Below are 58,326 nucleotides of genomic sequence, written 5' to 3'. Positions count from 1 at the left end.
TCCAACACACTCAAAGGAAATCACATGTGGAGTCAATAGCAGGCTCTAGCTTAGAAGGCACAATATAAATGGCCCAGTGTGAAATTCCATCTTTCCTGAGTGAGACAGTCTTATATTAAAATTGAGGCAGGGGAGAATGGTAAGAGTTAGATGAAACTAGATTGGCCATGTATCTTAGACCAATCTAGAATTTTCCATGGCTAAACAGTATAAACATGTAAATCAAATATAGCCCTAATCACATATACTGATCTCATGATCACTGGACCCATGCTTTAGTGTACTTAACTGTTTAGAAATGCCTGCAGAATGTCTAAGTGTGTGATCAGCCCTCCATTTTCTCTGCCCCTGGAGTTTGACCCCTGTAGACATGATGGTTACTGATTCTCCATGGTTCATGTTTACCTCCATTAATCAAACACAAGAGCATTTTTGTTTTAAGAATTTTATTTTCTCTCTCCAGATAGGAATGATACAAACTAAAAATGTTTACCAAGTTTAACCATAATCCTGGATTCTTCAAAATGGGCACAGGCCTCTAGACAGTCCTCAGGTTACATAAAACCTTTGTGAGACCGATTCAACCAGAACTATCACTCTTTCTCAGGAAAGCACAGGATCAATCTTTTCCAAGACTTGGGACCAGCTCCATAGTTGAGAAATTCCTTAAAAAAAAAAATACAATCAGTATTTAATTCTGATGTAAAAAGCTACTTGTTTGGGATATGGGTGCCCTCTAGGACCCAGTAGTACCAATATATCCTACTCGTCTTAAATTTTCCCCTCCTGTTTTACACACCACTTGAGAAGTGGGTTCCCAGGTTACTCCCCAGCAGGCAAACTCAGTACGTCTAATGGGGGAACATTTAATCACCTTTTTTTTTTAAAGATTTATTTGACAGAGCGATCACAAGTAGGCAGAGAGGAAGGAGGCTCCCTGCTGAATAGAGGACCCAGGACCCTGTGATCATGACCCCAAAGGCAGAGGCTTTAACCCACTGAGCCACCCAGGCACCCACATTTAATCACCTTTAAAGAGGGCTGATACTTAGATAATGCCATTTGCAAACCTCACCTGCCGCAGGTCAGAATGAACCAAGCTCATCAGGCTGCATCTACGTATGGTCCTGTGGCTCACAGGGTTCCTAACCTGTAGAAAGTTAGCAGGTAAAACAAGGTAAGGAACCGGATTCCTGGTGGGGAGAAAACCAACCAAGCCCAAACACCACTTAAACACTTGAAACACACACACGGCAGAAGTTAGTGGTGCGCAGAAAACAGAGACGTCATCTCTGGGGCCAATGCATCAGACAAAACACTGGCTAAAGGTTCAGTTAGATCAACATGGTCGATCTGATGGGGAAAAAAGTTAGGTCATCAATTGCAATGGCCAAATTTGAGTTAGAGCAGAACACAAAGGGCACAGACAGTCCCGTATTTAAAATAGGCTACTGCCTGGCTGGTTCCGAAGAGCATGTGATTCTCGGTCTTGGGGATAGGAATTAGAGTTTCACGCTGGCTGTAGAGATTACTTAAATAAACTTCAAAATAGGAGTTGTTATCTCTATTTTCCAGATCCCGTGTATTCAGCCACATGGACATCACTCACCAACATCTCATTCCTGGTCTACTCGAAGTCTGCTTTCAGCCAACAGTAACTCTAAGATGAAAAAACAAACATGAGTTCCCATCAGCTAGATGCTCAAGGGAAGTGAGGGACAAAGGAGCTGCTCAAGTTGGCATATCAGACAGAAACTGGCTTAGGAAAGTTAGATCAACATGGTCGATCTGTCGGGGAAAAAAGTTCAGTCATCATATATGCCAGTAGGAAAAGCTCCTGTTCACAGGTGTTACTGTCCTGCCCTTAAGGTGCCATTCCTGGACTCAAGCAAATTAAAACGGTACACAGCTGAGAATTGGTGGTTGGGTCAACCAAAACCACAAAATTTAGGAAAAAAAAAAAAATCCTCACGTGGGGTGCCTGGATGGCTTGGTCAGTAGAGCACGTAACTCTTGATCTTTAGGTTGGGAGTTTGAGCCCCAGATATGGTGTAAAGTACTTAAAATTTTTTTTTTTAATTAAAATATTCTCTTTTGTAGAGGACACTTTTAAGCAGTAGGATCGAGCAAAGGAAACCGGAATGAAGTTACCTGGGCCCATAGCGACCACCTGGTTGAAGGCAAACGAGACCTTTAAGGTGACCCAGCTCAAAATACCTGTAGGCCCTAGATGACGGATGGGCTACTTAAAACTGAGCACAGGTACCAAAGAAAGAAAATTCCATTCGTTCCCCTCCCTTCCCGCCTTCCCCCTTCATTACAGCCCCCAGCTATGGCCTGGCAGTTTAGCCAAGGAACATCTCTTGTTCTGCCTCTAGTAAATTCTTTCATCCACCTGCCCGCGCCGCCAGCCTCTGCTTGGAAACGTCAAGTATGCTCAAGAAAACGGTTTTATTAAAAAAAAAAAAAAAAAAGACCTCACATAGGAAGAAACGGGATCCAAAAATGTGCTTTCGGGAGCACTCAAGAGACATTTAAAGAATTAATTATCTATTCACTTTAAAGAGATTTTCCCACCCTGGGGAATTCGTTTTCCTAAATCTGTTTTCACCGAAGTCTAAAAGATATGTTAGAACCGTGATAAAATGAAGCGTCCTGCGCACCTTACTTACAAGTAAAATTAGCTACGGCCGAATCTGCATTTTTTCCCTCCAGTTTGCCCAGCACACGAAGAAGCTCCCAGACCACGCGTTTCCTACGACAGGCCAGGATCCAAATGCTTACGCCGGAGATCAGGAGACAAAAGGCTGTAGAGCTCTACGGGGGGCTCTCTTGAAGACCCAGCAGCGACCCCCTCCTCTGGGATCCATTCTGTACCCTCGGATGGCGCCGACCTGCGAACCAACAAAGAAAGGGTATCCATCGCCATCTTCTCACGGTTGGGATCGGAACATGGCGGGGCCTCCGGAGGCCGGTGTGATCAGAACTAACTGGCAAATGTTCAAAGACATCAGCATTGTCGATCTGATGGGGAAAAAAGCGAAATCATCATTTACACCGGCCAAGGACCAGGTCCGCACGGAGGCGCGGATTTTTCCAATTTTAATTGGTTTCCCCGACGCCTATTTAGGGTCAGAGCAGAGGGAGTCAGAGGGAAAAGGAGGAACAGAGATCTTGAAAGGAGAACAGCAGTATCTCCACTCACCACATACAGCAGCAAACGCGGGTTGCCGGGCACACCACCACAGCTGACGAACGGAAGGAGCCGAAGACGCAAAAGAAAGAGAGGAGGCCCCGACTTCTCTTATATAACCAGGGGAAGCTCTCGCGCCTGCGCACTGCACTCGAGGCGCTTCCCCTTCCGTCCCACGGCACGCGGGGCCCTCTGGGAAATGTAGTTTCCGAGCCGTCCGGCCCCAGGCGATCTAATGGTTGTCAAGGCCTCTCTAGCCCCTCCCCCTTCGCCGTACACTCGGGGCCACCGGGGCTCGTCGGCCTCGCCGCCATGTCGCGCTTCGCACGCACTAAGTCGCATGCCGGGTTCCCCCTCCTCCGGGGCGGGCTGAGGCCTGCGACGGCCTTGGGCACTGTTAACCCTCCCCCCACAATCCCCTCCCCTCAGCCCCATCCGCCCGAGCCCGCCGGTCCCGCCGCCCCGGGGAGCTAGGTGACGCCAGCCGGCCCGTCAGTCGCGCGGGCAGTGCCACAGGGCCCGGCCCCCTCGCTCGCAGCCCCGAGGTCCCCTCTTTCTCCCCCACCTCCCTCCTTCTCCGCCTCCCGGCCGCCCGCCCGGCCCCTCGCCCCGCCCAGTGTCTGCGGGGAAAGGAAACCGAAAGTGCGCTGCGCCGGGTGGGGCCGCGGACCTTCCTGGGCCCGAACCCGAGCCTCATTCGCAGCGGCGGAGGCGGCTGCGAGAAGACGTGCCGGAGCCGAGTGAGTGACCCCCGACCCGCGCCCCGGCCCCGCACCTGCTTCTGCCAGCCGCGACCCCCGGCGCCTGCGCGGCCCACCACTGCCTCTGCCGCCGCTTCTCCCCGGCGCCCTCTTCAGTCCCCCGCGCCCCATACCCGCCTCAGCATCCCTGCCGCCTCCTCAGTACCCCGCCACCCCCTCGGTGCCCAGTCTCCCCATCATCCACCCCAGAGTCCCGGGTGCCCCCCTCACAGCCGCGTTATCCTCTTGGCAGACCCCCCCCCCATCGCCACCTCTGCCTCCGACCCCTCAGTTAGTTCTGTCCTCTACCCCCATCTCTGCCCTCACTTTTCTGCCCCAGCCGCCCCCTTCATCTTCCTCGGTCTTTACCTGCCATCGCCTCCTTCACCCCCAGCTTTAACCCTCAGCACCTGCGTTCCCCATCCCTACTTTCAGGACCCCCACTAGCTGAGCTCAGCCCGACCCTCTTCTTCTGGAGGCCCCCCTCTCTCCTCTGCCATTCCCGGCCCAGCCTAGCCATCGCACCTTTTTCGTGCCACCGCACGACCCTGACTCCTTCTCGACCCCCTAATACGTCCATCAGGACCCCCTGGGCTCCTGAGTGCCCGTGATTCCTCCATCCTTCTTTCTAGTACCTTCTTGGGACCCTGCAGAAACACACACCCCCCATACGGACCCCTGGCCTGTCATCTCAGTCTCTTCCACACACACCCCCCCCCTTGGTAATTACCATTCTGCTCTGATTTGACCTGTCTACCAGCTTGACCATCACTGATTTTCTTCTTCCTGCCCTTTTAGGCTTTCACTCCCAAAGAAACCCTCTTTAGTCTGCTTTATTTCATGGCATTTCCTGTTCTCTTTGCTCCTCCCTTTGCTTTCTTTTTTGTTTTTTTTTTTTCCCCCTTTCTTTTACCCCAGAAAATTTCTGAGTTTCTGTTTCAGTGTTTTTCAGCAAGAGAAAGAAGGCATTTTCTCCTCAGAATTTTTTTTTTTTTTTAAATTAAGGGCGGCGGTGGGGGGGTGGTGCAGGAGAAGAACCGAGATACTGAATCTGCGCTTGAGAGCTAGCTAGGTTTGATGTGATGGGGCAAGAGATTCACCCACAGTATTCCCAGCAGGAAGGAAACGGACTCCTTTTCTGATGGGGATAAAAGCTATTCCTCATATATTGCCAAATCTATTCAGAGTTTCCAACTATGAATATTTTAAAACTCAGTGAGAGGGACAGTCTCAAAAATCCCTTTTGCTGAGGACTCTGAGTCACCCACTCTTTCCCTAGCCCCAGCTCATGTGATGTGTGTGAGTTGCACTGAGAAGTTCCCTTAAAGGGGCTTCCTCGTCCTCTTAGAGGATCACTGTCAAAAACCTTTAAGGTAGAAGAGAGAGGAGAGGGAAAGAACTAAAGATTTCTCGCTGGTCTGGGGGAAACAGCGTCCTGTAGAGGCTAAGCCTCTGGTTATTGAAACATGTGATTTCCTTCTCTTGATTCAGTAGAATAGAGGGCTTAATCAGTTTGGCTGCATTCCAAAGAATAGGATAAGGGATAACGGCTCACTAATTATTTACAAACTATAGAATGCGGTAAGCTACAAAGTACTGTGTAATATAAATGCTGGGTGGGGTGGTGAATACATGGTTTTTGGATTAACAAAAACATACTACTTTCTGTCCTGGAAACAATATTTGTCTGCTGTATGGGAGAGGAAAATGAAACCTAGCAACTGGTTAAGTACTTGGCTAAAGGCATAAACCAAACAGTAGTTTTAAATGGGAATTGGTGAACTCCTGCCCCCAGTGAAGTGCAGAGATAAAGGGAAAGGGGAATTTGAAATCATGTAAATTGTGAATTTAACATTTTATATCATATTTGGGCATTCACAGAGTTGAACACTCACACCCATGATTAAATCCGTTTTTATTTTTTTTATTATTATTTTTTAATATAATTTTTTATTTTTTATTAAATCCGTTTTTAACTCTTGGTTAATAGATCATTAAGATGTAGAGGCAGAAGGACTGGCTTGATGCTATTTGGGTTTTTTTCTGCCAGATACTGTATTTCAAGGGCTCTGATCTCTCTCAATCTGTGCAGATTTCCAGATAACTGAAAGTAACGGGAACGTGAAGGAATTCATGTAATTCAGGCATGGAGGACAGAAGACCTTGCTTGGAGGCCAGGCCAAGGAATCCCAGGAATCCCTATACTAATCACAGAGGTGAGCAAGATTTTCTACCTAATGGGAAGGAAATTGAGTTCTGTATGAATGAGTAGGCGCACCTGAGACTGACAGCATCTCTCCAGTAAAGAATGGCTTATTCCTTAGCCATAGCATGAATGATTCAAAAAAATAAATAGCCTTCTCCTTTCCCTAAGAGAGCTGATGAATGGGTACAGTTCACTTTAACAAAGGTAGTGTAAGGTGTCTGAATTGGAAATATTGCTGATTTAGAGCAATGCCACCCAATAGAAAAGAAACATAATCAAGCCAAAAATGTAATTTTTAATTTTCTAGTAGCATCATTAAAAAAAGCAAAAAGAAACAGATGAAATACGTTTTTGAAATTTAACACTAATTTAATAAAATTTAATACCTATTTAAATGAGTATATCCAAATAACATCATTTTATTGTAATAATTGAATACATGTATTTTATTATCATAGAACTTTATTAATTTCAGATTTTTACCTATTCCCCCAAATACTTAAATAGTATCATCTTAAGGTGGTATCAGTATAAAGAGATTTTTACCCTATTTTTGGTATCAGGTCTTCAAAGTTACATATGTTGTTTTACACATTTTTTTTTTTTTTTAAGAGTTTGTTTATTTGGCAGAGAGATCACAAGTAGGCAGAGCAGCAGGCAGAGAAAGAGAGGGAAGCAGGCTCCTTGCTGAGCAGAGAGCCCGATTCGATTCGGGGCTTAATCCCAGGACCCTGAGATCATGACCTGAGCCGAAAGCAGAGGCTTAAGCCACTGAGCCACCCAGGTGCTACATGTTGCTTTACACATTTTAATCAGACCAGCCACATGTAAGATTCTTAACATCCATACGTGTTAGTGGATATGTATGTGATAGCATGTGTCTAGAACCTTAGTCACCAAAGCGGTTAGTTCTGAAAGCATCACTACTGCTATGATGATTGTTCCCTTAGAACTTTCTAAAACAAAACCAAATGGATTCTTGCTTTTCCCTAAATTTGCAGTATGTCACCTGAGTTTAGGTGTGAAACAAATGAGAAAGAACTGTTGAATTTTATTTTATTAGCTGCATGAATGTTGAACAAATGAGAAACAGCACAATTTTCATTCTTTAAAACATCAAGTCTTTCAGATCAAAATATTAGAAGGAGGACTTTCTTCTGATACTTTGACTTTGAAAAGTAAGTAAGAAAGTAACACTTACAGAATTTAGGTTTCAGTAATACAGTATTTATATTTTATCAAATGTTCCTTTGTGTTGTCACAATAAACTTTTCTCTAGAAAGTGCAAAACAAAAAGTGTACAAAAATGGATTTAGCATCTGATGTCATATGAGATGGTATGATCATCTTGACTGTGATGTGCATTCGTAACATTTTTACCTTCATATCATTGTATACAATCTTATTTTGTTTTTAAAATCTCCAAGTATGGGGCGCCTGGGTGGCTCAGTCGTTAAGCGTCTGCCTCTAGCTCAGGTCATGACCTCAAGGTCCTGGGAAACGAGCCCCACATCGGGCTCCCTGATCAGCAGGAAGCTTGGTTCTCCCTTTCCCACTCCCCACTCCCCCTGCTTGTGTTCCCTCTCTAGATGTCTCTTTCTGTCAACTGAATAAATAAAATATTTTCTAAAAAATAAATAAAAATTAAAATTTCCAAGTAATTCTCTTAAGTTGGGTCAGCTCCATCAATTTTATAGGAAAGGGAAGCGAAAAAAACCTGGGCTTGGGTACGTTGGCCAAGTTACTTAAGAAATAAGTGGCAGATTAAGGAAAACAAGTTCAGCTTCATCCACAGGGTGTGGTTAACTTTCATGTGTGGATTGGGTGTATCTCCTCCCTCCCCCAACAACTTCTTGTCTGGGATTCGTAGTAGATAATGCTATGTGGATGAACTTGTGCTTCAAAAGGGAGGAAAAACTTAAGTTTCATTTTTGAGTTTCCTAAAACAGAAGTTCAGTTTCGTTTTTCAGTTTCCTTTCCAACATAACTCAAAACATTTTGCTAAAGGAAGCCCCATCATCCACTTTGCTGTCTGATGCTGGACAAATTTCAAGAAGCATTTCTCTTGTCCTTTTATCCCACTCGATGCCTCTGTCGCCTGTGACATAATTGTTTAGTGGTATAACCAGTGACTCTAGAAGTTAGGAGGGTATTCCCAATAGAAAATATAGCATTCCCAATAAATGCTAGTAATAACATTAATGAGAACTTTTTGTGTGTTAGGTACTCTACTAAGCATCTTATAAATATTTAATCTTTATACCCACATAGATACTTAGGCTTAGAAAAATTATGCCACTTGGCCAAGGTTATATAGTGAGGAAGTATCGAGGACAAGATTTGGACCAGATCTGTTTGGCTTTGGAACGCAGGCTTTGGCAGTCATTTGGTATTGCAAAAAACTAGAAGCAATGAGCTAATCTTTTTGACCCTCTAAAATAATCATAGCTTGTGAGGACTAGATGAGATACTGCAAGTATTTGTTCTTTAGCATGTATTAGGCTACATGTTTGTAAGTTTTATTTATTTAAATAATCTCTACGTCCAGCATGAGGCTTGAACTCAGGACCCCAAGATCAAGAGTTGTATGCTTTTCCAACTAAGCCAGCCAGGTGCCCCAACCAATGTTTATTCTTTTTCCCTTTTGCACCTTTTTAAAAAACAATGTTTTCATGATATATATAGCAACCATAGTAAGCTATTTTACACTTATTACATGACTTCATAGGAAACTTTCTCTGCAAAGAAAATCTAAGTTCCTTAGTTATTTTCGAAAATGAGAGTCTTCCATTATTGTCCTATTAGATTTCCTTGCACTTTCATTTTTGTGCTTACCCAATATTCTCATTGTCTTTAGGGCCTGTGGATGGAGAATTACCACCAAGAGCTAGAAATCAGGCTAATAACCCACCAGCCAATGCTCTCAGAGGAGGAGCCAACCAGCCGGGAAGGCAGCCTAGGGCCACCAACCATGCTGTTCCTGTACGGCAAAGAGAAGAAAGGTTTGGGGCTATGGGCAGGAACCCACACCAGGGAAGGAGAAACCATGAGGGGCACACCAGTGATGAACCTCGAGGCCAAAGACGTGGTCAGGAAAATGATGCTAGGCGGAGAAATGGCAACCAGGAGGGAAGGAATCACAGACCACCATGGTCTGACGAAAACTTCCAACAGTGGCGGACCCCCCACCAAAAGCCTTCAGAACAGCCACAGCAGGTGAAGAAGCTCGGCTACAAGTTCCTAGAAAATCTTCTGCAGAAAGACCCTTCTGAAGTGGTCATCACTCTTGCCACAAGTGTAGGGCTGAAAGAGCTCCTGTCTCATTCTGTTATGAAATCCGATTTCCTTGAGCTCATCTGCCAGGTTCTTCGGAAGGCTTGCAGTTCTAAAATGGACCGCCAGAGCGTTCTCCATGTCCTGGGCATATTGAAGAACTCCAAATTCCTCAAAGTCTGCCTGCCAAATTATGTGGTAGGGATGATCACGGAACCCATCCCTGATATTCGAAACCAGTATCCAGAACACATAAGCAACATCATCTCCCTCCTCCAGGATCTTGTAAGTGTCTTCCCTGCCAGCTCTGTGCAGGAAACGTCCATGCTCATTTCCCTCCTGCCAGCTTCTCTGAATGCTTTGAGAGCCTCTGGGGTTGACATAGAAGAGGAGACAGAGAAGAACCTGGAAAAGGTGCAGACCATCATTGAACATCTGCAGGAAAAGAGGCGAGAGGGCACTTTACGAGTGGACACCTACACGTTGGTGCAGCCTGAGGCAGAAGACCATGTTGAGAGCTACAGGACCATGCCCATTTACCCTACTTACAATGAAGTGCACTTGGATGAGAGGCCATTCCTGCGTCCCAACATCATTACTGGAAAGTACGACAGTACTGCTATCTATCTGGATACCCACTTCCGACTCTTAAGAGAAGATTTTGTTAGACCCCTACGAGAAGGCATTTTGGAACTTCTCCAAAGCTTTGAAGACCAAGGCCTGAGGAAGAGAAAGTTTGATGACATCCGAATCTACTTTGATACCAGGATTATCACCCCCGTGTGCTCATCGTCAGGCATTGTCTATAAGGTGCAGTTTGACACAAAACCGCTCAAGTTTGTCCGCTGGCAGAATTCCAAGCGATTGCTCTATGGATCTTTGGTGTGCATGTCCAAGGACAACTTTGAAACATTTCTTTTTGCCACTGTGTCTAACCGGGAGCAGGAAGATCTCTGCCGAGGAATTGTCCAGCTGTCCTTCAATGAGCAGAGCCAACAGTTGCTAGCAGAGGTCCAGCCCTCGGACTCTTTCCTCATGGTGGAGACAACTGCGTACTTTGAGGCCTATAGGCATGTCCTGGAAGGACTCCAGGAGGTCCAGGAGGAAGACGTTCCCTTCCAGAGGAACATTGTGGAGTGTGACTCTTATGTGAAGGAGCCACGGTACTTGCTAATGGGGGGCAGATATGATTTCACTCCCCTAATAAAGAACCCCTCGGCCACTGGAGAATCTCTGAGAAATGCTGAGGGCTTGAGACATCACCGAGTGAACGTCTTAGACCCCAGTCAGTGGCCCTCAAAAGAAGCCTTGAAGCTGGATGACTCCCAAATGGAAGCCTTGCAATTTGCTCTCACGAGGGAATTGGCTATCATTCAAGGACCTCCTGGAACAGGTAGGAGTTTTTCAGAGCATATGACATCTGCCCTATGAGATAGGCAAGAAAAGCTTGACTGTAGGTTTCTAGAGTATCTTGATTAGAGACATTCTCCTAAAATGGACATTAGACTTACCTATGAAGTTCATGGCGACCTTCCAGTGGGCATCCATTAGTATGCATAGTAATCAATATCACAAGGTTAGAGAAGACACCATGGGGTCAGACTTAGGAAGATGCATGACCTTTGCTTCATCAAAGGCTATATTAATTTTTATTTGATATTTTTTAATTTTTAATAAAGCGTATTTATTTTAGAGAGAGAGAACAAGCAGTGGGAGAAGCAGAGGGAGAGGGACAAGCAGACTCCACCCCAAGCACAGAGCCCAACTCAGGGCTCAGTCCCACAACCCTGAGATCAGAACTCAAGCCAGAACCGAGTCAGATGCCCAATTTACTGAGCCATCAAGGTGCCCCTGAGTTTATGTTACTTTTTTTTTTTTTAAGATTTTATTTATTTATTTGACAGAGAAAGAGAGCACAAGCCGGGAGAATAGCAGGGGGAGAGGGAGAAGCAGGCTCCCCACTGAGCAGGGAGCCTGATGTAGGCCTCAGTCCCAGAACACTGGGATCATGACCTGAGCCTTACAAAAGCAGACACTTAACTGACTGAGCCACCCAGGCATCCCAAGAACTGTGGTGATTTTTGCTCACTATTTATTTCTTGCACCTATCCCAGTGCCTGATACATATTAGGTAGTCAGTACTTAACTATTTGAAGGAAAAACGGAAGGAAGAAATTGTTATTTATCCTGCTCTACTGAAGTCTTTGGTTATCTTATATTGCATCCTCACTTACTCTGAGTTTTTTGAAGACAGTAGCTACCTTCTCAGCCTGACAGAGAATAAGAATTTATCTGTTTATAGACTTAATTATATTGGCCATTTACTAATGAGTCCATAACTCTAACTTCAATGTTGATTTCTGTGAGTTTTCTCCTCCTATCACAAAGGCAAGTCTATTGTGATATATAGAAAGCATTTCTAAATAATTTGTTGCATGAGGGTACTGGCTAAAAAAATACCTTACAGTTGTGAAAAAATATCTTAGAGCTGTGAAAAAAGAGAGAGGGGAGGGGGATTCTTTTTATGTGCTGATAGAGAACCATCTCCAAGGTACATTAAGTGAAAAAAGCCAGATGTGAAGTTGTGAAAATAGTCTGCAACTGTTTCCATTTAAAAAAAAAAAAAAGGGAAGGCTAGAGAAAGACTATATTCTTATTTGTTTGCATTTCCATAGAATGACTAATTCTAGAAAGTGACACGAGAAACTGGTAATATTGGCTGCTTCCAAGGGGTAGCTGGGGGCAGAAGAGTGTGGGAGCCTTTTGTAATACACCCATTTGTGCTCCTTGGATCTTAAACCATCTCACTGTAGGACTTCAAATTTTTTAAAATAATGATTTGCTGTAAATAACTGTTCCTTCTAGGAAGTCTTTTAATTTTTTTTTTAACTCTCCTTTTTCCTTGTTTTTTTAGGCAAAACCTACGTGGGCCTAAAAATTGTTCAGGCGCTTCTAACCAATGAGCCTGTCTGGCAAATTAGTGTCCAGAAATTCCCCATCTTAGTTGTGTGTTATACTAATCATGCTTTGGACCAGTTTCTGGAAGGTAAGTCTAGGCAAAATTGTCCTCTATCAAGATATTTATAATTGAACTGTTGGCAACTTCAGTAGCTTTTTTTTATTTTTTAAAGATTTTATTTATTTATTTGACAGAGAGAAATCACAAGTAGGCAGAGAGGCAGGCAGAGAGAGAGAGAGAGGAGGAAGCAGGCTCCCTGCCGAGCAGAGAGCCCGATGTGGGACTCGATCCCAGGACCCCGAGATCATGACCTGAGCCAAAGGCAGCGGCTTAACCGCTGAGCCACCCAGGCGCCCCAAGTAGCTTTTTTTTTTTTTTTTAAGATTTTTTTTTTTTTTTTTAAATTTATTTGACAGAGAGACATCACAAGTAGGCAGAGAAGCAGGCAGAGAGAGAGAGGAGGAAGCAGGCTCCCTGCTGAGCAGAGAGCCCGATGCGGGACTCGATCCCAGGACCCTGAGATCATGACCTGAGCCGAAGGCAGTGGCTTAACCCACTGAGCCACCCAGGTGCCCCCCGAGTAGCTTTTTATTGTCTTTGAAATAAGTCGTTAGTCTTTCCATGACCTGCAGTGCTGTGTGTGGTCTGCTGTAGACTAACTCTGAACATTATCTCCTACCTCTTCCCTTGTTCTCCCTAAGTCTGGCAGCACCGATTGTCTTCAATTCCTCCCGCTTCTCCCTTGGACCAGGCTGCTCCCCCCTCACTTCTTCTCTTTTCCTCTCTCGCCATAGTGACCTCATCTAGCTTGGTTGGCTCCAACTCATTCTTCAGGTGTCACCTTAAATATCTCTCTAGGTAGACTTTCCCAGTGGCCCCCAGACAAGGTTAAGTCTCCTTTTGTATTTTTTCTTCAGAAACTTATTATGTATGTAACAATTTATTGTATATGTTTTTACCCTGGGCTTTAAACACCGAGATTGTTCCCGTTTCTTGATATATTCACAGATTCTGGCACATACTCGGTACTCAAAAAAATACTAATTGCATTAATGAATAAGTACATGTTTTTCATTTTGCTTATAATATTTTCCAACCTATATCTTCCTTTAACCTAGAGTAAATCTTCTTTATTCTTGGGATCTGTTTAAATATTAGATCCTCAAGAATTAGATCACTGCCCCTCCTGAACTAGGTAAGGTACTCTGTTAGATACTTATAGCATCGTGGGCTTATAGTCTTTACTGTACTTACTGCTATTATGATAAACTGTGTAATGTGTAATCTTCTCTGCCAGACTGTGAGACATGAGAACAAATTAAGAACTGAGTCTGTGTTTTTACCTGCTGTATCTTGAGAACCTAGCACATGCCTGGCACATGGTGACCGATCAGCGACAGCCTGTAGAGTGAATAATAGAGAATATTTGCTAAGTGCTTACCTTGTGCCAGGACCTGCGCGGGAGCTATACAGCTGCGCTCTCATTTGTCCAGACCATACCCTGTAAGGAAAGTATTTCTTGTCTTCAAGTCACAGATGAAGGACTGGAGCTCAAGAAACTTGCCCTAGTTTATATAGCCACGGTGGTGAAATCAAACTTTGGGTCCCCAGTTGTCTGATTCTAAACCCTGTGTTCTTAAGCACCACCTACTGCTCTGCAGGTCATTTCATCTCTGGGGTAGAGTCCTGTAGGCTCCAGTTTGTTCCCTAAGGGAGCAGCTGCGACAACATCCCAAACACACAGAGGTCTCTCCTGAGAGAATCCAGCATAGCTTGTCTCACCTCTGCTGTGTTCTGCCTTGCCCCACAGGCATCTACAAGTGTCAGAAGACCAGTATCGTACGGGTAGGTGGAAGGAGCAACAGTGAAATCCTGAAGCAGTTCACGCTGAGGGAGCTGAGGAATAAGCGGGAGTTCCGCCGTAGCCTCCCCATGCACCTCCGGAGGGCCTACATGAGTGTGAGTTCTGGCTTGGGCTATCTGAAATAGTTCAAGGTGGAAATGTGCTTGAGAGCAGTGTCTGCCCGGGTACGCAGTCCAGAGATGATAGGCAGGCACTCCGCAGAGCGGTGAAGGGCAAAGGTTCCTTCCAACAGTCCACCCTGCTGGGCCTGTGGTGTCACCTTTGCCCTCATAGTCAAGGGGGAAAAAGGACAGAAACCCCCCCCAACCCCCGCAACAGCCCCTGCCAGGACCTTTTAAGGTCACTTTCCTGAACCACCAGCTGCCCTTGCTTACAGCCCATCTTCTAGCTGGACAGCAGTGTAGCCCAACAAAACTCTCAGTAACCCCCCAAAAAAATTTTAAAAAACCTCTCAGTTCCTATTACCAAGAAAAAGAAGTGTCTACAACAGTATCCTTGGCCTGTTTCTCTGTTGTATTAGTTATTTCCTTTTCTTACTGATTGTTAAGAGTCTTTTAGACATTTTAGATTGTAATCCTTTGGTTTTGAGACAACAATAATGTTGTTGGGAGTTTTTTTGTTGACTGGTCTATTTATTTATTCTCTCTTCTTGCTGTCCTTGTCTTAGCTTTGTTTTCTCTCACTATAGGAACTGAGTTCAGGAGATGATGGTACTCCTTCCTCATTTCTTTCTCCCTGTTCTTGGCAGATTGTGACACAAATGAAAGAGTCAGAGCAAGAGCTGCATGAAGGGGCCCAGACCCTGGAGTGCACCATGCGCGGTGTATTACGGGAACAGCACCTGGAGAAATACATCTCTCCCCAGCATTGGAAAAGCCTGATGAATGGACCAGCACAGGTAGGGGTCATCCTGTGGGTTCTAAGCATCTCTCTTGCCTCAGGACTTGGAGCAAGTCTCCAGCAGAAGCAGCCATCCAGAGCTTTAGCTGTTTTGATGATCTGATGGTGCCATAATGTGAGAAGTACTTTTTCCTGAGGAGAGGTGACTGAGTATAGTAGTCAGGAGCAAGACTTGAGAGCCGGTTTGTTGGGTATGAATTCTTATTTTGCTCTAGGCAGGTTACTTAATTTTTCTGTGCCTGTTTCCTCTTTTATAGAGTGGGGATGATGATAACATTAAGTTGAGCCATACGAAATTGCTAATATTTGTAAATTTGACTTGCAAAAATGGCGGTTTCTTAGAGATCAATGTAATTCTTACGGGAACGTTATTTGGATAAGCCAAGTTAATATTTGTAAACCACTTAACATAATTAGTGTGCTCTAAGTGATTGGTAAGTAAAACAAAATCATAACAAGGCAACATAGCACATCTAGAGAACCTTGAAGTCAGCAGACCTAAGTCATACAAATTGACTGTGTGCCTTGGTCAGTGTGACCCTCAGCTCTCTCAGCAGTTAAATGGGTAATAATAACACCTGCATTCAAGGGATATTCTAAGAACTAACTGACGTGATTTCTGTAAATTGGCTGGTCAGGAACCCAGTGAAATGGTAACTCTCTTATCAAAAGAGTTGGTGACTTCTAGGGTTACAAACCCAGAAGCCTGAAGGGGTCAGTCAGGATCCATAAATGACTAAAGCAGGCTAGATCTGAGACACTGGGAAGAGAGGGCTTGGCAGACTGGAAAAGAAGTGGTGGCAGCCCACTTCCAGCAATTTGTTGCCTTTTTCGAATGCAGGCTCATTGCCATAGGTCCTGATTTTATCTGGAGAGGAAATTTTTATTTTTAAATTTTAGGCAAGACATGTTTAATGATCCAGTTGTCCAAGGGTTTCCGAGCTATAGCCTCTAAATTTTAAGGGAACTCCTTTTGCTACTTCACAGAAACCTTTCCTTTACTCTGTCATAGAATTCTCGTGACTGATGATTATTCCTTCCTTAGGATAGCGAGTGGGTTTGCTTCCGGGGCTGGAAGCAATCCATGATGCTGGAGTGGCTGGGCCTGGGCGTCGGTTCCTTCACCCAAAATGTTGCTCCAGCAGGACCTGAAAATACAGGTAAGGGTGCGCATCTACCTCAAACCACATCTCAAGGTGCAATATGGTAAAGTTAAAACTCAAAAGTAATACCTAGGATGTATAAAGAGCTATAATCAGTCAGAGAGGGGCAAGTAATAGCTTGATAGGAAAATAGATAAAGCATATTTTACTCGCACATCACAAAATAGGACTTTTTTTTTTAATATTTTTTAAAATTAACATATAATGTATTTGCTTCAGGGGTACAGGTCTGAGAATCATCAGTCTTACACAGTTCACAGCACTCACCTTAGCACATACCATCCCCAATGTCCATCATCCAGCCACCCTATCCCTCCCCCCTACCCCCCAGCAACCCTCAGTTTGTTTCCTGAGAGTCTCTTACGGTTTATCTCCTTCCTGAACCCATCTTGTTTCATTTTTTTCCCTCCCTTTTTTCCATGACCCCCCAACCTGCCTCTCAAATTCCTCATATCAGAGAGATCATAGGATAATTGTCTTTCTCTGATTGACTTATTTTGTTTAGCATAATACCCTCTAGTTCCATCCACATCGTTGGAAATGGCAAGATTTTGTTTTTACAAAATAGAAAATTCTGACGGTCAGTAAACAAAGAGTGCTCATTAGAAATAAGAGGAACTAAAACCACAATGAGATGCTCTTATACACCAGATTAGCAAAAATTTAAGTTTGCTCTAACCCCACACTGACAAGAATATAGAGCAGTAGGAACTCTGCTAATGGGGATACTAGTATATGTGCTGCCGAAGCGAGCACTGCGAATGGGGATATTAATTGTCGAAACCACTTCATAATAATAGAAAAACTCAAATAGAAGGAACTCAGATGTTCATCAACATTTATACAATGGATGGATGAAGTACTATCCATTCAGATCATAAAATACTGTACAACAGTGAAAAGGAATGAGTCACAGTGTATATGGCAATGTATGAGTCTCTCTCAGAAACAGGCTGAATGGAAAGAGCAAGCTGTAGGAAAATATATACGATATTATTCCTTTGGTATAGAGCTCAAAAAAGTGAAAAAAAAAAAAAAAAGAAAAGAAAAGAGAAAACAAAGCCAAAACTAGAGGATATGTTGTTTAGAGGTGTGTATACATTATAAATGTGGTAAAGTTATTTTAAAAGAAAGGTAGGGGGCAAGATAGGAGCAGTAAAAATCAGGTTAGACAGGCCCACAGGAGTCTTCAAGAAATGGCTGATTTTTCTTCTTAAATTGGGTATGAGGTACCTGGATGCTCATTTTATCAAATTTTATTATCTTTTAAATTGTCCATTTACATTGTATACCCCTCTTTTGTATATTTGACATAAGTAAAATCTTTGTTAAAAAGGGATACATTTCAGGGTACCTGGGTGGCTTAGTGAGTTAAGCCTCTGCCTTCAGCTCAGATCATGATCCCAGAGTCCTGGGATCAAGCCCCGTGTCTAGCTTCTTGCTCAATAGGGAATCTGCTTCTCCCTCTCCTTCTGTCCCTCCCCCTGCTCCTTCTCCTTCTCTCTCACTCTTAAGTAAATAAAATCTTAAAAAAGAGGGGGGGGATACATTTATATGGTATTTAAAAATACCATGAAAAAGTACCTAAGTCTCCCTCCCTGATTTCTCCCAGTTTCGCCAGCTAGAGGTAACCACTTAACCCCCTTGAGAATGTCTTCATGCATCTGAGCTCTTCTTAGTGCCTTCTGCTATTTTTTGGCTTCAAGTGTTTCACCACTGTCCTGCCTGCTTTCCTCCTAGCCCAGGCAGAAGGGGAAGAGGAAGAAGAAGAAGGGGAAGAGGAGGGTTCATTGATAGAGATTGCAGAGGAGGCTGACCTAATTCAAGCAGACCGGGTGATCGAGGAGGAAGAGGTGGTGAGGCCCCGGCGGCGGAAGAAGGAAGAGAGTGGGGCAGTCCATGAGTTGGCTAAAGTACTTCTGGCCATGAGGCTAGACAACTATGGCCCCGGAACAACAGCTGGGCAGGAGCAAGCTGCCGGAGAGTGGGAGGTAAACTCACTTGCTCGTGTCCTCTGGAATCCCTAACAGAATGGGGAATGGGAGTTCAGTTACTCCTGCCAGGTGGGCGGGGCTTAAACTCCTCTGAAACAGGCCTGAGAATGTCTGTTCTGGTTAGAACTGCAGCCTCTCATTTTCACCTACTTCTGTTACAGCAGTGTATTCATCTTGTCCTCACAGTTAACTTAATTTCCCCCTTTTACAGCCTAACCATAGTATAAGGTGGGGGGTCCAGTTCCCAAGAGTATAAAAATTCTGGTGTTTCAGAGGTTCCTTGTCAAGAAATTCCAACTTAGAAAAACAGGAAGCCAATGCTTCTCTTGAACTTTGGGGGAAATAATTCATGTGTGAGTCAGATCAGGATCTCAGTGCTTGGTGCTTTTGTGGATATTATCTTCTCGAGTACAGATGAGCCTATGAACAACACATTAAGACTTCAGAGAATTCAAGTAAAGCAGAAGGAAGCAAGCTGTGTAGGCTGGATGGAATCTCATCTTTCAGTCACCCTGGAATTTGATGTTTCTCTTTAAGCCAGAATTGTGTGTGAACACCTAGACTTTTCCTCTGGTACTTCCTTTGGTAGGACCCAATTCATCCTCAGAATTTACCATGCTTTGCTATGACAGTAGAGAACTGGATACTCAAAATGACATTTTCTGACCTCCACTGATGATTTAAGGGACCTTCAAAGGCAACTTTGGATATAGTTTTCACTGGTCTGCTAGCTTTGAACCTGATCTTCTAGTTCAGGTCAGCATCACTGTACATGCTGGATGAAGTCTGATCCCAGTACATGGAATTATGGATTGGGCATCTCTCTGCCACATGGCCTTAGGAGGAGTTGATTTGTTTGGTTTTGAAGTGGGGGGAGATACGGAACACTGTGACCGCCATCTTTCATGCCAATCCTTCTAAAGACTCATGGCCTCAGTCTTAGTACAGAGCTGGGGAGAGCACTTTCTACTAAATGGTGCCTTTCACCTACTTGTTGACGGTACTTTGATGGTGTTAAGACCATCTTAGCAGGGGGCGCCTGGGTGGCTCAGTGGGTTAAGCTTCTGCCTTCGGCTCAGGTCATGATCTCAGGGTCCTGGGATCGAGTCCCGCATCGGGCTCTCTGCTCAGCAGGAAGCCTGCTTCCCTCTCTCTCTCTCTGCCTGCCTCTCCATCTACTTGTGATTTCTCTCTGTCAAATAAATAAATAAAATCTTTAAAAAAAAAAAAAAAAAAAGACCATCTTAGCAGGCCCTGTACGGCATTTGACAAGAAAGATTCATGTCTGCTACTTTCAGGACGAGTGTTTGAGGAATGAGAAATAGAATGTGGTCAACAGACAGTCAGTGGTACCTATTGTCAGGAGCATTCCAAAGTGCTTTCCGTGTATTTATTCCTTCAGTCAGTTTAGCAGCCCTGCGAAGATGTACCATTATTATTCTCATTTTATAGAAGGGGATGCTAAGGTACACAGAGGCCCACAACGTAGTAAGAGGTAGATGGGGCTTTGCACCCAGGCAGACTATCTCCAGAGCCCTCGTTTAGCCACTCTTCACTGGAGTTGGGAGAGTGTGAGACATTCAAAGTTTTTCCGAGGGGGCACCTCCTTTTTTAATGTGCTCTGGCCCCCACCTTGGTCTTAGAATTGGGCCCACCTCTGCTCAGATGGTAACCCTGGCTGGTATTGATGTCCATAGACCCAGCGCAGCCAGAAAAAGAAAATGAAGAAGAAAGTGAAGGTTGAACTTCGCAAACTGAACACCATGACTGAGGCTGAGGCCAATGAGATCCAGGATGTTTGGCAGCTGGACCTGAATTCTCGATGGCAGCTCTATAGGTATTATGCCCACTCCCCACACCCTCCCCCAACCAGCTCATGTAATTTCCCCAAAGAGTTCTTTTGCTGTTCTGGAACATAACCCCCCATTGCTTCACCACGACTTTCAACAGTGTTAACTGATGATTGGTTGCATGCCCCACTGAGCTGAGTGCTAGGGTCACGGCCGTGGGATAAAACGTACACTCAGCTCTACCCTTATGGAGCTTAAAGTTGTCCAGGGAGACAAATTAGTTGCACAAATAGTTACAAGTGTTCATGAACATAAGAAAGAAAGGAGCAAGGAATACTAAGAATATTAACATGGGGTCTGAGCTGGTCTGAGGTGTCTAGGAAAGTGACATTGGAGGCAAGATCTGAGGGATTAGTAGACATTAGCAAGGCCAGCAGGGAATGGGGAGCAGATGAAGTCATGGGGACCATATGCATAAGGCATTGACCTGGGAAGGAATATGGCCATTTGAGAAATGGAAAGAAAGCAGCCAGCATGGCTGTGGCTCAGAGAAATGGAAACTGAGGTCAGGGAGGTGGGCAGGGGCCTGACCACAGGGCCTCATGGGGCAAAGATGAGGAGCCTGGATTATCAGAAGCCACTTTTCGAAGTGTATTGAAAAGCCGTTAGAACATTTTACAGCAGAGTAGTTAGTGAGTTAGTGACACAATCTGTTTTACTTGTAAACCAAGACTGAAGAATTAGGGGAAGGGACTCAAGGACGGGGCAGGGAGAATTTGAGAGAAATTCTTGGAAGCTTTTTGAGGTCCCTTACTCTCTTCTCAGTAGTTAACGTCTGTTCTTTATCCTGCTCCCCTCCTTAGCTCCTGGTCACCTATGTACATGTCTCTGCACATCTTTCTATCAGGCATGTTGGACTCTGTAAACCTGGGTCTCTCCTTCCTCTCTCTCTCTGTGGTCTAGAAGCTCCTCAACGGTCTAGGTTCCACTTCATACACACTGAAGGGGGTTCCTCCACCTTCTCAGAGCACACATCTTCCTCTCTCTGCTTCTTCACATTCTCCAGGCTGTGGCTACAGATGTACCAGGCCGACACCCGCCGAAAGATCCTCAACTATGAGCGCCAGTACCGCACGTCAGCAGAGAGGATGGCGGAGCTGAGGCTCCAGGAAGACCTGCACATCCTGAAAGATGCCCAGGTTGTAGGAATGACGACCACAGGTAAGAAGGCGTGGGGGATTTGACCTGACCCAGCCATTCACTCCTAGCACCAGGCTCCTGTCGGACTACTTAGGACAGGTAAAGAGGAGCTTCTGTAGCAGGTTAGAGGGAAAAGGCCACAAGAAGCTCCTAAAGCAAGCTGTGTTTAGGAAACTGATGATGAAATGTTCCCACTTGGCTCCTGCATTCGGAACCCCAACAGTGACCCCCATGGGTGTGATGCTCTGGAGACCATCCGGCAGCCCTTGTTCTCTCATTCTTGATCAGCACAGCCCTGGGTAGATGCGAGGGCTCAGTTGTCACAGGGTCCAGTGCCCGAGCTCAGGGAGCCTCCTCTCTCTTGACTCCAGGTGCTGCCAAATACCGTCAGATTCTGCAGAAGGTGGAGCCTCGGATCGTCATTGTGGAAGAGGCTGCCGAAGTCCTTGAGGCCCACACCATTGCTACGCTGAGCAAAGCTTGCCAGCACCTCATTCTGATTGGGGACCACCAGCAGGTAGGGCAGGAGCCCCTAGAAGGTAGAGAGAGAGGATGGAGGGGTGCGCTCAGATGGAAGACACTGGCCTCTCTGCTTCACCAGTCCTCGAGCTTTGTAGCTTTGTGGGATTCTTCCCCGCACCTTCCCCATTCAATTTAACAGCAAGTGCTCTTAGATTTGGGGTGTATTTCAGAGGTACTGTCACTAATTTTATCTGTTCCCTTTGCTACTTTTATAATCTACAATGACCTTTTAAGTGGACTGTTGAAACAGTATGCGCCTTATTCCCCTACTTCCATTTTTGTCTTCCTCTAATCCATTCTTTATAAAGGAGCCAGCGAATTAAAAAAAAAAAAAAAAAGTTAATGAGATCATGTCACTCTATACCTTAAGACCCTCCAGTGATTTTTCCATTGACTTCATATAAAAAGCAGGTTTCTGGGTGCCTGGGTGGCTCAGTGGGTTAAGCCGCTGCCTTCGGCTCAGGTTATGATCTCAGGGTCCTGGGATCGAGTCCCACATCGGGCTCTCTGCTCGGCAGGGAGCCTGCTTCCTCCTCTCTCTCTCTCTGCCTGCCTCTCTGCCTACTTGTGATCTCTCTCTGTCAAATAAATAAATAAAATCTTTAAAAAAAAAAAAAAAAGAAAAAATGCAGGTTTCTTAAAGTGGCCTTCAGAAGCAAATATTCTCAGGTTCAGTCTGCTTCTCTGATTTCTCCTGTCACCATCTCATTTGCCCACTGTGTTCCTACTCCTGCCCTCCTTCCCACTGCCTCTCATGGCTGGCTTTCCATACGATAGACAGCTTCCTCCATGCTGGCATCAACTCAGAGGTCACTCTTCAGAGAGGCCTATTTAAAGGAACTCCCACCCCTGGGCACTCTGTCACATCACCCTTATTTCTTGCCTTTTTGGCCCTTGTGGCTCTTTATCCGTAGCTTGTCAGTACTTAGAGCAGTGCCTGGCACATGTAAGGCACTTAAAAAACTTTTTTTTTTTTTTTAAGATTTTATTTATTTGACAGAGAGACAGAGAGAGAAGACAAGCAGGGGTTTGTGAGAGGTAGAAGCAGGCTGCCCACTGAGCAGGGAGCCCGACTTGGGGGCCCAATCCCAGGACCCTGGGATCGTGACCTAAGCCAAAGGTAGACACTTAATAATTGAGCCACCCATCTGCCCCTTAAAAAGCATTTTGATGGGTGAGTGGGTCGGTGGGTAGATGGATGGATCAAATATGTCAATACAGAGTTCTCAGACTTGTTTCTTTTCTCAGCTGCGCCCCAGTGCCAATGTGTATGATCTAGCCAAGAATTTCAACCTTGAGGTTTCCCTCTTTGAACGGCTGGTGAAAGTAAACATTCCCTTTGTCCGTCTGAATTACCAGGTGAGAAGCTGGACTTGTATTATTATCTACCAAATGTCCAGGAGAAGTCTCCTGGGAGCCTGCCAACTGTCAGTAAGAAAGGTCTCATAAAAATAAAACTGGTTTAAAAAATAAATAAAATAAAACTGGTTTAAAAATTAAATAAGTAAGTAAGTAAATAAATAAATAAATAAGTAAAACTTGTTTAGTAATGTGGTGACTGTCAGACTTCTTTTCTGTTTCAAAATACCACGAGATCACCCAGCGTTGAGTTTGTGTTGGACAAAGGAGCTGATTGCGTTCTCTTTTTTTCTATTCTTTTCACGTTACCTCCAGATTTTCCACCAGCAGCCTAGTCTTTGGAAAACTGTTCTCTGGCCGCGTTTCTAATGACATACTTTCTTGTTTCAGCACCGCATGCGCCCTGAAATTGCCCGGCTTTTGACCCCTTACATTTACCAAGATCTGGAAAATCATCCCTCTGTTCTCAAATATGAGAAGATAAAGGTGAGTCTGCTCTACCTGATGTTTATGTGATGCTGTCAACAACCTAGAGGGCTGTATTTCCTGAATATGGAAAAGGGTTTTCAGAAGGGACTAGAGTCAGCTTTTTGTTTTGTTTTTGTTTCTTTTTCTTCTTAAGATCTTATTTGAGAGAGTGAGAGCATGAGCACGAGCAGGGGGAGAGGAAGAGGGAGAGCCAGGCTCTCTGCTGAGCAGAGAGCCTAATGCGGGACTTGATCTCAGGAGCTGGGATTATGACCTGAGCCAAGGCAGACACTTAACTGACTGAGCCACCCAGGTACCCCTAGAGGCACCTTTTTAAAAAAATGTTTTAAATTTTTTAGGGTGCCTGGGTGGCTCAGTGGGTTAAAACCTCTGCCTTCAGCTCAGGTTGTGATCCCAGGGTCTTGGGATCAAGTCCCGCATCGGGCTCTCTGCTCAGCAGGAAGCCTGCTTCCTCCTCTCTCTCTGCCTGCCTCTCTGCCTACTTGAGATATGTCAAATAAATAAAATCTTTAAAAAAATAAATTATTAGGGGCGCTTGGGTGGCTCAGTGGGTTAAAGCCTCTGCCTTTGGCTAAGGTCATGATCTCAGGGTCCTGGGATCGAGTCCTGCATCGGGCTCTCTGCTCAGCAGGGGGCCTGCTTCCTCCTCTCTCTCTCTGCCTGCCTCTCTGCCTACTTGTAACCTCTCTCTGTCAAATAAATAAATAAAAATCTTTAAAAATAAATAAAAAATAAGTAGATCATTAAAAGATATTTTTATTAAAAAAATAAATTATTAAAATTTTTTTATTGATTTTATTTTATTTGACAGAGAGAGACCACAAGTAGGCAGAAAGGCAGGCAGAGAGAGGGGGAAGCAGGCTCCCTGCCAAGCAGAGAGCCTGATGCGGAGCTTGGTCCCAGGACCCTGAGATCATGACCTGAGCCGAAGGCAGAGGCTCTACCCATTGAGCCACCCAGGTTCCCCTAGAGGCACCTTTCTAAAAGCTTGTTATTTAGGGGAGAAATAATACAGAAGTTGAGACAGACGTGGATATTGAATCCCAGCTCTGCCACTTAGTAGCTTTGTAACTTTTCAGCAAGTAATACCATTTCCAAATGTCAGGGTCTTCTGTAGAGTGAGAATAACGGGTGCTGCCTCATCTCATTGTTGTTTTGAGGGAGATGTGTATAAAGCAGTCAGCCCAGTGGAGTGATGTAAGTTAGCTCCTCTCTCAACATCTTCATCATCATAGCTGCTGCCTGTTTCCCAGACTATAATAGTTGGATTATGGATGGATGTTTTAAATATTTATATCAAACAAATGTATTGAAAACTAAAATAGGCAAGTTCTTTATCTATTTCCCTACTTAACATGGTCCCAAAAGCATATGCTGACTGACTCCAAAATTAAAGGTTGCGGTACAAAGTATACAGAAAGCCTTGCACGGTCTCTCCCTGGAATAGGGTCAGTGGCCAGTACATGTGAAGATAGAGGAAACTGCACAAGTGAGCCTCCTAACATATCACGTATTGTACTTTCTAGGGGGTCTCTTCCAACCTTTTCTTCGTGGAACACAACTTTCCTGAACAGGAAATCCAAGAAGGCAAAAGCCACCAGAACCAGCATGAGGCTCGCTTTGTGGTAGAACTGTGCAAGTACTTCCTGTGCCAGGAGTACCTGCCCTCCCAGATCACCATCCTCACCACCTATACCGGGCAGCTCTTCTGCCTGCGCAAACTCATGCCAGCCAAGACATTTGCTGGGGTCAAGGTCCATGTGGTCGACAAATACCAAGGAGAAGAGAATGACATCATCCTCCTCTCATTAGTGCGGAGCAACGAAGAAGGCAAGGTGGGTTTTCTCCAGATATCCAACCGCATCTGCGTGGCCTTGTCCCGTGCCAAGAAGGGGATGTACTGCATCGGAAACATGCAGATGCTGGCCAAGGTCCCCTTGTGGAGCAAGATCATCCACACTCTTCGAGAGAACAATCAGATCGGCCGCACGCTCCGACTGTGCTGCCAGAACCATCCCGACACCCACACCTTGGTATCCAAAGCTTCTGATTTCCAAAAGGTGCCTGAAGGAGGCTGCAGCCTACCCTGTGAGTTCCGGCTGGGCTGTGGACACGTCTGCACCCGTGCCTGCCACCCCTATGATTCCTCACACAAGGAGTTCCAGTGTATGAAGCCATGCCAGAAGGTCATCTGCCAGGACGGGCACCGGTGCCCTCTGGTTTGCTTCCAGGAGTGTCAGCCTTGTCAGGTGAAGGTGCGCAAAATCATTCTTCGGTGCGGCCATGAACAGATGGTTCCTTGTTCCATGCCTGAGTCAGATTTTTGCTGTCAAGAGCCTTGCCCCAAGGTTCTGAAATGCGGGCACAGGTGCAGCCACCCCTGTGGTGAAGACTGTGTGCGGTTATGTTCGGAAATGGTCACCGTGAAACTCAAGTGTGGGCACAGCCAGCAGGTGAAATGTGGTAACGTGCAGGACCTCATGTATGACCTGCCGGTCAAATGCACCACCAAGTGCAGCACCGTCCTGGACTGCGGGCACCCTTGTCCCGGCTCCTGCCACAGCTGCTTCGAAGGGCGCTTTCATGAGCGCTGTCAGCAGCCCTGCCAGCGCCTGCTCATCTGCTCACACAAGTGCCAGGAGCCATGCATCGGCGAGTGCCCACCCTGCCAGCGGACCTGCCAGAACCGCTGTGTCCACAGCCAGTGCAAGAAGAAGTGTGGGGAACTGTGCAGCCCCTGCGTGGAACCCTGTGTCTGGCGCTGCCAGCACTACCAGTGCACCAAACTCTGCTCTGAACCCTGCAACCGACCCCCGTGCTACGTGCCTTGTACTAAGCTGCTGGCTTGTGGCCACCCCTGCATTGGTTTGTGCGGGGAGCCATGCCCCAAGAAGTGCCGGGTGTGCCACCAGGAAGAGGTCACCCAGATCTTCTTTGGCTTTGAGGATGAGCCTGATGCCCGCTTTGTGCAGCTAGAAGACTGCAGCCACATCTTTGAGGTGCAAGCCCTGGACCGCTATATGAATGAGCAGAAGGATGACAAAGTTGCCATCAGGCTGAAGGTGTGCCCTATCTGCCAGGTGCCCATCCGTAAAAACCTGCGGTACGGAACCAGCATCAAACAGCGGCTGGAAGAGATTGAAATTGTCAAGGAAAAGATTCAGGGCTCAGCAGGGGAAATTGCAACCAGCCAGGAACGACTTAAGGCCCTACTGGAAAGCAAGAGCCTCCTCCATCAGCTGCTTCCTGAAGATTTTGTGATGTTGAAGGAGAAGCTGGACCAAAAAAATCTGTCCGTGAAGGACCTGGGCCTTGTCGAGAATTACATCAGCTTCTATGACCACTTGGCTGGCCTGTGGGATTCTCTGAAAAAGGTAAAGGTCTCAGAGCAGGACAGAGTGGGGATTCGACTCGAACAGGTCCATAAGTGGCTAGCCAAGAAGCGTTTGAGCTTTACCAGGCAGGAACTGGATGACCTCCAAAGTGAAATCCAGAGGCTCACATACCTGGTCAACCTCCTGTCCCGCTGCAAGATAGCAGAGGGGAAGATGAAAGGTAGCACAGCGGAAGAGGTCTACAGTGTCCGGAAGATCCTTGAGAAAACATGTAAGTTCACCCAAGAGGATGAACAGTTTGTGCAGAAAAAGATGGAAGCTCTGAAAAACATCCTTCCTTGCTCTGGCCTGGGCATCTCAGAGGAAGAACGAGTGCAGATAGTCAGTGCTATGGGTTTTCCTCGTGGCCACTGGTTCAAGTGCCCCAATGGCCACATCTACGTGATTAGCGATTGTGGGGGAGCCATGCAGAGGGGCATGTGTCCTGACTGTAAGGAGGTGATTGGGGGCATAAATCATACCCTGGAAAGGAGCAATCAGCTTGCTTCTGAGATGGACGGAGCCCAGCATGCAGCCTGGTCGGACACGGCCAACAACCTGATGAACTTTGAGGAGATCCAGAGGATGATGTAGGAAGATGGCGCACTGCTGCCTTGTGCCTAGCCACCTCCGGGCTGGGATCGGCTCCCTTATGAAGGAACCGAAGTTTGTTTTTTATTATTGTCCTTTAGTCTTAGCACCTATTTAAGGATCCACTTTTAGGGGCTGCCCACCTTTGTTTCTAGATTTCCCCTGCGCTAGAATAAGCACTTTACCTCCAGAACTGAGAGCGAAGTTAACAGATTTCTTCTCTTTTTCTCCTGCAAGTTAGTGGAAGGCCTCCCTGGAGCACGTTTGGGGCTTCCACCTTGCGCTGCCTACCGGTATCTCTGGGTCCTGACTCAGTTAGATGTTTTTTCTGCAGTGCTCCGGCGGCAAAGTATGGACTCAGTGAAGCAGACTCAATTCTAATTGCCAGGCCCTAACTTGTAGACTAACTTTAATCCTAATAAACAGAGGTCCAGAGGAGTTGTTTATGAACTGCTTATCCTTTCAAGGAGCACAAAAATCCTTCCCACCCTCCTCCTCGGGCACCCTCACTCCCGGAGACGGAGGCATGTGATAAGACAAAGACTTCAGTGACTAACCCTGACCCAGTTACATAGTCACGGAGAGTGGGAAAGGCGCTGGGGCTTATGCAGTGGGCCCAGGCTAACTTAAGGAGTGATTCCCCTATACCCTCTCTTGTGACTGGCACTTTGGGATGGTGGAGGTTTCTTTGTCTGCAGGAGACATTCCGTAACAGTGCTGGTTCCCCAGGGTCCTGAATGGAATGAAACTTCTATTTGGTACCAGCAGCAGCTATCCAAAGTGCGACCCTTTGTCCTAACACTATTACAGCTTTTGCCTGGGCAGGGTTAGCATGCCAGCAGCTTCTGCAGGCCCCAGACCCATGCCAGAAGCCAGCCCCCAGGCCTGCTGCCTGCATACATTTTCCCTCAGTCCATTGTTCCTAGAACAGACACTTAGGCATCTCAGGTCTTTCTAATGTTGGTGAGAAAAATGTCCTTTTCCTATGTATGCATATCCTTTTTTGTCTTTACTATGCACTTTAGCCTATAAAGCCAATTAATAAAAACGATGATTGAGAAAATCAGTGGTCCTCATTTGTTGTCAGCTGTTAGAAGCAGCTCGGCCGGCTTGAGACAGGATGGGAATGGAGACTCTGCCTACAAGGAGGCCAGTCCTGTTTCTGTGGTATGGGGTTTTTATTTATTTAGGTGAGTCCTTTTTACTCAAGGTAAAAAGAGTTTTTTGTATAAAAAGGTTTAACTTGAAGTTTTCTTCCCCAGAGGTAGCTGTCAACAGCTTCCTGAGTCCTTCCACAGGTAAGCTATGCACTGCAGTGTATAACCCTTGAACAAAACAAAACACGGTAGATCATTCTGCACTTGGCTTTTGTAACCTAACAACCTAGGCTTGGAGATTTGGTTTACATCAGATTAGAATTAGATTTCTGTAAGCAAATAAACACAATGAGTCTGAACCCTATTCCCATCATGCAGCTGTGCCCGTTACTGAAATGGAGCCTTCTGTTGACGACTTAGGTGCAACTTAAGTGAACAGCTTTGAATACATTCTTTTAATGCCAAGGATATGTGCCAGTGGATAACTATTACGTTTGAGCTGGTGGCGGGAGGTGTATGTACTCCTTGAAATTACATAGGACGGACTACAAACATACAATTTTCTCAAGGGGAAGCCTCTACCTTTCATCTGCTTGTCAAAGGAACCTATGATTCAGAAAGGATGAGAACCACCACTCTACAGGGTGAAGGCTGTTTTTTGCAACAAGGAGCTAATTTATCTGGGATCCCTTCTGTTCCCTTTGAGCTTCCATCTCTCCAGTAGTGCTTCTATAGCACAGTTAGATACGGGTTCAGACCCTGGTTTCAAAAACCTGAACTCCCCACGTAACTTTGGTAAGTTACTCCATCTTTCTCCGAGCTTCTGTCTCTTTATGTGCAAAAGTGGGATGACTGCCTCTCCCACAGGGTGTAGTGAATTTAATGAGACAGCGCTCAGTACACAATGTCTGGCATGTGGCTAATGCTCAGTGGATGAGAGCTTTTGGTTCTAGGACAGACAGACATCAAAAGAACTTCTAGAAAGAATTTCCTCCACATCCAGCTCCTCCACAAGTATAAAGATGTGTTAGAAGTAGATGGGATAAGATGACACGATTATTGAGGGATGAACAGAGGAATAAACTAAACAATTCAGATTGGTTTATTCTCCCTCCCAAAATATACTTCCATTTGTGGTAGGGTTTTTTTTTTTTCTTAAGTGTTATTGAAAGTTATCTCTACACCCTACACGGGGCTCAAACTCACAACCCCAAGATCAAGAGTCGTACACTCCCCCTAGTCAGCCAGGTACCTCCCATTTGGTATCTTCTTTATGTGAAAGTTAATCAGCAAGAGGAGCCTTGGCTGATTCATGGGGATGCTTAGGAACTAGCTCCCCATAACACCCCCACCCCCTGACCTTACGTTCTTTTTTTAATTTACAAATGACACAGACTTTACATTTAAAATTTTTTTTTTTTTTTTTTACAAATGGAGAGAAGAGACCAAACCAGGATGACTTTCCTCAAGGAAGGTAAGGGCTGCCCCACAAACTTCAGGCCAACACAGCTACTTCCTCCGCTTGTACCTACAAAGAAAATCCACAGAGTAAAGAAAGACCAACTCTCAGGTGCCTGGGTGGCTCAGTGGGTTAAGCCGCTGCCTTCGGCTCGGGTCATGATCTCAGGGTCCTGGGATCGAGTCCCGCATAGGGCTCTCTGCTCAGCAGGGAGCCTGCTTCCCTTCTTCTCTCTCTGCCTGCCTCTCTGTCTACTTGTGATCTCTCTCTGTCAAATGAATAAATAAAATCTTAAAAAAAAAAAAAAAAGACCAACTCTCAAAACCAGAAAGAGGAAGGAGGTGCATTCCCAAGGGAGGGCCAATCCCGGACAGGCACAGCCTCCGGCCCTCCACAATGGCAAACATTACCTGGATTTAGACTTGAAGTTTCCTCCTCGTCTCTGGTGGGGCAAGCCCAACTGTTTCCTTTCTTCAAAGGAGGGGCTGCAAGTAAGAAGATGAGATGCTGAAATGAAGCTGGACAGACAGACATGTCTCACTGTCGCCCCTACCCAGCTCCCACAGGAAGCAGCAGCAACACGGAGGCACCATTTTCAGGGTGTGAGGTTCTAAGCCTGGTGCTTCAACCCGACAATACGGGATTGTGGAAGTCAGGGCCCAGCTTTAAAGTGAGAGTGGAAGCTTCGTCTATTCCCAACTCAACCCCAGCCCAAGGGATACTAGGGGGGCGGGGGTAGGCAGGGAGGGTAACACATTCCCAAGAGCAAACCAGGATCCTCTGCCTTTCTAGTTCTCCTGAGAGAAAGGTCTATTTCTGAACTAGAAATGTTCACCTCCAAGACAGGAGGGCCTTCATACTTTTCTCCTGTTCTCACCCTGGGATCCCGAGACGATCTTAGCTGGGGGTGGGGGATGGGTAGGGCTGGTTCAGACAGGAACCCTTAAAACTATATATTCTAAAGCTATTGGGGAGTGCAGGAGGAGGAAGAAGGGATACAGCTTTGCTCAAAATACAAAGAGCCCCATGGTGACTTAAAACCCTACCCAGCTCGATACTGTTTCAGGGCCTTCTTGCTCGTGTTGGTAAGTTCTTCATCAAATACAGATTTCTTCACCTGCTTGTGTTTCTTGGCTGTGCACAGGAAGAATGGGTTAGAATGGCCCTCTTTGGCCCAAGCTCCTAAATCCTATCCTTAAGCCCAGGTTAACAGTTCCGAGTTCAGTGGATGCTCCGGCCAGATGATTTACTGAAATGGCAACAAGACACACTGGATCCCAGCAGGAAACAGATGAGGAACTGAGACGTGGCAGGTGAGACAAACCACTCCAAAGGATGGCTGCAGAGTCCCAAAGTGAAAAGAACCACTGAAATGTGAAATGAGCTGAAGACTGACTTCACTAATTTTTTCCCTTGACCTGCTTCTCTAAGGAGCAGGATATAAGGACTTAGGCTCAAGTCAGAAAGGCCTGGGTTCAGGTCCTAGCTCTCCCCACTGACCATGGGGTCACTTCACCACTTGGGAACACAAAAGTAACTGTACATACTGGTACACACATTACTCAGAAAAGATGGGCTCTTATTATCCCTCCAATTTTCTCCCTGACCAGAAGCACAAGTTTCAGGGAGAACGTTCCTACCAGCTCCTGTGGGCCCCCCTCCCCATCTGCCTACCAGGGCCTCTTGCTGGCTCCTCCTCAGGCATTGCTCGGGCCCTCTTGGCTCTGCGATTCCTCTTGGCCAGCCGCTCAGCAAACATCTGCGCCTTGAGGATTTCAAACTGGGACCTCTCCTCTGCCTAGAAAGAAGGACGTGATTACAGAAGAGACCACGAAGGCTGACCATGCCCCCGACAGGCACCCCGCCGCTTACTGTCATCTCCCCCTTTTTCTTGGCATCCTTCATAAACTTCTTCCTCTTCTTCTTTCCTCTTAAGGCCAAGTCAAACTCCTGCAGAGCCTTGGCAACTAGGATGACGAGAGAATACGAGATTCCAGGTACCGTTTTACATCATTTTTTAAAAGCAGTACACATAGGGCGCCTGGGTGGCTCAGTGGGTTGAGCCGCTGCCTTCGGCTCAGGTCATGATCTCGGAGTCCTGGGATCGAGTCCCGCATCGGGCTCTCTGCTCAGCAGAGAGCCTGCTTCCCTCTCTCTCTCTCTTCCTGCCTCTCCATCTACTTGTGATTTCTCTCTGTCAAATAAATAAATAAAATCTTTAAAAAAAAAAAAAAAAAGCAGTACACATATTTTAAATTGGTATGTAAGAGTTCAAAATGAGAAACAGCCAGTCACATCCTCTGCTGGCGGTCACCTCTCCATCTCGCTACCGCGCTTGTTCCGCTCGTGCTCTCTTAATCCACTTGAGGCATGCGTTACCATGTTGTGAAAGATGGTATGGTTCACCCATACCCCCCCACCTTCCCGCCATATTGCTGGGACTATATTTAACCCAGAAATTTAACATGCCTGCACCCTAACTTTTTGTCCCATCAGATATAGGCAGTATTTCTTAAACTGTTGGTACAATCTCTTTGGAGGGTAACTTTGCATCCCTAAAAAAATAATAAATGCACCTATCTTCCGGCCTATAATTTCACTTTTGGGAATTTATCTTGCGAATCAAATGCGCATGCTTAATGGTGAAAGGGCATTTGTAGAGTTAACTCACTACACGGTTAGAATAGCAAAAGATTACAAACGATCTCAATGTCCCTCAAGAGGGGATTAATTAAATAACTTATAATCTACCCACATGATGGAAGACCAAGCAGCCATTAAAAAAAAAAAAAAAAAAAAAAAGCAGGTATGCATGTGCTTGTATAAAATGTAAGCTATAAAACTAACCTGAAAAAAGGTGTAGAAAAATGTGTATCTGTGTGATAAAAAAGGAGGTTGAGGAGGGCAGGGAATACATATAAATCTCTTCCTGACCTATTTTTTTAAAAATTGTGGCAAAATAGATAAAACATAAAATTTGCCATTTTATCCATTCTTCCTCTTCTTTTTTTTTTTTTTTAATATTTATTTATTTGAGAGAGAGGGAGAGCAGGGAGAGGGACAGAGGGAGAGAGAGTCTTAAGCAGACTCTGCTGAGCATGGAGCCCTGTGTGGAGCTCGAACTCACAACCCTGAGGTCATGACCTGAGCTGAAACTGAAAGTTGGACACAACCTGACTGTGCCGTGCAAGCGCCCTTACCCATTCTTAAGTACACAATTCAGTGACATTCATCATGTGCACAGTATTGCACAGCCATCACTGTGACCTGTTTCTGTGACTTTTTCATCACTACCAATACATCTGTAGCCACTCATGACTCCCTCCCCACAAGCCCTGGTAGTCGCTATTCTACTTTCTGCATCTCCGGATTTACTTCCTATGAGGAGGAGCCATAACTACCTGTCCTTCTGCGTCTGGATCACCTCACTTCGGTTCACCTTGCGACGTGCACCCACTCCATGACGGCTACACCGCACTCCATGGGATGGGCGCACAGCCGTGTGACCGTCGGTCTGCCGACACACATAGGTCGCTTCTACCCCGTGGCTCCCGTGACTAATGCTGCTGTGGACCCCAGCACACAGTGTGCCTCGGAGTCCCTGTTCTCAGTTCTTCTGGGAACAGACCGAGCAGTGGCCTTGCTGAGTTCTAGAGTTCCGTGGTCAGCTTTGTGAGGGACCTCTCCAACATACTTTTTTCCTTCTTCCTCTCTTCCTTGGTCTGGAACCAGCTCCTCTCAGGCTCGTGGCTCGGTGCCTCCTTCCCCTTCTCCAGGAGCCGCTTTGCTGTGTTGATCTGTGGAGACAGCACAAGGATGGCTGCCGTGACAGCGCCATCTGGTAAGATGTGACTCGGCAGCTGCAGGAGGGCACTCGTGTGGCTGACCCCGGGTTTCGGCCGGGCACGATGGGCAGAGGCTGCCGCAGCCCGCTTCCCGCCCAGGCCCTGCGGGCCCCCACCCTGCAGGCAGCCCCACCTGGGCTTCCGACTGCTGGAGCTCTTTCTCCTCGGCCTCGAGCTGTAGAACTGCATACACGTCCTTCTCCATCTTCTCAATCTTGTCCCGGAATTTGAGGATGACATCTCAAGGGAGAGAACAACAAAAAATTTTAAATAAGCATAAATATTATGTAACTGATGCAAATAACATAGATGTGTATTTAGTGACAACAGAAAATTGGGGGTTTTTATGGGTGACTTCTCTGCTTCACAACAAGCCCCCGTCCAGTCCCCAAAGAGCCCGCTGCTCTTGGAATAAATTTCAAACTCCTACACGTGTCCCCTGCCTACCTCTCGGCGTTTCAATCTCTACCCTTGCTCCCCGTGCCCTGGGCCCTCTGGCTCTTCCTTCACTGACTCGCACATCACATCTGCTCCTGCCTCTGAGGCTTTGCCCTGGTTTTCTCTGCTTGGCACACTGTCCGCAGACCACTCACGGCGGCCTCATTCTTACCTGGGACTCAGCTCAAATGCCATCTGTTCAGAGGCCTTTCCTGAACAGCTTTCGAAAGCAGCATCTCTCCTCCTCTGTCATTCTGGATCACATCTACTCTCATTATTTATTGGTTTTTTTCCCACAGAGTATCAGCTGTTTTGCTTCCTACTATATTCCTAATACCTAGGATAGAATAAACAGCACTGGGCACCCGGTAGTACTCAATTATTGCTAGCTGATGGAATGAATTAAGTGAAAATGAAAAGAATGGAAGAAAAAAGACATGTATGAATGGAATAAAGGTCTCAAAGGATATGTGCCTAAATGTAACAGTGGTGAGCTCTTCCACAAGCAATTACCTTTTGGCTTTTATTTACTAATTTCTAATACGGAATATATATTATTTTTATAAATTGAAAAAAAGAATGCGACCCTACTGATGAGAAGGAAATGAATGAAAGACATCTAGAACAAGTAGGTGCTGACTGGGCTTTTGCCCCAAGAAGCCTTCTCTTCCCAAAGATTGGAAAAGAACCTATGAGTGAGGCACTTGAGGCCCAAGTCTGTCATCGTTCCCTTTCACACAGAGAGAGACACCGAGGGGCAAGGGGAAACCAACCAGCACAGGGGCACTCGGCAAGGAAGTAGCAGGACTGGAGTTCAAATCCGGATCCTGACGACTACCACCTCTTACTCTGCTCTGGCTCTGTCCCAGAGTCTGATCTAGGACCTGCCTTGCCCACCCCAACCGCCCTGAGCTGCTGCAGTGGTGCCTCACCTTGAGGAAGTATCCGCGCCTTCACGGGGGCCTTGGCGGCTTTTACAATCTCCTTCAGCATCTTCCGCTCCTCTTCTCCCACCAGAGACACCGAGCGCCCAGCCCGACCAGCCCGCGCTGTTCGCCCTACCCGGTGGACATAATGCTTGATGGTGTTGGGCATTGTGAAGTTAATTACCTGGAAAATAGGTCCAAGTCAGGTCAAAGTCAGACCTGGAGGTTGGAGAGAGACAGGACACAAGGAGGCAAAAAGACTCCCAGCAAAGGTTCAAGGAAGATGGACTGCTCACCGTTTTAACCCCCTCAATGTCAAGTCCACGGGCTGCTACATCTGTGGCCACAAGGATGTCAATCTGTTCATCCTTAAAGCGCCTAGAAATAGCCACAAGCAGATGTTCACCTGGATACTCAACCCCAGAAAAGCTCCACAAGAGGCGGAGCCAGCAGAGAGAACACAAATCCTTTTGGATTCAAGCAGGAGAGTACAGATCATCACAGTGATAATCTAAACGAGATCCTAAATGTCAGACCATCTGATACACCCACAACACCTTAAACATCTTGTAACGCAGAACAAACATAGGTTTGTACCACCTTAAGCCCCAATTCTTACAAATTTAAAAGTTCCGGTACCACAGAGCTAGACTGTAGGAAGGAGCATATGCACATGTCTCAGGCTTCAAAGCAGCCTTTCTTTAAAAAAATACCTTTCAGCTGCCTGTGATAAATGCAGATAAGTGAAGAATTCTAAAGGATCCCTCCGGGCCTACAGGCATGACTCCATTCTCCAAGAATTAAACAAAAACAAACACATGGAAAACAGGACATGGCAAAGTAATTGCTCAAGAAACGGAGGCTGGCTCTGGCTTTGATAACAAATCTCGTCCTAACAGACCCAGGTATGGTCCACTGCTCTGGAAAAGCTACAGAGAACAGGACATGTGCGGTTTCCCAAGTCGGAATTTCCTGCTGTGGCCCCACTCAGCAGCTCCAACACTCGAGCCCTGGGGCACCAGTGTCGGTTTCTGCGAGGGTGCAAGGAATTCTCCATGTTACCTAAGACATAACCCTACGGCAGCTGCACAAGTATCTTTACAGTGGGGGACCGGGCCATCTGCAACCCCTGCAAGCGCTCTAACATAACCTCTGGGTGGTGTTTCCCTCTCTCAGTGAGGAGAGCCCTCGCTGAAGGATGGGAGGGAGCCTCAGCCCCCCGAACTTTACCGGAGGGCCTCCAGCCGCTGCGTCTGTGATAGGTTGCCGTGGAGCTCGCCCACCTGCAGCCCCATGAGCCCCAGAAGGATGTGCATGCGGTGGGCCTGCTTCTTGGTCTGGGTGAAGAGCATCACGTGGTCAGTGAAGGTCCTTGTCAGCAGAGCTGGGGGGGCAGGAGGGAGAGCAGAGTGAGCCGGAAGCACCTGATACACATCCCCTCCGCGCCTGTAAAGTGGCTGCTTGGCTGGCAGCGGGGGAGACAGGCAAGATCCCTGCCTCATGAGGCTCACATTCCAGGGCATAGAAGAGAAGCCGATTCCCGGCTCCCAAGGGTGACAATGGGGGGGAGACAGTGAAGGGAAGATGGGGAGCCAGCTTTAAGGCTGGCCTCTCTAAACAGGTGATGTTAGGCTGAATGACAGGGCTGTCTCCTTCCTGAGATTTGTGGGGGGAGATTCCAGGCAGGACAAGGAGCAAATGTGACGGCCCCGAGGCGGGACAAGCTTGGTGGGTTTGAGAGAACGGAGGCAGGAGGGTATGGCTGGACGCCGAGGCTGAGCACTCCGGGCAGGCAGGGCTGGGGTCCCAGAGGGTAGTACAGCACTCAGGAGGGAGTGCGCACTGTGGTCTGCGAGCCACGGGAGACGCCCCACGGTTGTAAACAGGGAGGGAACATGAGTGAATGTTCACGTGTGGTGAACGCATCACTGCAGGGTGGAGAACGCATCCCCAAGGGACAAGACTGGGAGTAGGAGCCAAATCCAGGCCACTGCAATAATTCAGGCAAGAAAAGCAGCAGCTTGAACCAAGAGCCAGAGGCAGTTGTGAGGGAAGTGGCTGGGTGTTCTGTAGGCCCTAAGGAAGACCAGACAGTGGGAGGGAGGTGAGGTGACAGAAGACAGGGAGGAAGGATCCATGGCCAAAGGGGCAGAGCACACTAAGGGCAGCACCACACAAGGGGTCAGGGGAGCCCATCAGAGGAGGTGCCAGGCTACACCCAGATGCTTCAGTGTGCCCCCCCAGCAGACAAGGGAGTCCAGCTCCCCCTGCCCAGTTCCTCCCTGGGCTTTCACCTGCCACGATGGCTTCCCGGTCCCCTTCCCGATTCGGCCGGATCCGGATGAACTCCTGCCGCAGGAAGGGGGCCACATCCGTGTTGCTATTTACAAATATTCGGACAGGATTCTTCAAGGAAACAGAAGCCAGATCTTTTACCTGCCCAGCACAAACACAGGGATGCTCATTTGCCTGCCAGGAGGTGGGGTAGGTAGTAGGGGCGGAGGCAAGCCTTGCTTGCCCCAGTCAACCCCCTGCAGCCCAACCTGGGTCCCCTGCTTTCACCCCACCAAGCAGAATTCCTGGGGCCCACCTCGTCCGTCATGGTGGCCGAGAAGAGCATGGTCTGGCGGTGGTGGGAACACATCCGGATAATTTCCTTCATCTGTTCCTCAAAGTACTCATCCAGCATCCTGAAGAGCAGGGACAAGAAATCAAGAGGAAGGGACGAGCTCACATCTGTCCCAGCGATGGACAGAAAACATCAGCCAAGCTGATGTTCCGATGTTGTAACTGGTTTTATGTATTTACTTATGTTATTTGTATTGTTAGTTTACCCTTTTACCAAGATTCATCAAGCACTAGCATCTGGCCACATCTGCTTTATCTTATTTTTTCTTTTTGCTGAAATATACATAAATAAGTAGCAGACATCACTACACCTTACCCCATCTCGGCACACATTCCCTAAGAAAGGACCTTCACCAATATGACCCCATCATGTCATTATCACACCCCAAACATTTGAGTGACCTGAAACAGTCCAAATTCAGATATCTTTAACTGTCCCAGAAATGTCATTTTATAGCTATCTTTTCATTTTTTTTAATCCAGGAAACCAAAGTTTCTATTTTACGCTGGTTATCCTGTTTCCTTAGTCTCCCTCAATCTACAGACGTCTCCTCAAGCTTCTTCACATTCTGTCTTTGTTCACTTCCCAGTGACTGGATTCGGTAACTCATCGCGCCAAGAATGTGCAGGGGTGCGGCTGTGCACTTCCCTCTCCACCGGGAGACACAGACCGTCCGTCTGTCCCAGTACCACTGAGGTGAGTTTGACCACATGACTGAAGTGGTATCGGCCAGTCCTCTTTGCTGTGAAGGACCCTTCCTCTTTGTGTAGGTAAAACTACTCAGTAGGGTCACTGACTCCGACTTGCTCAGCTGCCTTAGTCCTTCACAGTATTTCTTCCCCCAGTTCAGGCTCCAAGCAAGCATCGGGGACCGCGTTCAGCGGTCGTGGTCCTTGATCTCCCTAACAGGAAACACCCACAGCCTTTCTTGGTCTTCCGAGACCTTAACACTTTTTTAAGACCACAGTTCCCTTCCCATTTAACACCTCAATCCCAGATCATGTTCCCTTTGCTCAGAAATATCTCCTTGACTTCCCTCGTGACTCAAGAATGGTTCATTTGCTCTGGGGGAATCAGTCAGTTATCCAACAAACCCTTACTGAGCATGGGCTAGATAGTAGACACAACCCTGGGCACAGAGCAGCAAGCAGCACAAAGCCAGTCCTTCACAAATGGGCCCCAGGGGACAGGAGGGTCACAAGCACCATACGGGCATTCGGGTGACAATGTAGGAGGTTGGGGGGGCATAGCACCTCAGAGAACGGAAAGCAGGAACTGTTGCAGACAGTAGCCAGCAAAGGCCCTTGGGGTAAGTGACAACCGGAACAGAAATGAGAAGGTACAGGTCACTCTGAGCCGAAAAGACAGCAAGAGCAGAAGTCCCTCCGTGGGGCTGCGCTGACAGGACTTCCCCACGCGTTCTCCGTGGGTGGGGGACGAGGACACAAGCGTGAGGCGAAGAATTCTGGCCCAAACCACTGGGAGGACGGAGCTGCCACGCACGGAGATGGGCCTATGGGGTCAGAAGCCCAGACCTCTTTAGCTCGGAGATGCTTCAACTGGAGAGTAAACCTGAATGCGCTTTGGGCTTGTGGCCTCCTTCCCCTGCCCCCACTTTGATCACGAGTCCAGTTCACTGAGGTTCATTCTGTTTGGTCAAGAAGGAAAGGGTGAGCAGAGGGGACCCGTATGAGAGAAGAGGGAGCGCGGGAGGCCCCCCCCACAGTGACAGAGGCCGTCTGGCGAGTCCTCACCGTGCGCTGGCACTCTGCTGTGTTGCTCCTGGAATCCTCAACACCAGGAGTGGGGGGACTGTTCTTATGTCTCACTTACAAACGAGAAGAGATTTGTTCTAGAACCTAAGTAACAAGGGCACCTGCCTGGCTCAGCCGGTGGAGCATGCTACTCTTGATGCCAGGGCTGTGAGTTCGAGTCCCATGTTGAGTATGGGGATTAGTTAAAAAATCTCTAGGGGTGCCTGGATGGCTCAGTGGGGTAAAGCCTCTGTCTTCGGCTCAGGTCATGATCCCGGGCCGCATCGGGTTCTCTACTCAGTGGGGAGTCTGCTTCACCATCCCCCACCGCCTGCCTCTCTGCCTACTTGTGATATCTCTCTCTGTCAAATAAACAATATTTTTAAAAAATAATTAATTAATTACTTTTAAAAATCTCTTAAAAAAATCTAAATAATATTTTCAAATCTCAGGAAACGGCTGAGCCAGAATTTGATGTACCTTCCCTCTTAACCATCACATCCCAGAGAAAGAGAAAGCAGGGTAATCCAGACTAATGATGAACAGATGTCCAAATGTGAGTGGTGGAACTGGCATCGCACACACAGCCTTAGCAAGATCCATGAAAACCAGTGCACAGGCAGGTTCTCTTGTGGGTGTGGCCCCCGGGACCCCGGAGCACTTGGGGCCCCACCGGTTCAGGTGTACCTGTCAGCCTCATCCAGGATGAGCACCTCAATACTGCTCAGGTGGAAGGAAGGGCAGTTGTGCAGGTGGTCGATGAGCCGGCCTGGGGTGGCGATGAGGATGTCAGGCGCCGCCCTCAGAGCTGCTTCCTGAGACTTCACGTCCAGGCCTCCTGCAGAGGACGAGCCACACCGGGTGGCCGAGTCAGTTCGAGGTTTAACAGTACGGACCGGGCCCTGCCACGTCCCACCCAGATGCAGGGGAAACAGCTGAAAACAAGACTGACAAAGGCCCCGCCTGGATGGATTTTAGGAGACGTTGGGAGAGACAAATTATCTCAATACAATTGTGCTAAGTGTGAAAAAAGGTGAAGGCAAGAAGGCACTTCAGAGCAGAAGGATTCAAACACCCAAGGACTGACAGAAGCAGCTGCGGAAGCCAGTCATTTCTGCATCACCTTCGCCCTCCCGCTGCATAGCGAGGGTTCCATGAAGGTTGGAGAACGGTACCACAGAACAGCATCAGAAAGATTCTGCCCCAAGTGTTTGATTCTTTATTCATACAAAGCAGAAATTACGTCCTAAATGTGTTCAATACCAAGTTTTTTTTGCCCTGAATTTTGCAGTTTCATTTTTTTAAGGTTGGTTAAATGTCAGTGAAACCCTCTCCCCTCCCCCGAACTCTGTATTCTGAAAACACCTCATCCGGTTTTTCAAGCGGGTTTAATCATAGGAAGGCCTTCCCGGTACCCATCATCCTCCGACGGCGGGGCACACCCACCCTCCGCCGCCTCACGGGCTCTCAGGGGCCGCCGGACACTCACCCACGGCCAGGCAGGTGGTGATGCTGCAGAACTGAGCCAGCTGCTTGGTGACTGAGTGCACCTGGATGCCCAGCTCTCGGGTGGGAACCAGAATGAGCACGCGCGTGACAGGAGCCTGGCGGGGTTTGTAGATCAGCCGCTCCAAGACAGGCAGGGCAAAAGCAGCAGTCTTACCTGGAGGAGAAGGCAGCAGAACACAGAGACACGAGCTTCACTCCCTTCAAGGTTCAGATTTTCACCTGGGCCCAGAAGACCTACATATCCGCTCAAGGGAAAATAAAGCTATGTTTTCATAAAGCTTTTTTCCTGGTTTTAAGACTATAGGGTTCATGCAAAAAAATGCGAGAAGTGTAAGAAAATATAAAAATAATAAAAATCACCCACAGTTCAGCCAACCAAAATAAACATTAACCTAATGGAATCTAGATTATCAATATTTTTCTTAATGGACAGAAATATAAAAATTGAAAACTTAATGTAGTAACATTATATATTCTGTTCAGTAATCCCCCCCCCCTTTTTTTTTATAGATTTTACTTATTTATTTGACAGAGATCACAAGCAGGCAGAGAGGCAGGCAGAGAGAGGGTGGGGGAAGCAGGCTCCCCGCAGAGCAGAGAGCCCGACGTGGAGCTCGATCCCAGGACCCTGAGACCATGACCTGAGCCGAAGGCAGAGGCTTTAACCCACTGAGCCACCCAGGCGCCCCAGTAATCCCTTTTCAAAAAAAGCATAACAGGGGTGCCTGGCTGGCTCAGGTGGTAGGTAGAGCATCCAGCTCTCGATCTTGGGGTTATGAGTTTGAGCTCCACGCTGGGTGTAGAGATCACTTAAAAAACAAAAACAAAAACCACATTTCCTGTTTCTTTAAATACTCTTTACGTTTAAATGGTTGTATAATATTCTTTCATGTGACTAGTTCTACTCGATAATTAACCGTACGGATATAAAACACCATGACGAAAGTCTGTTTCATAACGTCTTTACTCCTACTGCAGCACCTGGGTGGCTCAGCTGGTTGGGCCTTTAACTCTTGATTTTAGATCCGATATGATCTCAGGGTCATGGGATAGAGCTTTGCATTGGTCTCCACTCTCAGAGGGCAGTCTCCTTAAGGATTCTGTCTCTCCCTGCCCCTCTCCCCTGCCCTGCTTAAATTTTTTAAAGTCTTTATGCTTATCATGGCAGCAACAAGAGATCATGTCACAGAGATATCCTAAGAGGATAGTTACAGGTCACAGATTTCAGGGGATCTCATGAAGGCCACCGTTATTTATACATAATCCCCAGTCATAGGAGTAAAGATTTTATGAAAAGAATGTTAATCATAACATTGTATATTAGTGCAGTTTATTACAGGATAGACACAGTTATATAATAGGATACTATACAACCATTTTTAAAAAATAAAGAGTACTTAAAGAAATAGGAAAACATATGTTGAGATTTAAGGGAAGTTAATACGATTATATGGTGTTATTGCATTATAATTTATGTTTGAGTATTTAGCAAAGTGGCCCTTGGGTAAATCAACCTAGATCCCTGCTTGTAGATTGAATATCCTCCTCCTGCCTCCTCCTCTCCCTACCCCCCAAGTCACTGTCCTTTTTACCTGTCCCAGTGGCTGCACAGGCACAGATATCCTTCCCCAACAGACCCACAGGTATGCATGCCTTCTGGATTGGGGTGGGCTGCTTGAAGCCCATGGTTGTAATGGCCTACAGCAAAAGACGAGATCAGACAGGATGGGGAGGAGTCGTCTCAGCACGAAACAAACAAGGCACATTTCCACACAGGTGGTGATTGCTTCAGTCCCTCCCAGTCATTCATTCTACAAACATTCATCGAGTACCCACTCTGACTACTAGTACCCACTCTGACTACTACGTGGGAGATCTGCCCGAGGCACTGAGATACAGCAGAAAACCAAAGAAATAAAGACTCTGCCCTTGGTAATCTTACAATCTGGTAGGAATAAAATACCAAACACCATCACATGCCATATGGAAAAACCACAGCAGTCAAGGGGTTTGGGAACAAGTATGATTTACAGGAGGGTCAGGGAAAGTCTCACTGAGCAGAGGATACAGAGTAGAACCCTGAAAGAGGTGAGGAGCACCACAACCAGATTACCGGAAAAACCTTCCAGGTAGAGGAACTGGTTAAGTGCAAAGGCCCTGAGGAAGAAAACGCCTAACCTGTTTGAGGGCCAAGGAAGAGGCCAAGATGGCCAGAGCAGAATGAGTGCTAGGAGACATCACCAGAGGAGACCAAAAAGGGCAAGGCCTTATAGGTCAAGATGGAACTTTTTTAAAAAAAGATTTTATTTATTTGACAGAGACACAGCAAGAGAGGGAACACAAGCAGGGGGAATGGGAGAGAGAGAAGCAGGCTTCTTGCTGAGCAGGGAGCCTGATGTGGGGCTCGATCCCAGGACCCTGGGATCATGACCTGAACCAAAGGCAGATGCTCAATGACTGAGCCACCCAGGCACCCCAAGATGGAACTTTCTGAGAGGGTTGCCTGGCAAGTGTGAATTTAGGGAGGCAGAGAGCCCAGTTTAGGGCAGAGCCTAGTTAAGGGGTGACTGCAAAAATCCCATGGTAGCCAAGAGAAACCATACCTTTAGAAGAGGGCGGGAAAGGTTCATGTCCTGGAAAGAGAGGTTTTCATCATACTGAGAAGCATCTTCAAAAAATCCTCCTGTTTCCTACACCAGAGAGTCAAAAGACAGAACAAGAATTCAGCAAAACGTGCCCAAGGAAACTAACTGGCCTTAAAATCCTGTCAGGCTGCAAAGCTCAGCTGCACGCTGTTCTCCACGCTCATGCTCACCTGTCCCTTCTTCTTCTTCTTCCGCTCCTTTACTTTGAGTGTATCTATGGAGAAAAGCAGAGCTGGCCATCAGCGCTCGTACCTACTGAGCATTTACAGTCTGCTAGCCGTTATCCTAAGTGCTTTCTGTGGACGCCTCACTGAAACCACACGACAGCCTGAGGGAGCTGTCATTAGCCTCGTTTGACAGTGAGGACACCGTGCGGCAAGCTCGCCAGAGACCAGGCTAACCCACTGCACTCTATGATCACACCTGCGCAATCGTTTCCGCCAGAAATATTTACGGAGCACCCACTGGGTGGCTGGGCCCATCTGAGGTGGGACGTAGGGGATCTATCACCCCCAATAAGTCTGACTCTTAGAGGTGCCAGCCCCTGTGTGGGGCTGGGAAGGAGGAAAAGGGAATGGTCTGTTGGCAAAGGACAACAACCCTAACAAAACCCCAAGAAAAAAGAGAAGCTAGAGTTGTCCAGCAGGGAGCTCTTAAATGTGACTGGGTAGAAGAACACAGAGAATCCTACGGAGGAAAGGCAGACCCTTCCCATGTCCTGTCCCCATTCCGGACAGTGTGGCCAGAGCGCCTGCCTGCTTTGGTGAGGATGTTCTCTTCAGCAGACGAGTAATCGGTCTCCGAGTCTTCCTCTTCTGGCCCGCCCTCGTCTTTCCCGTCAGGGTCTTCCTGCTCCTCTGGTTCCGAGCCTTCCTTTGCTTCTTTCTCCTCTGACTTCCCAGACTTGGCTTCTTTATCCTGCAAAATACATCACAGTAAAGTAAGGCGACCACAAACTGCAGGAAATCCAGAACTTCTGAAGAGTAATACCATGCCCTCCAGCCTGCGCGGAGTGCTCGGTGGACTCAGTGACTCTTACCGACAGACACACAGAGAAGCCCGTCTGCGCCGCCGCACTCCCAACTCTGGCTTAAAGGAAAATGGTGGGGTCGTGTGGGGAGGGCCAAGCTCAGGGCTTTACACAGAGAAGTACCTGCTTTGTTTTCTCACCTCTGTTTTCCTTTTCTTGCGAACTTTCTCAATCTTCTCATCTAATGTAGTGGCTGCCCTCTGCAATAAAGATTAGATGGATAAGAAGTATATACACGGGAAAGAGACAGAGCAAATCTTCTGTGAGGGTTGGGTCTCCAGTGTTAATATAGAAGGGGCCTGTCTGTCCTTGGACAGGTGCATCAATCTGCAGATTATCCACAACAACAACAGAACAAGATAAATAAATAGTCAAGTGCAAAACACCTTTACCTGGAGCTAAGAAGAACATCCACATTTTAGAAGGTGTTTACCATTTAGAAGAAAAGAATTACCAAGAGATGTCCCATTTATATCTGAATGCTACTTAGAAAAACCTTTCCCCATGCCAATCAGACAGAATTTAGCCTGGCAATTAAATGCCGAAATCAAAGCAAACTCCAGTAATGCTGGATACTGCTCTTTTAGAAAGGGTAAGCAACGGCAGGCCTCTTTTACATACGCTCGAAGCACCCTGAACTGCCACCGCATTTGCCACAACTACAATTAACTGTGTGATTATTTGTTTACTTATCTTCGACCCTGCTGGGCTGTAAGCTTCATAAGACTAAGTCTTTAATTACATGGGGTCTATATGCCAGGACCTCGGAACAAACATAGTATCTGTAAAGTGAACCTAGAGTGAACTTTCCTCAGAACATGGACCGGAGGAACAAACACCTCATAATTAATTTGAAAAAGGACAATTTCTCTGGCATTCTCTGAAAAAATACCGAAAAGGAAAAAAGTCAGAAAGAAATCCTGTCCAGGTGACCATGAAGAGGCTATGCTAGTTTATTTGAATCAGAACACCAACAGAGTCTGGAGTAAAGTATTTTTCTTTGAGGCCCATGAAATGGAAAATAATGTGGATGTATCTTCTAGCTCGCCCAGCAGACTCAAAGGAAAACAAGGGATCTTGGCAAATAAGTAGATGATGGTGACATTTGTGGTAGCTTTGGCTATTCTGTGTGGGAAACAGGGACCTAAACAATGACATCACCTGGCAAGTGACAGAATGACAGTAACTGTGGGGCTGACCAAAAGACTGCTCTTTGTTACAGACTCGTGTAACACAGTTTTCTCTCTAGTATTCAAAACAAGGAGGAAACACCTAAAAAAAGAGACCATTTTAACATAAATAGGCCCATCTTTTTCTAAGTCAAGCAATTTGTATGTAATACTTGGTATTCTTCAACCATTAGACTGGTATTATCAGATTTCCTCTAAAACCTTTTTTGCCCCCCACATTTTAGTGTGTATAATATCAGGAAGGATCTCCCTTAATATATATACTAAAGTTAATCTAAGTTCGCCATGCCCTCCTTCAGGAAAAGCAATCATGGACCTCTTCTAACGAAGAAACGAGATATTTCTGATACTTTAAAATATCATCTGTAGATCAGTTAATGTGTTTGTAATGGTCTGTAATGAATCTCTGCTGCAACGTTTTACACTGTGGTTTGAATCAAGACTGGGCGTTATTTGCGACTGCTTCTCCCCACCCTGTCAAAACTACACCTCGTATTTCCAAGAGTTCCAGCATATGCTGAATGTAAACAGGTGGCAAAAGGCAGTGCGGTTTCATCCCGAAACCTACTGTCCAACCCTAAGCCCACGGCCTGGAACCGCCTATCACTGTCTGATCTCACCTTCTTCTTGAGCTGACTCATGACATCAGCCATGGCCCAGCTGCCATCGTATGCCCCCTCTTTCTCAGTGAAAACGAAGTCAGGGTTGAAATCGGCGCTGCGGTTCTTCTGCAAGGCTTTCTGCTTTCTGCCCAGCACGATGGGGCCCTGGGAAGAGGGAGAAGCAGGATGACTACGAGCTGAGATGAAAGAACACAGAACAGGAATCTTCAACTGTCATGGGAGATTTTAACACAGCTTTCTCAGTAACTGACAGGTTAAGAAGAAGACAACGTGTAAAAAATCTGAACAGTACAATCAACAAGCTTCATTCCTGTGAACACAGAGCTGCACCTGCTCCTAGAGAGTGCACCTTCTGAACAAACATGGAGTAGGTGCTGAAACTGATCACATAGTTTGAAAGAATCAATATCATACAGACTCTCTTCTCTTCCAGCAATTCAATGAAGTTAGAAACCAATGACAAAAAGCCATAAATCTAAAAACCGGAAAGGAAGGAAGACTGGCTGAATTATGGCTTCTGAGAACTAGAAAATGCTACACTGACCATTTTTTCCTCATTTGAGTTAAAAAGTCTCATAAGAACTCTCACCCTAAAGTTGTTATTATTAATCATTACATATATATTGTTTCTCAGGTACTTAGTTGAACTATTGATAGTCATACAGCACTTCATATTTTGACTTTGGCATGATCACTGGCCACATTTGCTCCAGTCCTTTTTTTTAAAGATTTTATTTATTTGGGGCACCTGGGTGGCTCAGTGGGTTAAAGCCTCTGCCTTCGGCTTGGGTCATGATCCCAGGTCATGATCCCACTGTGGGCTCTCTGCTTGGTGGGGAGCCTGCTTCCCTTCCTCTCTCTCTGCCTGCCTCTCTGCCTACTTGTGATCTCTGTCTGTCAAATAAATAAATAAAAATCTTAAAAAATATATATTTTATGTATTTACTTGAGAGAGAGAGAGTATGAGAAGGAAATGAGAGGGGAGAGAGTCAGCGGGAGAAGCAGACTCCATGCTGAGCAGGGAGCCTGATGCGGGACTCGATCCTGGGACTCCAGGATCATGACCTGAGCCAAAGGCAGTCGCTTAACCAACTGAGCCACCCAGGTGCCCCGCTCCAGTCCTTTTTAATGATAGTTTTCCATTCAAGAAATGAAAAGATCAGTCTAGCTGCTAAGTAGTGAATGGGGTGGGAGGAGGAGCAAGAAAAAGAGCTGGAGACCAGGTTCCTTAGGATGCTGGGTGTCCAGGCACAAGGTGGCAGTGGCCTGGGCTAGGGTGGGCTAGGAGAAAGGGGGAGAAGTTAAAGAGCTGAGCTAGCCTGAACGAAACTGGAGGGAAGTGAAAAAGAAGCTGTCAAGAATGGCACTTAGGTTTCTGGCTCTAGACCGAGCAGGTTGGGAAGGGAGGGGGACCCAAGTTCAGCTTTGGTGAAGCTGAATTCGTGGAGGCCATGGGACACCAGGGTGGAGGTGTGTGCGGGCAGATGAGGCCACAGCGGGGCCAACACCTGGACTGGATCTTCGTAGGGTGAGCACCTTCTTCATGACACTGTTCCTCTTGTAACTGCCACACCAGACCACACAATGTCTGTAAGCCTCACACCCAGCATAAGCTTCACAAGAGTGGTGTCCTTGCCCATCTTGTTCACTGCTATGTCCTGAACGCTGACCACTAGGTGTAGCCTACAGGTACCTCCACGTCAATAAATACTGGCTTAATGAACGAACCCCTGATCAGGAACCACGTCTGGCTTCGCCCCTGGATCTCTTTCACATAGAGCCTGGATTCAACATCAGTGAATGAAGACTGGGTTCGCCAAGACAACACGGCGGGTTGCCAGCACAGGCGCAGAGGTGAGGGAAAACGAGTGGCGACCAAACCGAGGAAGATCTTGGGTTCCCCTTCCAGGACACTTTTCGGCTTGGCAGGAGGATGCTGAGGAGCAGCTAGGGGCAGGGGCCCGAGGAATCACGGAGAACGGAAGCAGCCACGGAAACCCGACTGCACGCCGCCGCGCCCCCCACCCGATCGGCTCATACCTCCTCCTCCTCGTCCCCGGAGTCAGACTCAGGATCCCCCGGCACCTCGTCATCTTCACCTATGGTCCCGATTAAACCCAGCTCCTCAAGCATGCTGCCGCAGCACCACTTCCGGAAACCAGCTCGCACGCAGGCCGGCCCTTACTTTCCGTCGGCCTCCTCGTCGTCACTGCGCATGTGCTGACGTCACTTCCGCTCGGGGGAAGGCTCTGCGACGCTTCCTCCCCCGAGCGTGGAGTGCGCACGCGGCAGTCGGGGAGGTGGTTTGGGGTGACGGAGTCCCCGTCCCGCTGCGCTAGGGTGAATTTCTTTGTCTTGGTGCGCCGGCCGCGGCGTGCACGCTGCGGAGGAGGTGTGCTGGCGGCGCTCTGAGCCTGTGCGTTTGCGGACGGAGACTTGTGGAAGAAATGGCAATAAACGGTTAGCAGGGCTTACTACTGGGTAGTAGAATTAGGGGATTTTTATTTTTTTCTTAGATTTTATCCCCCCACAATCCACATTTATTTCCATTAAAAAAAAAAAAAGTTAAACAAAAATAAGAGTAGCTAACACAGAGCAGTTACAGGGTCCCGAGAACTGATGACTTTTACCTGATTAACTAAATTAATCCTCAAAGCAACCCTAGCAGAAGGTACCAGTAGTACGGACATTTTTACGGACATTTTACATCCAGGGAGACTGAGACACTGAAAGGTCGCCAAGGCCACCGAGCCAAGAGTACAACCCAGGCATTGGCTCCAGAGTCTGGGAAGTGGGTCCCAGAGCTTTCCAGAAGCTTTTCCTCTCCTTCCTGAGGGTGGAAATCTAGCCCGTAACTGCAAGCTCGTGATCATCTCCCGTGGGTAGCTTTCCCTAAACATCACCTCAAACAGCTGTTTGCTCCTGTGATGGATGTGATTTTTCCCATTTTCAGGTTTACAGTTGAGTGGCATTGATTTACCCTGACAGCGTTCTGCAACCGTCACTGCAGTATGTTTCCAGAATTTTTTCCGTGAGCACAAGTGAACTCTATAACCATGAAGCAAGAGGTCCCCAACCTCTGGGTGGGCCTGGTAGCCTCTCATCTACTTTCTGACTCTATGAATTTGCCTCCCGTAGGTAGTTCGTGCACGTTCAGCTTTACGGTACTTACCCTTTCCTGTCTGGCTTATTTCCCTTAGCAGTATTTTCAAGGTGCACGCATGGGGTGGCCTGTGTCAGAACTCTGCGGAGGCTGATGTGCTGGTTGAACATACATACATTTGGTATATCCATTTCTCACCTGAGGGGCACTTGAGTTCCTCCTGCCTTTTGGCTGTTGTGAATACTGCCGCAATATACAGTAACCTACAAGGACATATTTGACTCTCTGTTTTCAGTTCTTTGGGGGTATATACGTAAGAGTGAAATTGCGGTAAAATGATCATTCTAATGTTTAGCTTTTGAGGAACCACCCAACTATTTTCCACAGCGGCTACCCCATTTTACATTCCCACTGGTAATGTACAAGTCTTCCAGTTTCTCCACATACTTGCCAACACTTGCCGTTTTCCTCCTTTTTTTTTTTTTAATTTATTTTTTTTATTGTAGCTTCAGGTGTCTTTTAATGGTGGTTCTGATGGTTTCATACCCTGGCCTCAGGCACTGAGTCTTGTGAATGAAGAATATCTATCACTTTGAGTGTTATTTCTTTACCTATGAATCCTAATGGAAGGTACACCTTTTTCAAGCACGTAGACACAAAGTTTTTTTATACAGTTACAGGGGCTTCATTGGTCCCCTGAAGTTCATCCAATCATCCTGAGTGAAATTTCTTGCTCCAGGCGATGGACACCAGAGACTTGGTTTGTTTCATCTTCTGTCCACTTCACTTCTGCTCCCACCACCTCGTTGAAGTCACCATCTTCTCTCAGCGGGGTATCTGCAGCAGCACGTGGGTCCCCCAGATTCTCCTCTTGTCTCTCTTCAGTCCATTCTCCACACAACTGAGCGATCTTTCACAAACTCAGATCCTATTGCCTCACTCCCCTGCTTGGGCACTACAGGACGCTCGGAATAAAATCCCGACTCCGAGTTGCATGATCTAGCTCTTGGCTACCCCATAGCTTCTCATACTCTGGCCTTGTTTCCTCTACTGCAGCAGCACTGGCCTTCCTATTACACAAGCCAACCCCTTCCCACCGAAGGACCTTTGTCCTGACTGTTCCCACTACCCAGAATGCTGTTCCCTTCCATCAGTGCACTTCTGGTTCGTGCCCCTCTTCAAATTTCAGCTCAGATAAAGAGTCCTGACCACCCTATAAACCAGCAGCACTCATCTTGCAGTCACTCCGTATTCCGTCCCTCTTATTTCCCACAGCACTGAGCACTCCTTGAGATCATTTTATTAATTTAGTGAACTCGTGTATAGTCTTTTACTAGATGTGAGCTCCAGAAGGGTGAAGGCTTTGTCTATCTTGTTCACCACTGTATCCCAAGTGCTTAGTATAGTGCTCGGCACATAGCAGGCACTCGGTAAGTGCCAGGTGAATAAACAAGTGAATGAGTGTCTTTATGTGTTTGTTTGTTTTAAGATTTTATTTGTTTCTTTCACAGACAGAGATCAGAAGTAGGCAGAGAGGCAGGTAGAGAGGGGGTGGGGAAGCAGTCTCCCCGCTGAGCAGTGAGCCCATTGCAGGGCTCAATCCCAGGGACCCTGGGATCATGACCTGAGCTGGAGGCAGAGGCTTTAACCCACTGAGCCATCCAGGTGCCCCTGTGTGTGTGTGTGTGTTTTAAGATTTTATTTATTTAGGGGCGCCTGAGTGGCTCAGTGGGTTAAAGCCTCTGCTTTCGGCTCAGGTCATGATTTCGGGGTCCTGGGATTGAGTCCCGTATCGGGCTGTTTGCTCAGTGGGGAGCCTGCTTCTCCCTCTCTCTCTGCCTGCCTCTCTGCCTACTTGTGATCTCTCTCTGTCAAATAAATAAATAAGGGACGCCTGGGTGGCTCAGTTGGTTAAGCAGCTGCCTTCGGCTCAGGTCATGATCCCAGGGTTCTGGGATCAAGTCCCACATCGGGCTCCTTGCTCGGCAGGGAGCCTGCTTCTCCCTCTGCCTCTGCCTGCCTCTCTGTCTGCCTGTGCTCACTCGCTCTCTCTCCCTCTGTCTCTGACAAATAAATAAATAAAATCCTAAAAAAAAAATAAATAAAAAATAAAAATAAATAAATAAATAAATAAATAAAATCTTTAAAAAAAAACAGAAAAGATTTTATTTATTTATTTGACAGAGAGGGTGCACAAGCAGGAGGAGCAACAGGCAGAGGGAAAGGGAGAAGCAGGCTCCTGGCTGAGCAGGGAGTCCAATAAGGGGCTTGATCCCAGCCTGAGCCAAAGGCAGATGCTTAACTAACTGAGCCACCCAGGTACTCCACTTTACATGTTTTTGAATTGTTTTCAGATGTTTATCAGGTCTGTATGCCCATGTTTGCTCAACTCAAGTAGACCTGATGTCAGCTCTGGCTCCCCCCCATCGTTACCTGAGCCCTGAAGGGCAGGAAGCATGTCCAAAGCATGCCATCGAGCAGTGTTGCCATTTCATCACCTGTAATGAAGGACCAACATTTTGAATTTCCAATCCAGGGGCATCAGGCTGGCTCAGTTGGTAGAGCATGCGAGTCTCAATCTCGGGGGTTGTGAGTTCGAGCCCCACCTTCGTTGTAGAGAGTACTTAAAAATCTTTAAAAAGTAAATTAAAATAAATTTTAAATAAATAAACAATCCACTACAGACTGGTACTTACGTGAAAGTGAAGTACAGTGAAATACTGGAGCAATGCCAGTTTGCTGGGAAACTTTCTCAGATCTTATTCTCAATTTCTGTACTTTATTATCCTGAGCAGGTCATAAAAAGTTTACATACAGGCACCTGGTACAGTCCATATTTTGAGTCAAACTGTCTTGGAGCTCAGCACAACATATGGTAGATGTCCATGTTTAGAGCATTGCCTCGAACTCTTAGAAAACCAAGACAACAACATCACACTGGATTAAAGGCAAAGATGGACATGAACAGACTTTGTTTACTACAAAACATCAAATAATGCCAGTTGTTAGAGCAGTGCTGTCCATTGGAACTTTCTGCAGCAATTAAAACATCTTGTATTTGTCCTGTCCGATAAATAACCACTAGCCACATGTGGATTGAATTTTCCATTTTTTTAAATTTTTATTTTTTAATGGAATTTATCTCACAGACAGAGATCACAAGTAGGCAGAGAAGCAGGCAGAGAGAGAGAAGGAAGCAGGCTGCCCACTGAGCAGAAAGCCCGATGTGGGGCTCCATCCCAGGACCCTGAGATCATAACCTCAGCCGAAGGCAGAGACTTTAACCCACTGAGCCACCCAGGCGCCCCTGAATTTTCCATTTTTAATTAGGTTAAATAGCCACTTGTGGCTAGTGGCAAATACTTTCAATAGTGCAGCTATATCAAGTTATATTTTGAAAAATTAGTCCTCTATCTCCTTTAGAACCTGATATCCTATCAGTGTCCAAGATGTATCTTTTTCTCCTGCCTCAATGTTGGTCCGCTCAGACCTCCCCCCATTCCCCACCCAGTCCAGTGATGACAGCGCCATTCAAGGGACCATGCCTACTGGATTTCTCCCTCTCCTTTAATATCTCCTCTCCAACCTCCCATTCTTCATATCCTCTCAGTATTCCCTCCGTCTCACAGCTCCCTCTAATGCTCCCCATCTCCGCCATCACCGTATCTCACCAGGAGAGCAGCTTCATAACCAGCTTCCTTGGGTCCAGTCGGTGCACCATTTCGCATCCCCATTGCCCCGGTGAAAATCCTTGAGTGACTTCCATTGTTTTTGGTTTTTAATTATTATTTTTTTTTTACTTCCATTGTTTTTTAGGATAAAGACAAACCTTCTCCTCCTGGGCTATAAGCCCATCCTCGGTCTGGCCCCATTCCCACTCCTAACCCCTATGTACATCAAATTCCCTCTTTTTTCTTTTCTTTTTCTTTTCTTTTTTTTTCTTTTCAATAGAAGTCTGTCACGATCAGTGCAATTCCTTGGAGCACCAGACACGGTTTCAACTTCATTTTCATCTGTAGTGAGTGGATAAGTGGTCTTTGCCACTAGATCATCACCATCTCCATGGGGACCAAACTGGGTCTGTTTTTGCTCAACATTTTATTCTACCGCCTGGCCGGATGATGTTTGGTATCAGGGCAGGTTAGCAGAGTGGCCGAGCTCACAGCTTGTGGAACTAGCTCTCTAGGTTCAAATCCTGGCTCCATTCCTACAACGAGGTGTGACTGGCAAACTACCCTCCCTGTGCATCCGTTTTCTCACCTGTAAAATGGCAATAGAATAACACCTACCTCTTAGAGTTTTAGATTACATGATTTAAAACCGCTTGGCACACAGGGAGCGCTGGATAATGTCAGTTATTATTAAATGAGTACGTATCTTTATTACATAAACGAGTACCGGTATCCACACTTTTTGAAAGTTGACGTTACACCACTTCGCTTTTATGAAGGACCTGCATTAGCTACCTGTTTGTGCCAACGTCAGGAAATCAGAAGAGGATGTTTGCTTTGGGGAAAAAAAAAAAACCAAAGGGCAAAAACCAAAAATAGCTCTCAATGTCTGTTTTGCAGCGGCTGGTTACAGAGGCTTCACTGGAGAGAGTGGCGCCACCAAGCGCCTTTCCTGAAAACTACACTCAGCATCTCAGCCTCAAACCACCTGAGCTTTGAATTGTGTCTGTGAGTATCTGGACTTAATCTCAATTTATTTTGTGTATCCGTTGCCAAGGTGTGTGGTAAGGTATCAGAAGAACCGAAAAGGTGGTTTCTGGGGGATCTGGATCAGAAATGTTTCCATATACATGAACAGTAATCGCTCCTTCATAGGAAGACTTTTCCGCTTACAGTGGGCATGCTCTACTTTGGAAGACCAGGGAACCTGTATGTGGACTGTGCCTCCCTACGAGGATCCACCAGTCCGGGGCACGTGGGTGAGACTGGAGGGCTGGAGGAGGTAGAAGGGCCTGCTCCCTGCTTGCTGAACAGTGCTGCGAGTGTCACACCAACAGCAATTCTTTCTGGAAATTTAAAAATGGGCAGAGGATCAGAAGAGACATTTTTCCAAAGAAGACATACAGATGGCCAACAGGTACATGAAAAGATGGTCCACATCATTAATCATCAGGGAAATGCAAATAAAAACCACAATGAGGCATCACCTCACACCTGCTAGAATGGCATTGATCAAAAAGAACAGAACGAGAGCTGGGGAGGATATGGAGAAAAGGGAATCCTGTGCACTGTTGGTGGGAATGTAAATTGGTACAGCCACTATGGAAAACAGTATGGATGTTTCTCAAAGAATTAATAGTAGAACGACCGTGTATAATCCAGCAAACTTACTTCTGGGTATTGATCCAAAGGAAGCAAAAATACTAACTTGAAGAGATATCTGTTTATATTCATAGCAGCATTGTTTTTATTTATTTTTTATTTTTTCAATTTTTTTTAGGTTTTATTTATTTATTTGACAGAGAGACAGAAAGAGATCTTAGGTAGGCAGAGAGGCAAGAGAGAGAGAGAGAGAGAGAAGCAGGCTCCCCACTGAGCAGACAGCCCAATGGAGGGCTCCATCCCAGGACCCTGGGATCATGACCTGAGCCAAAGGCAGAGGCTTCCCTTTTCTCCAAACTTTAAATCAGTGTGGTCCCACTTGCTTATCTTTACCTTTATTGCCTGTGCTTTTAGTGTCAGATCCAAAAAATCATCACCAAGACCAGTGTCAAGGAGCTTAGTGCCTGGGTTTCCTTTGAGGAGTTTTATGGTTTCAGATCTTAAACATTCAAGTCTTTAATTCATTATGAGTTAACTTTTGTGTATGGCATGAGATAGTGGTCTGGTTTCATTCTTTTCCATGTGGTGGTTCCAACGTTGTTTATTGAAGAGAATGTTAATTCCCTATTGCATAACCTTCACTCCTTTGTCATACATTAATTGGTCATATATGCATTTCTTTCTTTCTAGGCTCTCTACTCTGTTCCATTGATCTAGGTATCTGGTTTTTTTGTTTTTTTAAGATTTTATTTATTTATTTGACAGACAGAGATCACAAGTAGGCAGAGAGTCAGACAGAGAGAGGGGGGGAAGTAGGCTCCCTGCTGAGCAGAGAGTCCCATGCGGGGCTCGATCCCAGGACCCTGAGATCGTGACCTGAGCCGAAGGCAGAGGCTTAACCCACTGAGCCACCCAGGCGCCCCTAGGTGTCTGTTTTTATGTCCCACTATACTTTGTAAGATAGTTTAAAATCAGGATGTATGATGCTTCCAGCTTTGTTCTTTCTCAAGAAATACTGGCTTTTGGGTGTCTCTAATAATTCTTTACATTAAATTTGCTGTTAAAACAATGCACAGTGGGGCACCTGGATGGCTCAATCAATTAAGCATCTGACTCCATTTCAGCTCAGGTCTTAGTCCGGGGTCATGAGTTCAAGCCCCTACTTAAAAAAAGAAAGAAAGAAGGAAAGAAGGAGCAAAGGAAGGAAAAAGAGAGGAGAAAAGAGGAAAGAAAAGAAAGAAGACTGTAAAACATATATGGTAAGATGGAATCTTACAGGTGAGTTATTAAGAAAATAATCAGATTTATGCTTTTTGCTCCTGTGGACTTTCCAACTAAAAGAGGGGGAAACTAAACCTCAGGCCCATCAAGGAGGATGAACCCGAAGAGACTCGGAGGCAAAAGCAATAGAGGTTTGTGTCATCAAGTTTATGAGAAGAATGTAGCCTGATGTCTCTGTGGGGATGTAGATTCTAACAGGGGAAGAGGATGGAGGCCATTTAAGTTGAAGATGGACAACTCACTCAATCCCAGAGTTCTTTATTGGTCAGTGTGATGGTGAATTTTATGTCGGTGTGACCGGGCCACAAGATGCCCATATATTTGGTCAAACGTTATCTTGGGTGTTTCTCTGAGGGGGTTTTTGGCTGCGATTAACATTTAGGAGCACCTGTCTGGCTCAGCTAGTGCAGTGTGTCACACTTGATCTTGGGGTTGTGAGTTCAAGCCCCACATTGGGTGCAGAGATTACTAAAAATAAAATCTTTAAAAGGGGGGGGGCACCTGGGTAGCCAGGTCAAATAAATAAATAAAATCTTTCAAAAAAATTAAAAATTTTAAAAAAAGAGAGTGAGAGAAAGTTGAGACATCTGGGTGCTCAGTGGATTTAAGCGTCTGCCTTTGACTCAGGTCAAAGATCCCAGCGTCCTGGGATCAAACGCTGGGCTCCCTGCTCAGTGGGGAGTCTGCTTCTCCCTCTCCCTCTGCCCCTTCCCCTCCCCCAGCTCATGCTCTCTTACTCTCTCTCTCTCTCAAATAAATAAATAAAATCTTTAAAAAACGAAAGATTATAATTTATTTTTTTAAGATTTTATTTATATATTTCAGGGAGAGAGAGAGAGCATGTGCCATCATGAGCAGGGGAAGGGAGAGAGAGACCAGGAGGCTCCCCACTGAGCAGGGAGCCCAATACAGCGTGCAGGGCCAGGACCTCTTTCACTTCTGTCACATCAAGAGCAGCAGGTCTCTTGATAGGGTCAGTGCATGGACAGTCTTGGAGCAAAGGAAGTGGTTGCTAAGAGAAGAACTATCTAACTCAGGGGGGACATGGTCTTGCACTCAGTCTCTGAGCAGATCAGCAGTAATTACTGAGTAGAAGCTAAAGGCCCTTTCCCAATTTTCTCGTATTATGGGAAGCTGGGTTGTTGTTATTATTTTGTTTTGTTTGCATGCTTCCAAGAGATGGGAAAGAGCACCCCCCAAAAAAAAAGTTGACATTAGATTTACTGCCACGCTTGGTGAATGTAGACTGAATCAAAGGAATTCAAAGTTCATTTCGCATTTGATAAAAGGGCAGATAGAGGGACCAGACAGACTCCTTTCATCCTTTGGTTCCAGGCATCACCATTACTTGCTTCTACTACAGTGGTCAGAATGGCTGCTGAAGCTCTAGCCATCAGGTCTCCTTCCAGCAAGCATGAAGAACTCCTATTTCCCCCCTAATCCCACTCCAGCAGGTCGCATAGATAACTTGTGCTTCCCTCTCATTGGCCGGCACTTGGTCTGCGGCTACTCCTACCTGCAAAGAAGCTGCCTAATGTAGATTTTATTCTGAACAGCCACATGCCCAACTGAAAATGTTGAGTTTTACTGCTAAGTAAAAAGTGGATGATAGCTTCTGAGGGCAAAGGAAATTTCTGTCGCAGTCAAGAGGCACATACACAAAAATCCTAGCCACAGTTACATCTGGAAGGTGAAAATACAGATGATTTTCAGCTACTTCTTTATAGTTTTCTCTAATACTTGATTTTAAAAAAATAACCATATATTTATAATCAGAGAGAAAATAAGCATTGCCACTCTTCCCAGTCTGAAGGGGAAAACACAGTATGAATAAAATAAATGGTAAAATGATGTACCAGAGCTAAGGCAATTTTTAAAGAAATACCTCTGCTCTCAGGAGGGCTTAG

At 46.4% G+C, this 58,326-nt stretch overlaps 2 protein-coding genes and 3 long non-coding RNA genes across 6 annotated transcripts; 3 read left to right on the top strand and 2 right to left on the bottom strand.

The window, feature by feature from the left end:
- Positions 1-429: 429 nt before the first annotated feature.
- LOC309871625 lies at positions 430-3,723 on the bottom strand. The gene is made up of 5 exons (XR_014315382.1): positions 3,206-3,723; positions 2,673-2,894; positions 1,610-1,660; positions 1,076-1,150; positions 430-665 (listed from the first exon to the last, which is right to left on the bottom strand). It is a non-coding gene; the product is annotated as an uncharacterized lncRNA (long non-coding RNA).
- ZNFX1 (zinc finger NFX1-type containing 1) lies at positions 3,508-28,680 on the top strand. The gene is made up of 14 exons (XM_082744782.1): positions 3,508-3,933; positions 6,026-6,149; positions 8,997-10,805; positions 12,327-12,458; positions 14,182-14,330; positions 14,984-15,133; positions 16,181-16,295; positions 18,039-18,289; positions 19,990-20,129; positions 21,149-21,303; positions 21,654-21,799; positions 23,053-23,163; positions 23,554-23,649; positions 25,179-28,680. Exons 2-14 carry the CDS (start codon positions 6,080-6,082, stop codon positions 27,618-27,620), a joined length of 5,766 nt encoding a protein of 1,921 aa, XP_082600908.1. The 5' UTR covers positions 3,508-3,933; positions 6,026-6,079; the 3' UTR covers positions 27,621-28,680.
- Positions 28,681-29,793: 1,113 nt separating this feature from the next.
- On the bottom strand, positions 29,794-49,024 carry DDX27 (DEAD-box helicase 27). The gene is made up of 21 exons (XM_082744848.1): positions 48,803-49,024; positions 46,760-46,906; positions 45,090-45,149; positions 44,675-44,837; positions 44,090-44,133; positions 43,878-43,964; positions 42,867-42,972; positions 41,255-41,428; positions 40,453-40,603; positions 37,973-38,072; positions 37,677-37,818; positions 36,613-36,766; positions 35,679-35,760; positions 35,389-35,566; positions 34,152-34,258; positions 33,868-33,970; positions 32,046-32,140; positions 31,848-31,971; positions 31,220-31,307; positions 30,584-30,658; positions 29,794-30,242 (listed from the first exon to the last, which is right to left on the bottom strand). The coding sequence occupies exons 1-21, from the start codon at positions 48,893-48,895 to the stop codon at positions 30,224-30,226; spliced, it is 2,292 nt and encodes a 763-aa protein (XP_082600974.1). The 5' UTR covers positions 48,896-49,024; the 3' UTR covers positions 29,794-30,223.
- On the top strand, positions 32,110-41,045 carry LOC309871631. Of its 2 annotated transcripts, none has more exons than XR_014315388.1 (2): positions 32,110-32,170; positions 38,601-41,045. It is a non-coding gene; the product is annotated as an uncharacterized lncRNA (long non-coding RNA). The 2 variants fall into 2 exon arrangements; XR_014315389.1 differs by lacking the exon at positions 32,110-32,170 and adding an exon at positions 33,934-34,014.
- A 4-nt stretch (positions 49,025-49,028) lies between the features above and the next one.
- On the top strand, positions 49,029-57,223 carry LOC309871629. Its single transcript, XR_014315386.1, has 3 exons — positions 49,029-49,222; positions 54,437-54,953; positions 56,263-57,223. It is a non-coding gene; the product is annotated as an uncharacterized lncRNA (long non-coding RNA).
- The last annotated feature ends 1,103 nt before the right edge of the window (positions 57,224-58,326 follow it).

This window comes from Mustela nivalis, assembly GCF_964662115.1.
Source record: "Mustela nivalis genome assembly, chromosome: 8".
Taxonomy (NCBI): domain Eukaryota; kingdom Metazoa; phylum Chordata; class Mammalia; order Carnivora; family Mustelidae; genus Mustela; species Mustela nivalis.
Note: the sequence above shows the minus strand (reverse complement) of the source record. Positions and strands in the feature narration are given on the sequence as shown.

Coding starts and splice junctions, on each gene's coding strand:
- ZNFX1 (XM_082744782.1), top strand. CDS start 6,080: ATGGAGGACAGAAGACCTTGCTTGGAGGCCAGGCCAAGGAATCCCAGG. Junction 16,296..18,038: donor AGCAGGACCTGAAAATACAG/GTAAGGGTGCGC, acceptor CTTTCCTCCTAG/CCCAGGCAGAAGGGGAAGAG. Junction 18,290..19,989: donor AAGCTGCCGGAGAGTGGGAG/GTAAACTCACTT, acceptor TGATGTCCATAG/ACCCAGCGCAGCCAGAAAAA.
- DDX27 (XM_082744848.1), bottom strand. CDS start 48,895: ATGCTTGAGGAGCTGGGTTTAATCGGGACCATAGGTGAAGATGACGAG. Junction 40,604..41,254: donor CACCACCTGCCTGGCCGTGG/GTGAGTGTCCGG, acceptor CGTCCTCTGCAG/GAGGCCTGGACGTGAAGTCT. Junction 32,141..33,867: donor AGAGAGGAAGAAGGAAAAAA/GTATGTTGGAGA, acceptor TCGTCATCCTAG/TTGCCAAGGCTCTGCAGGAG.